The sequence below is a fragment of the Helianthus annuus genome, chromosome 10 (assembly GCF_002127325.2).
Source record: "Helianthus annuus cultivar XRQ/B chromosome 10, HanXRQr2.0-SUNRISE, whole genome shotgun sequence".
NCBI lineage: Eukaryota > Viridiplantae > Streptophyta > Magnoliopsida > Asterales > Asteraceae > Helianthus > Helianthus annuus.
This window is the reverse complement of record NC_035442.2, coordinates 142,988,816-143,060,904: the sequence shown is the minus strand read 5'-3', so window position 1 is coordinate 143,060,904 and position 72,089 is coordinate 142,988,816. Positions and strand designations below refer to the sequence as shown.

Below are 72,089 nucleotides of genomic sequence, written 5' to 3'. Positions count from 1 at the left end.
TATTATCTTTCCTTTTTGAAGCACTCTTTGAACATTCTCCTTTCTCAAAAGTTGAATTTTCAAAGCCAGTAAACTTCCGGGTTGACAGTTCAGTCTTTTCAACAACTTTTTCTTTCATTTTCCCAGAGACTTCCTGTTTTGGCTTGAATGTCTTCGGACAATCCTTTGCCACATGACCAGCAATTTTGCATTGAAAACAAGTTCTCTTTTCAATTTTCTTTGGAACTTCATTCTTCTTTAGTTCTTCTTGCTTTCTACGTCTTGCTTCAGCAGCTTCCATGACTTTCCTGGTTCTTTCTGCACATTTCAAATCATAAGCATTAGCAAAGAAAGCATGAGAAATGTTTTTGGACATCTCTTTGGCCGTGAGATCTTGATCCGGACAAAAATCATCCCAGGTAAAACCTTCAGCCAACTTCTCATCATCTTGTTCAGCCCAACACCCTTTGCTATCTTTCGAAAGATACTTTTCCCAAGTAAAATTATCATATTTTCCCTGACTAACAACACATGTCTTTTTATCAACCACATCTCTCCCTTGAGCAGTTTGTGCCTGTTGCTGTGCTGGTGGTGTGATTTGATGATAGATGGCCTTCTTGTGATAGTCGTTGTTTCCGAAAGGATTCTGGGCTCCGGTAGCTTCACGATTTTTGCACTCCCTCTTGAAATGCCCTTTCTCCCTGCAACGAAAACACGTAACTTTAGATTTATCAAAACCCAAAACTGAAATGTTTGCATAACGAAAATCATCACGGCCTGTAATTTGTTAAAACTTTTCAGCACGTCTCATCACACTCGCCATACACCATTTGATATCCATCAATTCCATTTCCTCAGCATCAATTTGATCGTAATCCTCTTTCTTGAGCATTGGATTTCCGATCTTTCCTGCAACAAAGAAACTATAAGACTCTAAAATCATCCCTAACAAAGACATTTGATTTTTTTGCAATTTCTTCAGTGTAGTCTTGATCATTTTCAAGGCTTAACACAATGTTACACTGAAGTTTTCTACCATTCTTTGTTACAGAGATGTTAGGATCGTATGAAGAAAATCTTGTGCTGTTTGATCCTTGAGATGCCTTCTTCTCAGGAGAATCTTTAACACTGTAAGCAGTTTCGATCTTTGGAGAATACTTTGTAGAATCAGTAGAGCCACTCTTGTAGTACAAACTGATATCCTGTTCTCCATCATAATTTTTCATTCTGGCTATCTTCCTCTGCTCCATCTCCTGAGCTTCAGATGCTTGATGAAATCTCCCAATGTCATAGCTTTGTAATCTTTTCTGTTAGATCTCAACATCATTAGAAATGTTCCCCATGTTTCGTGTGGAAGTGCATCTGCAAGTTTTTCAACTAATTCATCAGTATCTTTCTTAATACCAAGTTTTGTCATATTTCTCACTAAGTTACAATATCTATCAATAATCTGCTTGGTTTTTTCATATTTTAAACCACGAAATAAATCGAATTCTTTCTTCATGAGAGATTTTTTATTCTTAAGCATATCATCACTTCCAATAAACTTTGCTTCCAACTCTGTCCAAATCGAATATGTAGTTCCATCATGTTGAAGCAAGATCAGAATGTCTTATTTTATTGCTTGCTGAAGTAGACTCGCCATAAGTTTCTCATCACGGTATTTCTTTTTGTCATTTGTACTCATTTCTCGAATTGTTTGCTATACACCATTTGTAACTGGTCTAACATATGGCTCTTCAGTGTGTTCCCACGCATCTAGATGATAAGCTTCGACCCAATTTCCAAAACGTTCAGACCACACGTTATAGTCATCAATATCCATGAGTTTGGGTGGTTTCTGAGATGTTCTGGTTTCATTTTCAATCATAGCACTTTGAGTCACTGACATAGGTGTTGCAAAAGCGTTATAAAATTCAGTATCCATTGTTCAAATATCCAAATATCACAACAATCTCAAAACTTGTACAAACTGATCAAATAAGCGAACTGTCACAAAAGCAAAACTGTAATTGTCTCAAAAGCGAAATGGTCAAGTGTCGTAAACGCGAACCAGAATTGACCACAAAAGCGGACCAGTCTTGTCACTAGAAGCGAATCTCATATGTGACTTAAAAGCGGACCAGATTTTGCACTTCGAGCGAACCAGAATTGCAGTTCGAGCGGACCAGATGTGCACTTCGAGCGGACCTAAAATGTAACTTGGAGCGAACCATAATTGATCAGATCAGCGAACCTTTCGAACGGACCCGTAAAATACTGTCACTAAAAGCGAACTAGATGTTTTGCTGACGTCACTTTTCGAACAAGTTCGTATGAGCGAATCTCCTAAAAACTTACTTTCTAGATTGATTTTAGATCTGAAAACTTCAAGGGTTTATTAATCCATGAATCCGAGTGCAATGTGTGATTTTGAGCCGGTTTTACCATAAAAAATTTTGAAAACGTGAAGAAAGTGTAGAAAACTAGATGAAATCGACCTAAAATGGCAAGAACTCCTCCTCCTGAGCTCTGATACCACTTGTAGGATCGCGTTCGGCCCTGTTTGAGTCGATCAGAGAAATTCCTATCCAAATCAAGAGGCGGAAACTGATGATTTGGTGCTATTCTAGCTGGATTCACTTTAAACTTGCTGTATTATTGATATTGAACTCAAATACAATGTTTGACAGCACTTCAGCAGCATGCCGGAACAATTACACCTTCAACTATGTGTCTTTCTAGCTAACTAGTTCGCTCTAAACAACCTCCTATATATAGTTGGTTGGGTTCGCTAATATGTACACGCACATATAAGCGGACCTACAACATGTCCTAAAAGCGGACCTGGCAACATGACTTATAAGTGAACCTAAACATGACACAAAAGCGAACCAGATTAAGACTGACATAAAAGCGGACCTAGGTAAGATCATAAAAGCGAACCTACTACAATCAGCTATTTCTAGGTTTCCGTGTCATGTCTGTTCTGTCCAACTCTAAGACTCGATGATAGACGCAGTCGACAGACGTAAGTGCACCAACATACACTATACCGCCTCTAGCAATGATAGTACTACAGTTTGGACTCAGCACCTGTCATGGATAAGGGTTGTTAGGGATCACATCACTTTACTTCACGTGTCCGCTGGACATGTATTGCGCATACTCTACAACCCCAGTCTCGTGGTTAAGTTGTTTCATTGTTAGATAGTTTCATGCTTCGCCCATTACGTGATACATGCTGGTTATGCGCAAACGCTTTCTCTACTATATGCTATGCAAACTTGTGTACTCACCTTTACATTTTATGTATTGACTTTATTTTAACGTATGTGACAGGTTGATAGGATGCAATGCTTTGCTGAATCAAGTAGGAAGTCTAGGAACCCACCGAATAAGAAATCTGAGTTGTCAGAACAGTATTTTGTTTATGAGACTGATATCTGTAATAAATGTTTTTGCTTTATCTGTTAGTAGTATGGGATATTAACATTAAAGATATTGTCACTTAATAGTTGTTGTGGATTCTCTTGAACAATCTGTTTCGCTCAGTGCCACGCCCCGATGATTCCGCCATCGGTTAGGGTGTGACAATGTCAGACATGTTGGCAATCTTCTCTTCAGTCATAGGAATAGAGGTATAGGAATGATTGTATGGTGGAGGAATGAACACGAATCCCAAACCCTTATTCCTAGTGTCTTTCTTACTGAACTGTAACTGCTTATTTATCATGTTCTCAACTTTTTCACTAGAAACGTCAATTTTTTTTTAAATTAAACTTTGTATTTTCAAAAGTTGATTTGAGAGAATCAAGTTCAACAGTTAGTTTTTCATAAAGTTATTTAAAATGGAGATGCCTACATTTAAACAATCATGATTAACCGACACGCCACTTTAACCCATAAAGGGTATCCCCAATATGGGTAGAAAAATATTTTATAATAGCATTAGCATCTGTCAGGTGTATGCCTACACCACATGCTTAAGTCATGGCCATTTGCAATTAAATGAGCCGTGGATATCCAGGACACGTTCGCGTTAACCCCCATTGTTTAAGTTCTCAAGCAAAACAAATTAAAACGGGTTATGCAGATTTTCTAGTCACATTCCGACATATGATCCCATACCCGACCAACAGTAATAATTTACCGTATCCCAGGCCCGTATAGGGAAAATAGGTTAAGAGTATTTACCTGGCTTAATAATCTTACAATGCAAGATATATAATAAGCACATCCAATATATCAATTAACTAAGCACGGTGCAATCTACTGGAATGCCTTAGTCTGGAATGAATGGTACAATAACCAACTAGAATGTTAACGGATCCTATTTAAGTCATAGACTTGGACCGGTTAACTTATAATAATGAAAACGGTACGATACGCTAGATTAAGCGATGACCGGATAGAATGTTGTTTAAACCCTCACAAGTATTAAGTTTGTAAACTACCTTACCGATCCGCTCGGTAATTTTGAAAAGTCCAACGTATCGCTGTAACAACCCTTGCCAAAATTATTATTTCTTATTTTAATAGTGCACATTAGGAAACCCCAATTGAGACCCCCAAGTGGTATGGCACGACCCATAATTTTTAAAACGGTCAAAACTAGGATCAGGGCCCCCTAAAACTCAAGAGGGGTATCCCCTAATTGATAATTATCATCATAAAACGAAGATAACTCTCAAATTTTCGTTCAAACTGACTCAGCAAGGCTAAGCAGGACACCAGGCACCCCTAGCCTAAACTGGTCGTTATCGCGACACGCGCAGAGGCTAGGGAGCCTGGCGCGACACGCGGGGGAGGCTAATTTTCAGTATATATAGTAGGGGTTTGGCACTTGCATGGAGACGATGTCACGATAAAAAAATTAGTTATGTACGAGAAGTTATACACTGTTTCATTAAAAAACACACAGAGTCCCGAATCTCTACTACGACAACAGGGTAATAACTCGATACCATGTCCGATCGATTGAAACCAATCCGATGGATGTTTAAGTGCTGCCTGAATTCGGGCTATACTTTGTCATTCGTCATGAGGGTTTTGATTTCGTGAATTTATCATAAATGTTGTATTAAGTTACTAACCTAGTTTCGTTTGCATTATTTAACTAGGTTACCAGGCTTAATCAGTAGGCAAAACTTTGTGCAGTTAAACTTGCAATGTGAGTCATTATCTTTTTCCCAAATTGTTTCCAAAACCCTATTTATTTTCAAAGTTATAATTATAGGGATTAAGTCTTTGTAGTCTTCAGTTACAACCGGTGTATGGGGTTTTGTATACATTACTTGATAACTGTCACCATTGGACAACGGGTTAGCCAATGGATGATAAGACCATAGTCACAGATACGGTCGAGTGACAAATACCGTTGGGTAATTGGTTGATATAAACATTGTAATCGCCCTTAATACTGTAATTTATAACAATGTGTTGTTTTGTGCATATTGAATGACTCGCCAGTATTTCCCGCTGATAAAATCTTTTTAAACATGTTTCAGGTGATTTACTGTGAACAAGGAAAAGTGTCGCGTAGCACTACCAGCTTGAATGAAGTGGCTCAGTAAATAAATAAACATGTTTTGTAATCAGGGGATTTCCCAGTGAAATTCCTTTATTGTAAATTACGGGATTTATCCCGAAACTTGAAATAAAATAATCGGGTATTTTCAGTTTAAACGATCCTGCTAAAATTTCCGCTGCCAAATTAAATATCAATACCACGGGTTTCTGTCCCGCGGCTTCTGAACCGGGTAATACCGGGTCGGGGGCCGTGACAGAAAAAGGTGGTATCAGTATTTAGAAATACTTAATTTTTCTGCTTTCCATTTTGTGATTCTGTGAAAATTTAAGTTATAATAAATAAAATTTTAATTTAAATGTGTTTCTTCATGTGTGTTAACAGCATGAATGAACTGTCGGATGCACTCTGAAACTTTACCATCCATGTCACACCCCTAAAATACCACCTAGGGAAAGTCCTTGTTAGGCGTGTGACGTACCAACAACGAGCCACTAATTACATTGAACCCATACAAGTTTCTAAATAAAATCCTCAATTATTAATGAAAAATACCATCAACAAGTTTAAATGAAAACCAACATGTTCAGCGGAAGCAACTAATAAACCAAGATTAAACTATTTCAAAACCAATGTATAGTATCAAGAAATCAATGACATGAATCCCTCCAGTCGACCCATGACCACTCCAGCTACTCCAGACAGCAAGTTCCCATCAAAGTACCTAACGTCCTGCAAGCATGCAGACAAGTGTGTCAGACGACGCTGGTGAGTTCAAAGTTTGGTTAACGTGTTTAGTTACCAGATATGTGTATAAAACAGTTCAACAGTTCAACAGTTCAATAATTTGATTTGATGTTGTTATTAACTCGATTACCGCAGATGGCTACAAGATGTGTTTGCCCAACCCCAATGTCTCTATCAAAACATTGGTCATGCTTTAAGGAAATTAGTTCACGCCCGTCCTCCCCGGTACGGTGTGAGGGTGCCAAACCTAATAGCGCTATCAACTAATAACCTTGTTGCCTCCCTGGCAACTATTGGTAGATGTAAGGGGTCTTATGTGATAGACAATGAGTGTAATAACAAACATCCCATTAACCTGACGTTCCTCCCCGGAATGTTACCCGATATCCCTCCCCAGGATGCATGCTTGGAAAAGAGCAGTGAACTCACCTTCGGTTTGCTCGGTTAGACTAGATACTTGTTTAATAGTTGATCAACCAAACCCTATCGTGGTTACCAGAGACAGTCAGTTTCATGAATTCACAATTCACGTATCTAGTCACACAAATTACTCAAGCAGTAAACAACCACATATAACATCACGTATGTCCTACACGCATTCTGGTCGTAGTACATTTACGATACAAGTTCACATAATACACCATTCACATTCGGATCACAAGTGGTTTCGTATCACAAGCATTGCCGACTAAACAACACTCGACAACACAATGCACTATTTGAATTAAGATGCAGCCCATTCCATAATACCCAAACCAACCGGCCCAACAAGCATTGAACATAAAATCACCAACACAATAACCAACATAGCACGTAGGCCTACTTAGGCCCGGTTGGGTTTGAGCACAACCAAAGTTATCAGCGGTTGTACGGCCCGCTATCATGCCCATTGGACAGGCCCACTTATTCGGCCCGACAACAAACAGCGAAATGGACTTGGCTGGTGACCCGAGGTCACGAAGCCGTCCACAGGCTTATGGATCAGCAGCCCTTTTCTGTCTCCGTTACCCGGTATGCTGCTGGTCCAAATCACTCGATTCAATTTCTTTGTTAACAGCTTGATAATCTTATAAGAATCATGTAAACAACACTAGCTCTCAACATGTTAACTAGGATCCTAGATCATCGGCCCATGTCATAACAAACATAATCAACATAATTATTAACCATTCAACATCACAATTTATTTAGTTACAAGGTCTATTGCAACCCACCTCACATAACCCTTCTAACAGTTAGTTTAATACGAGTTTGTTTCTTACTAATATTGGCTAACATGAAACCCTAAGCATTTGTCTAACAGGCACGATCATATCATGACATAATCTTTCTCACAATTTGGATTTTATACCCACATGTATACATACATCGACTCATGACCCCATCAGATTTAACCCGCATATATATATATATATATATATATATATATATATATATATATATATATATATATATATATATATATATATATATATATATATATATATATATATGTATATATATACACACATCGACTCATGACCCCATCGGATTTAACCCACATATACACATGCATCGGCATTAATAAGCTGCACACATATCAAGCTATTAGCAATCACATGTCAACTAACCATTCTCATGCAAACTTGAAACATAATGGCCGACAACATGAAGTGATCATTATCAAATTGGCTGCACTTTCAAAGCATATCATATGTACTAATGTTACAAGATATTGAGCCCACAAAACAAGGAAACTAATGATATAATGATATTACTAACCGAATGACTCGATCCACCAGGAGAATGCCTCGAGGGGGAGGAGTTCTGCTACTGTCGTCTCCAATCAGAACAAGAGGTAGGGTTTGTTGTATCGACATTATGAGATGTAAGAAGGGGTTTACATAACATTATATTATAATACCAAATAACACAAGTGGGCCGGTGGTCAAGAACTTGGTCCGAGATCAGAATGGAAATACACAAGGTGTGTAATGGGCTCGGTTAGTCCATGTTGTGAATTTAGTGATCCGATGAAATGTAAATATGTGGCCCAAATGTATGCGGCTGTACGCGGCCCAACTCATTTGGTTGTCTAAATCAGTTGAATGACACACAAAACGTTTAACAATTTCATGTATAGAGGTACACGCTAAAAGTTGTGGGATTTCAAGCGATGCTAACCTTTATTATCCGGGTTGTCACATCATCCCCAACTTGAAAGAAATTTCGTCCCGAAATTTGACAAGTAAGCACAGAGGGGTGAAGCGATAGAAACTCAAATTAAACTATATGCAACACTACACACATAATAATCAAGCATTACACACAATCACTAATAATTCAGATAACTACGCAGACACAACGTAAACCAAATTGTAGAAACAGGGTCGTGAAGTCAGTCGGGTGCCACATCATCCCCAACTTGAAAGGGAATTTCGTCCCGAAATTCGCCAATGATGTCAGAAGTTGATTCCACCGTTTAAATAAGTTAAGGACACCAAAGCTTCCTTTGATCATTGCGTTTAAATGACAAAGAAATCACAAACGTTCCATCAGACAAACACTGCCTTAAATTCAAGACTTAAATGGAATTGTGCACATTACCCAATTCGTCGGATATCCCGAGTTTGTAAGTCACGTTATCTATTCTTCCCAGAGTGTTGTATGGCCCAAAGTGATGAAGGTTAAGCTCGCAACGTTTCCCAAGTGTACCACACCCTCCCAGGGTGAGACTTTCAACATGATACGATGGCTTACAGCGATCTTCCTGTGTTTCCTAAGCCTATCAGCTTTCCTGACGGTCACTCGTTGCCGCCAGACGATTTCCGATCCAAGCAATCTTCCCAAGAGTTTCAAGTACAAGTCGTGGACCTGTGATTGCGTTGTCAACCACCTTAATCTAATAAAGAGGTTGGTGACACTGTCCATGCAATACCTCAAACAGAGCTGTCTGAATAGTAGAATGGTAACTGCCGCTGTAGAACTCAGCCAAAGGTATGTGTCCTTCCAGTTTTCACCAAGTCAATCCCACACATGCTCGCAGCATGTCTTTGAGTGTCAGGGGGTTTCCTTTACTCCGACCATTTGCCCTATGGTGATAAGTAATGCTCATGTCCAAACGGGAACCAAGAGTGTTGTGTAATGTCTAACGTAGACAGGTATAGATCAAAATCAGAAGTAACAGAAGTTGGCACCTCGTGCCTAAAACCGCCCTTTGCAATTAGTTATTTGGAGGATGCGAAGACTTGACAATCTTCCTTGTTTGCAAGGAAGTGTACCGATTACAGGCAACAATCAACGAGCACCCAAATGAAGTTATTTCTGTTCTGAGTTCCAGGTAGTCCAGTGACAAATCCATGGTAGTCTGTTCCCAAAACGTTGCTGATAGTCACCTTTACTCTCCCACAAGTCAAACATTAGTCACAAACATTGCCAGGTGGGCCTTCATGCCCGATCACTAGTGCAAGATTTATAGATCCCAATATCTCTTGTCAAAACCCAGACGGTTAGAATATCGAAGCCGGTATGCTTGCTCAACACAAGTTCCCAAAAGTTGTCGTATAATTATAGGGATTAAGTCTTTGTAGTCTTCAGTTACAACCGGTGTATGGGGTTTTGTATACATTACTTGATAACCGTCACCATTGGACAACGGGTTAGCCAATGGATGATAAGACCATAGTCACAGATACGGTCGAGTGACAAATACCGTTGGGTAATTGGTTGATATAAACATTGTAATCGCCCTTAATACTGTAATTTATAACAATGTGTTGTTTTGTGCATATTGAATGACTCGCCAGTATTTCCCGCTGATAAAATCTTTTTAAACATGTTTCAGGTGATTTACTGTGAACAAGGAAAAGTGTCGCGTAGCACTACCAGCTTGAATGAAGTGGCTCAGTAAATAAATAAACATGTTTTGTAATCAGGGGATTTCCCAGTGAAATTCCTTTATTGTAAATTACGGGATTTATCCCGAAACTTGAAATAAAATAATCGGGTATTTTCAGTTTAAACGATTCTGCTAAAATTTCCGCTGCCAAATTAAATATCAATACCACGGGTTTCTGTCCCGCGGCTTCTGAACCGGGTAATACCGGGTCAGGGGCCGTGACAGAAAAAGGTGGTATCAGTATTTAGAAATACTTAATTTTTCTGCTTTCCATTTTGTGATTCTGTGAAAATTTAAGTTATAATAAATAAAATTTTAATTTAAATGTGTTTCTTCATGTGTGTTAACAGCATGAATGAACTGTCGGATGCACTCTGAAACTTTACCATCCATGTCACACCCCTAAAATACCACCTAGGGAAAGTCCTTGTTAGGCGTGTGACGTACCAACAACGAGCCACTAATTACATTGAACCCATACAAGTTTCTAAATAAAATCCTCAATTATTAATGAAAAATACCATCAACAAGTTTAAATGAAAACCAACATGTTCAGCGGAAGCAACTAATAAACCAAGATTAAACTATTTCAAAACCAATGTATAGTATCAAGAAATCAATGACATGAATCCCTCCAGTCGACCCATGACCACTCCAGCTACTCCAGACAACAAGTTCCCATCAAAGTACCTAACGTCCTGCAAGCATGCAGACAAGTGTGTCAGACGACGCTGGTGAGTTCAAAGTTTGGTTAACGTGTTTAGTTACCAGATATGTGTATAAAACAGTTCAACAGTTCAACAGTTCAATAATTTGATTTGATGTTGTTATTAACTCGATTACCGCAGATGGCTACAAGATGTGTTTGCCCAACCCCAATGTCTCTATCAAAACATTGGTCATGCTTTAAGGAAATTAGTTCACGCCCGTCCTCCCCGGTACGGTGTGAGGGTGCCAAACCTAATAGCGCTATCAACTAATAACCTTGTTGCCTCCCTGGCAACTATTGGTAGATGTAAGGGGTCTTATGTGATAGACAATGAGTGTAATAACAAACATCCCATTAACCTGACGTTCCTCCCCGGAACGTTACCCGATATCCCTCCCCGGGATGCATGCTTGGAAAAGAGCAGTGAACTCACCTTCGGTTTGCTCGGTTAGACTAAATACTTGTTTAATAGTTGATCAACCAAACCCTATCGTGGTTACCAGAGACAGTCAGTTTCATGAATTCACAATTCACGTATCTAGTCACACAAATTACTCAAGCAGTAAACAACCACATATAACATCACGTATGTCCTACACGCATTCTGGTCGTAGTACATTTACGATACAAGTTCACATAATACACCATTCACATTCGGATCACAAGTGGTTTCGTATCACAAGCATTGCCGACTAAACAACACTCGACAACACAATGCACTATTTGAATTAAGATGCAGCCCATTCCATAATACCCAAACCAACCGGCCCAACAAGCATTGAACATAAAATCACCAACACAATAACCAACATAGCACGTAGGCCTACTTAGGCCCGGTTGGGTTTGAGCACAACCAAAGTTATCAGCGGTTGTACGGCCCGCTATCATGCCCATTGGACAGGCCCACTTATTCGGCCCGACAACAAACAGCGAAATGGACTTGGCTGGTGACCCGAGGTCACGAAGCCGTCCACAGGCTTATGGATCAGCAGCCCTTTTCTGTCTCCGTTACCCGGTATGCTGCTGGTCCAAATCACTCGATTCAATTTCTTTGTTAACAACTTGATAATCTTATAAGAATCATGTAAACAACACTAGCTCTCAACATGTTAACTAGGATCCTAGATCATCGGCCCATGTCATAACAAACATAATCAACATAATTATTAACCATTCAACATCACAATTTATTTAGTTACAAGGTCTATTGCAACCCACCTCACATAACCCTTCTAACAGTTAGTTTAATACGAGTTTGTTTCTTACTAATATTGGCTAACAAGAAACCCTAAGCATTTGTCTAATCATATCATGACATAATCTTTCTCACAATTTGGATTTTATACCCACATGTATACATACATCGACTCATGACCCCATCAGATTTAACCCGCATATATATATATATATATATATATATATATATATATATATATATATATATATATATATATATATATGTATATATATACACACATCGACTCATGACCCCATCGGATTTAACCCACATATACACATGCATCGGCATTAATAAGCTGCACACATATCAAGCTATTAGCAATCACATGTCAACTAACCATTCTCATGCAAACTTGAAACATAATGGCCGACAACATGAAGTGATCATTATCAAATTGGCTGCACTTTCAAAGCATATCATATGTACTAATGTTACAAGATATTAAGCCCACAAAACAAGGAAACTAATGATATAATGATATTACTAACCGAATGACTCGATCCACCAGGAGAATGCCTCGAGGGGGAGGAGTTCTGCTACTGTCGTCTCCAATCAGAACAAGACGTAGGGTTTGTTGTATCGACATTATGAGATGTAAGAAGGGGTTTACATAACATTATATTATAATACCAAATAAAACAAGTGGGCCGGTGGTCAAGAACTTGGTCCGAGATCAGAATGGAAATACACAAGGTGTGTAATGGGCTCGGTTAGTCCATGTTGTGAATTTAGTGATCCGATGAAATGTAAATATGTGGCCCAAATGTATGCGGCTGTACGCGGCCCAACTCATTTGGTTGTCTAAATCAGTTGAATGACACACAAAACGTTTAACAATTTCATGTATAGAGGTACACGCTAAAAGTTGTGGGATTTCAAGCGATGCTAACCTTTATTATCCGGGTTGTCACATCATCCCCAACTTGAAAGAAATTTCGTCCCGAAATTTGACAAGTAAGCACAGAGGGGTGAAGCGATAGAAACTCAAATTAAACTATATGCAACACTACACACATAATAATCAAGCATTACACACAATCACTAATAATTCAGATAACTACGCAGACACAACGTAAACCAAATTGTAGAAACAGGGTCGTGAAGTCAGTCGGGTGCCACATCATCCCCAACTTGAAAGGGAATTTCGTCCCGAAATTCGCCAATGATGTCAGAAGTTGATTCCACCGTTTAAATAAGTTAAGGACACCAAAGCTTCCTTTGATCATTGCGTTTAAATGACAAAGAAATCACAAACGTTCCATCAGACAAACACTGCCTTAAATTCAAGACTTAAATGGAATTGTGCACATTACCCAATTCGTCAGATATCCCGAGTTTGTAAGTCACGTTATCTATTCTTCCCAGAGTGTTGTATGGCCCAAAGTGATGAAGGTTAAGCTCGCAACGTTTCCCAAGTGTACCACACCCTCCCAGGGTGAGACTTTCAACATGATACGATGGCTTACAGCGATCTTCCTGTGTTTCCTAAGCCTATCAGCTTTCCTGACGGTCACTCGTTGCCGCCAAACGATTTCCGATCCAAGCAATCTTCCCAAGAGTTTCAAGTACAAGTCGTGGACCTGTGATTGCGTTGTCAACCACCTTAATCTAATAAAGAGGTTGGTGACACTGTCCATGCAATACCTCAAACAGAGCTGTCTGAATAGTAGAATGGTAACTGCCGCTGTAGAACTCAGCCAAAGGTATGTGTCCTTCCAGTTTTCACCAAGTCAATCCCACACATGCTCGCAGCATGTCTTTGAGTGTCAGGGGGTTTCCTTTACTCCGACCATTTGCCCTATGGTGATAAGTAATGCTCATGTCCAAACGGGAACCAAGAGTGTTGTGTAATGTCTAACGTAGACAGGTATAGATCAAAATCAGAAGTAACAGAAGTTGGCACCTCGTGCCTAAAACCGCCCTTTGCAATTAGTTATTTGGAGGATGCGAAGACTTGACAATCTTCCTTGTTTGCAAGGAAGTGTACCGATTACAGGCAACAATCAACGAGCACCCAAATGAAGTTATTTCTGTTCTGAGTTCCAGGTAGTCCAGTGACAAATCCATGGTAGTCTGTTCCCAAAACGTTGCTGATAGTCACCTTTACTCTCCCACAAGTCAAACATTAGTCACAAACATTGCCAGGTGGGCCTTCATGCCCGATCACTAGTGCAAGATTTATAGATCCCAATATCTCTTGTCAAAACCCAGACGGTTAGAATATCGAAGCCGGTATGCTTGCTCAATACAAGTTCCCAAAAGTTGTCGTATAATTAGATCCCCATTCGCTCCTTGAGGTGGCGAATATCATCCGATCTGTCAAAGGTTGCTTCTCCATGCCCCGCATGGATTCAACTTGAAAATCTTCTTCCTTTAGTTCTCCAGTTTGAACACAGCGAGTCTGATCAGGTAGGTTAGAGTCGATAGTGAGCTGCAAAACTCGTGCTCATTCAAGTTTCACAGTCGTAATCATCCAAAAGTTCCATCCAGCGATGCCATTAACTGATTTAGCTCTTTCGAAACCCAGGTATATGGGAGGCCCTTGCGATCGGTCTAAGTAGTACATTCGGTACCGTCCAAGTAATGCCTTCATCTTAAATCCAAAGACCACGGTTTCCACCGCAGATTGTGTGTCATGCAGTTCCTCTTCGTAACTCCATCACGTAAGTCATCACCCTCTCGTGTTGCAATCCGTGTTGCAATCGGTGTGTAACTGGGACTCTGATTCGGATAGAAGCGATGCTCAGTGCATTGCAGAGTTGGAATTCGAAAACTAAAAAAACGTTCTCCTGTTTTGTCTCCCATGAATACACAGCACCCTGCTGTGCTAAAGAGGTTAGAGTTGCGCGATCTTCGAAAAATTCTGCGATGAATCTGCGATAGTATCTAGTGAGACCAAGAAATTGTTGTATCCTCGAAGGGATCTTTGGTGTTGATCAGTTTCTAACAAAATGGACCTTAGCGAGATCCACGTGTATTCCCACTTCGTTGTTTATACGACCAAAATGTGTCTCTCAAATCTAAATGTGACATTTAACAAGACTTCGCACGTAATGGCTCCTCCTACAAGACCGCTAAAATAGGATACATATGCCGCCCATGTTGTTCCTTTCTCCTGGTAATGATTCAAAACGTCATCAACAGACATGGTCGATTCTTGTGGTCCATGAAGTTGCTGGTGTGTTGATTAACTCGATGATCATGGTGTACAAAGTCGCAATGCCGCATTGCGTTCGATATGCCGTTCTAAGAGCATTCTCCCCTTGGACTTCCCTCTGATGATAGTTCGTTCGTTAGCCAACCCTCGAGTGGGAGCTTGCCCCTCGTAACTGGTCAACAGGTCATCAATACATGGTCGAGGCAAACAGTTCTTGACAGCCATCTTGCTGAGTTCTGGATAATCAGTATGCATGTCCAACGATAAGGCTTATCTTTACGGATATAACTGGGGCTCCCCAAAGCGAAAATATTGGCCCGACAAAACTCCTGTTCAACAGTTCCTGCAGTTGATTAGACAGCACTTGCAACCCTCCTAGCGCAAGACGGTAAGAGTACCTGTAGTCAGGACTGCTTCTGACGTGAGATCAGACTGAGATTTCGCCTAACAGTTGCGGAAGTAAACCTGAAAGTTCCTTGGGTAGCACACCGAAAGGAATCACGAGCAATTGGTGGATCCTCGATCCTCTTTTTCCTTTGCTCTTGCATCGGTAACGGTTGCTATATAACGGAGTAATCCCTCCGTAGATGCTTCTAGCCTTCATAGCTAAAATGGCGCTAGACTTTGCACAACACTGATGCTTTAGAACTGATAACGGTTCTCCACACGAAATTTCCTCCTCACTGGGTACATCTGCGCGATCTCTGGATAAGCAATCCACACTAACTACTGCATCAAAACTGTCAAGGGTAGTAGAAGGAAGTCGATGCCGAACGCTTGTCCCACAAGGCCGAGTTCGCATGCCAACGAACATATGAGGTTTCAATTGACTTGCCATCGCCCAGTTCCACAACAGGTTCGGTTTCGAGAAGCATCAGGGTTAAGCTGAACCGAGACGAAGCAAATTGCTACCCAAACGAGCTGCCACGTTGCTACTATCCTGGCGTCGCCCACGCCAATCATAAATGCCCTTCCACACGCACCACTACCAGTGTTGTTACTGTGACGTGGATTCCCAACACTATCATCGCTCCCTTGGTTGTTGTCATTTGACTTAATAACAGTCAATCCTTGTCAAAGTCACCTTTGTTTCCATACGGTAGGCTTCGATTACGAGTACCTTGATGTTGTCGAGACTGTTGCCTCTAATGTCGTTGCTTGAAACGAAGCCCTACAATCTTCCATCAACAGAGTCCATCTTTTCACATTCCGTGCCGCGTTCTAAGGCGCTACTCATTGTGCTGGCAGTTACACATTCCACACCATAGTTAATTGTCATCGTTTATGTCCCGATTAATTCGTAAAAGTTGACTCCCATAAGTCGCTGACTAGGGTTAAGGATTCGATTGGAGTCAAATCGCTGATGTTCGTTGCCGGTAACTAGGGTCATTCAAATGCTGAAGCCAGTAAAGTACTACGTTTACCCTCTTGTCCATCGTTCTTGCAAGTTGACTGAGTAATACACGGTATGTTGCGATAGTGTTGCAGAAGTGATCGCACTTTGGGATTTAAGACGTCAACACGTTAAGTTCCAGCAAACGAAGAAAGGTGAGAAAGATATAGACCAAATCATTGTCGTTGCAACATCCAACTCGGGGATGTACGTACAAGCACCTAACATTCTACATAGTTCGCTAGGCGTTGAGATGGGTGTTCAGGTAATACTCGATAGCATCGAGATTCAAAAGGATGCAGTGAGAAGTGAAAAGATCATGTTCGAGTAGGAGACAATCACTACTATGGATCCTATGGACTGTTGTGTTTCACATCAATTAAATAACGGAACGGAACCCCTTTTTCACTTGTTAAGCCTCACCGGGACTCGCATGCACCCCACATTATTATTATGTGTGCACCCACAATAATATTGTGATTTGCATGCTCATCTCAGCTCCTCCTAACTCATGTCGAATGGTTCCCCAAACTCGAGTGCCAAACAAAGGTTATCAAAACGATAAGATCATAGAAATCCCAAGACTATGACATACTACCAATGCACCGTAATGTAAGCAAGCAATTCAAGTAATCATACTATGGTTACAAGTGTGTGTCTGTATGCTATGTTATAAACAAATGTGTACTAGCCATGTAATGTATGCAACAAGTGAGAAAGACGAACCTTGCAATCTGGAGCTGAGTGTCATGGTCGATTTCGGATCTGTTCGGTTATAGTCTGGTTTTATAAAAACGTTTTGAAACCAAGTTCACTATAACCAGTGGCTCTGATACCAAACTGTCACACCCCCAAAATACCACCTAGGGAAAGTCCCTGTTAGGCGTGTGACGTACCAACAACGAGCCACTAATTACATTGAACCCATACAAGTTTCTAAATAAAATCCTCAATTATTAATGAAAAATACCATCAACATGTTTAAATGAAAACCAACATGTTCAGCGGAAGCAATTAATAAACCAAGATTAAACTGTTTCAAAACCAATGTATAGTATCAAGAAATCAATCACATGAATCCCTCCAGTCGACCCATGACCACTCCAGCTACTCCAGACAGCAAGTTCCCATCAAAGTACCTAACGACCTGCAAGCATGCAGACAAGTGTGTCAGACGACACTGGTGAGTTCAAAGTTTGGTTAACGCGTTTAGTTACCAGATATGTGTATAAAACAGTTCAATAGTTCAATAATTTGATTTGATGTTGTTATTAACTCGATTACCGCAGATGGCTACAAGATGTGTTTGCCCAACCCCAATGTCTCTATCAAAACATTGGTCATGCTTTAAGGAAATTAGTTCACGCCCATCCTCCCCGGTACGGTGCGAGGGTGCCAAACCTAATAGCGCTATCAACTAATAACCTTGTTGCCTCCCCGGCAACTATCGGTAGATGTAAGGGGTCTTATGTGATAGACAATGAGTGTAATAACAAACATCCCATTAACCTGACATTCCTCCCCGGAACGTTACCCGATATCCCTCTGTAGGATCGTGTGTTGACCCAACCGAGTCGTTCAGAGATTTGCTCTTGTTCTTCAGATGCGGAATAATAAGAAAAACAAGTAGAAATAGCACGATCTTCCTTTTAACTCTCTTTTGTATTGAATATAAACGTTTTACAGTTCAAACGTCACACCGGCAGAGCTTCGGCGTGGAATTCAAGACCTCTTCTCTGGAATCGCTCATGGACCTATTTATAGTGTTCTGGAGCCGCTCATGTGGTCAAGTGACACATGAGCGGTCCATACATGTACACATAAGCGACCCAAGGTGACAAATGAGCGACCCGACCATATCATGACCCTAAAAGCGACCCGACAATCTAAAACCTATACAGACTCCTGTTTTCTCGTATTTCGAGCCCTATGCTATACAATATGGTATAAGACATGATTCTAGACACTTAGACGAAATCAACAGATGTAGTGCACCAACAGACTCCCCCTCAGATGTTGATGGAGTCGTCATCACACTCTGAATTTAACGCTGTATCTTCACCTCGTCAGGCTAGATCAGTCTCTGGGCTTTCTCATTCTCTCTATCTTCAGACTCCCCCTCTCGATTTGCTGGTATTCTTTTGTCCTTCAGCAACATCTTTAGGATCGTTGTCTGGCAATCAAACACTCTAATTCTCTTGATCAGATCTCTTGATTCCTTAAGTTCATCAGTATCATCAGTTTGTTATGATCTTCAGAATCAGAATCTAATCTTTATAAACTTTTAGAATTGATTTCCAGGATCGAAACTTGGCTCTCTCCTATCAGTTTCGAAACCTGGTTACCTGCAAAATCTTAACCCAGAAATAAATTTCCTAGATTCATCATACATCAACAACCTGTGCACCAACATATGACTCAAACTGTGATGAACCACTTGAAGAAGGTTAGATTTATCAAAAACACATATATTTATACAAACACTCCCCCTCAAATACTGTTCGTCATGTTTAGCACACGGAATTTTGAAAATCAGTTTTCCAATATCAGTTGTCGAAAATCTTTTTGACTTTTTCAAAATTATGCTAAAACACACATAAAATCTTTTTGGATTTTTCAAGGTGAGAAAATAAAATGCAGAAATAAACTATTTACACACAATATTTTTTATGAGCTCGTGCAAGAGGATCATATCAGTTTTGAGACAAATCACCAACACCGTTAAGCTTGATTTCATTTTTAGTTTTAAACAATTTACCTAGATTGTCAGTATGTTTGTCCTCTTAAATTCTCAACACAAATTTCAATCGATTCGAGATACGATATTAATGTTTTAGAGACTTAAACTTAATTGTGTATCACTCCACTTGAATATACTCCCGTATCCAGATCCCAAATATTCAGTCTTACAGGTGAGTATACCACAGATGATATCTGTAAAGGGGTAGATGCGAAACCGTGAGAGCTCAGGTCAGAACTTCCGTTCAGCAGAGAGATGACGGCTCGACTTTAGGTGGGTCCCCTTTAGAGGATCTTTTTGCATTACAACAGCAGCGACTATCAATTTTATTGTTTCATCAGCATGCTGAGGGCGGCGCTTTTTCAAGCATTTGCAGAAAGTATTATCCGGGGACTAGGTCAGTACTTCCATACAGCAGAAGTCCCGGGATAATACCCCAGATATCACTGAGTATAAAGACCTAGTATCTCAGAATACGGGACCTTTCAAACAAGATTTCGGGGGTTACCCATATATCCAAGAATAGTTACCCACGAATTAAGCAAGTTTGTTTTAGGTTTATATCTCGTTTCAATTTACTAAATGTGCGAAAATCTACTGACACATCCGCAGTAAGATCGTTTATCACATTTTGACTTTACATTTCTTTAGCGTGCCGTGATAGTCCACTGATGTACTATCATTTCCTCTTTTTCGCAACAAAACTCATTTTTGAATTTTATCATGTTTTTGGCTTTTTCAAATTTTCAAATGTTTTTGGATTTTCTGAAATTTCCCTACTCCCCCTAAAATGCAAACACATTTTAAAGAAAATTTGAAAACTTCTAGACTTTTACCTACTAGAAACATAAAAAGTAAAACAAACTATACAGAAACTTGACAACTGACACTGAATCACATCAAATCGTCATTCACTAGGCATAAACAATCTGAACTCCCCCTATCACAAATCATTTTCTCATTAAGATTTCAAAACACTTAAGTTTATTTTAATCAAAATGATTTTTCCGGAAAATGAATTTGTGTTGATAACAACCACTTGTAGGTTTATCAACCTTAAAAACGGGGATGTGGTTCATCATCTTGTCTATCTTTTGTCATGAATAGTAAATCAAGTACAATTTAATGTCCCTGATTTACCATTTGCCTCTAAGAACCTTCTGTATCACTTGTAAATGTAAACACTTCAAAGTATCCAAACATCTCAAAATTTAACCACAATTACCAATTGTGGGATCAAGATTACCACTTGTAGATACAATGGTTACCACTTGTAGGAATGTGACCTCTACATTACCATTTTCAACCAAAATGCCGATTCCTGCTTCGCAATTACCCATCTGGAAGCTCCGGCGTAGTCCTTCAACCTGCAAACAAAACATTCAAACATTAAACACACATATTCAAACTTCTCAAATACAAGAAAGATGCCGATTCATGATCCACGATATAAACTTGGGATCTCCGGCGTAGTCCTCTGACTATTCTGGGAAGCAAACTTCCCTCCAAGTCTTTTCAGACTTGATGGTCTGTAGCTCTTGAGCTGTTGGGTTGTAAGTAGCCTTTTTCGTTGCATAAAAATCTTTCACCCCTTTAGCTCTCCCACTCAACATTTTCTCAAATATCTTCTTAACATTCCCGTTGAATGTTTTCTTAACATCAAAATCTTTTTCATCATCATAGAATTGATTTGAAATTTCAATCTTTCCAATTTCCTTCATAACCTCCTCAAACTTCAATGATGGAAGAACATCATCATTTTCTGAACTTTTCTTCATAACTTGTGGCTCATCTGGCTTTGTGGAACCAGATTCATTGCCGTCTTTCACTTCTCCTTTCTTCGCAACCCACACTTGGTTGTTCTTTCCTTTCTTCTCATAATTGTTCTTTTGTGAACATTCTCCAACTTCATTTTTCGAATTCTTAGACATTTTGGATTTTTCAGCATTTTCTTCAACTTTGTCTTTCATCCTCTGAGAAGCTCCCTGTTTTGCCTTGAAATCTTTTGAACAATCCGATGCAATGTGACCAGCTTCATTGCATTTCATACAGATTTGAGCAGTTCTCGGATGAAAAACTCCAGTACCATTCTTTCTCTTTTCAGCTAGAAACTCTTTGTTAGTTTGTCTCCAAAATGATTTCTGCTGTTCGTCTTCCGAGCTTCCACCTGTCACAAATTCAGATATTTTTTTAGAATTTTTCATATTTTTATCATCTTCTAGTGGAATAAATCCTAAACCTTTCTTTTTGTAGCTACGATTTTGGTTAGATTTCTTTGTAAAACCAGGACCAGAATTGTAACCTTTTTTCTTGTTTAAACGCTGCTGAACTCTGGAAGTATATTTTTTAGGTTTTTCAAAATTTTGTGAAACTTTCAACTCAGAAATATTAACCTCTATAAGTTTAAAAGTTTTGTTGATTAGATCCGTTTTAACACTAAAAATTGGAAATTCTTTGTTGTAATATAATTTGTCAGAACCATTCAAAGTATAAACAACTTCGAATGTTTCATCATTCAAATCAGCTTTTGATAACAAAAACTCTTTACTATACGACTGTTTAACCGACGAATTTTGACTGTTGACAGACGACTTTGACTCTCCAGACTCAGATTTTAACTCTGTCTCCTCATCAGTATCCAACACCTGATCGACCACCTTTTTTATTAGAACAGACTCATGATCGGTATCGGACGATGTAAATGTCACATCAATATTTTCTGGTAAGACGTCAGTTGTGTCTGTTTTAAGCTGTATATTGACTGCTTTTGCAAGCTTTTCCTCATTTGGTTTCCTAGGTGAATACCCATCCCAAATTGGAGGCGGACACTTGTTATAGCTAACAGTCGGTTTCTTACCACAGTCTTTCTTCTTCGTTAGCTTCTCGTCTTGAAAAGCTTCCATACCTGCAACAGTTGGGTAAACTCGATCAATAACATAATCAGAGGTAGAATAACTCAACAATAACCTCCTAATCCTCTCATTTTCAATCTTTTCCTTCTCCAACTCTTGCTTCCATTTGGCACTTTCTTCAATGTAAAAATTTATAGCTTTTTGCTTCGACATTAAAGTTGCATTCATCATTGTCATCGCCTGTTCTCTTTCTGTGTTTGCCTTTTGAAGACCAGTAACTGTTTTGTTCAATACATCGTACGATTCCTTCACATAATTGAGATTGAACAATAACTGCTCTTTCTTTTTCTCGTACTCAGCTATGATTTCATCTTTTGCTGTACACTCTTTGCAGGCTTCCAAACACTTCTCACAAGGCTTGATGACTTCAATAATTTTTTCAACTTCGACTGTTTTCACAACTTCTACCACTTTCTCGACTTCGATCACCTTTTCATTAATCTTCTCAACAACACTTTCAACATTCTGAAATTCACCTTCAAATTCAGATTGTTTATCTTTTTCAACTTGTTCCTCTTTCAGTTTCTCCATTTTTTCTGCAAAATAGAAATGAAAACTATTTGGAGATAATTGAGATTTTGCAACATTTATATGTTTCTCTTCTTCATCATCGCTGCTGCTTAGATCAGGTGATTGATCAAAATGTACAGACTTATCAGAATCACCATCTGATACATCAGAAACCGATGGTGTTTTGTCAAATACAATATCCTGTTCTTGCACAGTTTCATCTGAACCATCTGTAACATCTCCCGAGTGTTCTGAAAGTCCATCAGTACTATCTGAACTATTGTCTGATGACACAGATTTTTCATCACCACTAGATACAATCTCTCCAATAGATCTCATCCGTGTAGCAAACAAATTTGGCTCTCGGACGATCTTTGCAATGAAAGCTTTAAATCCTCCCTTTTCATCTACAAACATATCCCAACTGAAACCATCTGGTAGTTTCTCATCATCTTGATCAATAACTCGTTCTGCTGTAGCATCAGATGATATGTAGTCACTCCAGCTGAAATCTACCACACATGCTCTTTTGGAATCTTCAATTTTTCTTCCATGAGCTGTCTGAGGTTCCTGGGATTGACCAACTTGTTGATAGATAGCTTTGCGGTAGTAGTCATCTTTCCCGAATGGATTCTGTGCTCCACTAACTTCTCTTCCTTTGCATTCCCGCTTGAAATGGCCTTTCTCCCTGCAACGAAAACACGTAACTTTAGATTTATCAAAACCTAAAGTAGACACATGTGCATCAAGAAAGTCATTTCTCCCAGTAATAGTTTTGAATTTCTCAGCTCGACGAAGAACACTCGCAAGACACCATTTGATATCCATAAGTTCCATTTCCTCAGCATCTATTTGGTCGTAATCCTCTTTGGTGAGCATAGGATTTCCAATTCTACCAGCAACTAGACCTTCATAGGATAACAGAACTGAACCCAGAAGTGCCATATGGTCTTTAGCAGTGTCTTCAGAGAAGCTTTGACCTTCTGGAAGGTTGAGAGCTATGTTGCACTGAATTATATATCCATTTCCGGTTTTTGTACTCTGAGACTGAAAACCTGTGTTGGTCTCTTTCGGATTCACACTTGGAAACGATGAAAACCCGCTGCTAATCTTGTTTGGACCCTGATCAGCTTTCTCAGATGAATCTCCAGCACTGAAAGCGGTTTGAATCTTTGGACTTCTTTCAGCTTCAGAGACTGGAACACTTCCTTTATAGTACATTTTAACATCTTGTTGACCACCTGGGCTATTCATCCGGGCTATCTTTTGTTGTTCTAGATCTTGCCCCTCTAACTTCTCAATAAACTGCCCGATAGTTAATCTATCATAAACACCTGTGTTCTTCAATATCATCAAATACGTTCCCCACTCTTTCTGAGGTAACGCATCAGCCAATTTTTCAATATCATCAAAGGCCTAAATAACAAAATTATATCAGCAAATAAGCCCTAATTACCTAAACAAAAACTTGAATCGGCAATTAATTAAAGAATAATAAGCCCTAACTCTCAAAAAAAAAATATCTAACCTTAGTGCAACTGCAACACTGCCACGTTCCAAGCCAACCACAATAACAATTCGCAAAACTGAGGTGTCTGAGATAAAATTCCAGATTGGCAAAACTGAATTCCAAATCGACAAAAACTGAATTCCAAATCGGCAAAACTGAATTCCAAATCCACAGACATTGGTTCCAAAACTGAATTTAGTTCCAAAACTAAATTCCAAATCGGCAAAACTGAATTCCAAAATTAAAATCTAAAATCTTAATCGATAATAACTGAGTTTAGTGTATGTATACGTGTGTCTGCAGTTGTTTATGGTTACTAGGTTAATAGGTTTTAGGATTTTAATTTGGGTAATGGACTAATGGGTTGTTTTGTTTGCAGGCCTTTCAATGGGCTTTTTGAAATATTACTTATAACTGGGCTTGGTATAAACAAAACACACCATAAATTTGGAGGTATTTCAATTTGGGTGACCCTAGGCCTGGGCAGAGTCTGAAGCCTATTGCGTCAGCCCTGCTATACAGGATAATGCCCGTGAAAGCTCGTCCTCATTGTCCGAACCACACAATCAACAAGATCATGCATATAATATGCAAATTTTGTTTGAATTCAAAAAATCGTCTAATGTGTAAATATTTGTTTTTCAAAAAAAAAAAATAGTTTTGCATGTATGTTTTTAGTTTTAATTAGTTTTGCATATATATTGGGGTGGAGATACAATAGAAAGTTTATTTGGCTAGGAAGGCTAGGAAGTGATCTTGACCATCCATTAAGTTAATCAAGGGCTAAGATTAAATCAGGGAAATTAAAAGGAAGAAAAGAGACGCGTGAGTTTGTTCAAGGACATTCTAGTCAATCCAAGCCAATAGTTTCTCTCTCCTCCAATTCCCCCCCATTTTTTAAACGTTAATAACTTTTTTATACGACATTATTTTTTTATAAAAATTGCACCAAAAAAACGAGCTTTTTTTTATCTTTAAAACGAGTATACTATTGCTATATTTAAAAAAAATTTAAAACCCAGTTGCGTAAAACGCAACAGAAAAACCACCAGTTATGTAAAACGCAATGAAAAAAAAAACCTAAAAAATGACATTTTTCTAAAACACAATGCACAAAAAACACAAAGAAATGACTTATTTGTAAAACGCAATGGTCAGAAAACACACAGAAATGTCTTATTTGTAAAACGCAATGGCCAGAAAACACATAAAAATGTGTATTACCTAAAACGCAATGCACCATAAACACATAAAAAGGTGTTTTACCTAAAACGCAATGCACCAAAAACACAAAGAAATGTCTTATTTGTAAAACGCAATGGCCAGAAAACACTTAAAATGTCTGTTTTCTAAAACGCAATGGACTGAAAACACATAAAAAGTGTTTTACCTAAAACGCAATGCACCAAAAACACAAAGAAATGTCTTATTTGTAAAACACAATGGCCAGAGAACACTTAAAAATGACTCATTCTAAAACGCAATGGACTGAAAATGTAACACTCTAGTTAATTTATATGTAAATACCACAATTAGATGTGTAGTTAAGACCACACATATTATATAAATGCGGGTTTATTTAAAACTTTTACAAATTATAATTTATTCTACATAACGTGATCGAAGTTCGTTGTTTAAAATTTACAACGTGGCGAAGTGCGGAAGCATGTAACTGTTTCGTGTTCGGTTCTTCGTTGAGCTTGATCGTCTTCCGGCTTCCACAAAGTACCTACATTTCATAAAAACATGAAATGCTTTAGTCATACGTGATTTAAAACGTATCTAAACAAGTCCGGGAAACTAAACTGGTCAAAAATACATTTTGTACAGGGTCCACCGTAAATTACGGTGGACACCGTAATTTACGGTAGTCCTTGTTTTGATTTGTTTCCATCGTAAATCAGGAGTGTTTCACCGTAAACCATTTCAGGTCCACCGTAAATTACGGTGGCACCGTAATTTACGGTGGCACCTGCATCTCACCTTTCCATTTTGCCGTAATTTGACACGAAATCTTTCGTATCTTTCAAACCGCTTATCCGTTTGACCTACCGTTTCTTCCTACATGTTTGTAATTTAATTCTCCATTATATGGAGTTAAGATCTGACATCCGGATTAAATAAAATTGAGACTTTTAAGCCTTCGGCTTATTATCTTTTCAACAATATTCGACCCGACTATGTGATTATCAAACAAACATGTTTGTTTGACCACCATTCATCATGAACCCTTAAATTCTAATATTGTCAATCATATTAAGTACTGAACACGGGTTTCTACACAATTATTTACCCGTTTTCGTCTAAAATCGTATTTTGACTCGTTAAGGGTATTTACGACCATTTTAGCACGGACGGTGCTCATTTCTCATGTACCTCATAGTTCCACCGATTTGTTATTAGCTAGTCTTCCACCACAACTATGGATGTGGTGGATTTAACGAAATGGACTATTTATTCCGAGTTAAATCCTACGGAGGTGTTATTTTTGCGGCAACACACAATTTAAGCATTTAACTCTTGAAAGTTTATGTCTACAACTTTCATGCGCGTCTAAAGGTTACAAGATCGTAAGATAAGTTCCTAAACAACCTTTATAAGTTGTTGCTCAATTTACCCTTCAAGGGCATTTTAGTCGACATTAGCCCCTCATTTACTACGAGGGGCTTTCACTACCTATTTGACCAAGTTGGTATGTTAACTATAATCGTATGCATACGTACCTGGCTAGGGTCAACGTATAGACCCAATTTATACCTTGCTTTTATCATCACACTTAGTGTGGGCGAAATTAACTGAATCGCTAATCGCTCCTGTTAACACAAGACTTGACAATCGCATTAGTCGATATTGTCAAATGGTGTTATCACCACCATTTGACCCGTTCAGCCTATATGCCCAGCGTTGCCTATTCAATCAAAAACATGGTTTTTGACTTCTAATTCATACATCCATCCCGTCCCGGATTTCATTACCGAATCCCCTTTTTGCCATAAACATGGTTTTTTTATCATCTTTATATGTTCCGACTCGTATCAATCACGTCGGAAATCCATATTTTCAATATTAGCATTATTGCATCTATAACGTATAGAATGAACAAGTAATCTACAAAATTATGTAAGTTTCACTTACCTTGCGTCCGAGCTACGCTTTTCTTCCATGCTTGACTTGTTTGACCCGCTTTCACTCCAAGCTTCCACCTAGCTTGTTACGCGCCAAACTATCATCATCGTTTTCAAGGTGGTTAGTTTAATCATATTCTAATACGATTATTCCACCTTAGGTATTTCATATCAAAATCGCTATTTATCGTATTATAGGTCAGTTTGACCTTTTTAATAGTCGAATGCCCATTAGTATACTAATTTGCATTTTCGAGTTATCAACTAGTTTTAGCACTCTTTAACTACTCGGTAGGCGTTATCTTTAGACCTCCGTTTTAACCAAAGTTCTAATCGCGTTTAACACATTTAGAACTCTCTCTTTAATCACTTTTTGCATAATAGTCGAAACATCACAACTAGGTGTTTTAACTACAAAATTCTAGTTTCGAGCCTTCTTTGAGGCATTTCAACGAACACCTTAAGGGCAGAATTTTACATGTTTATTTATCATGTCTCTAGCTTATCTCTTACCCCAAATTTCACATAAATTAACCATCTTACCAAGTGGTTAACTTCTATAATTTCTGAATTCACTTCAAAATCGTCAATTTACACTAGATCAACAATCTATTTCCTAGTGTTCATCATATTAACATAAAACCCACTTAGCTTATCAATGGATCATCATAAATCTCATAGTTTTTCCAACAATCTAACATGTTATTGACTAGGGTTTACTCCTAGACATCATATTACTTTAAGATTCACTCATGCATGACATAATCAAGCTCAATTTCAGTTTCTTACAAATAACCTAGAATTTTGAGATGGATCAAAACGTCACAATTTTACATACCTTGTGATCCTTTCGACTTGGTGTTCATGAATACGAGCTTGGATTTCGATTTGGGACTGATTTGAACCCTCAATTTGATCAAGTTTGACATGCTCAAGGGTTTGGTGAGGAGCCTGTGTCGCCCCCTGTGTTCTTGTACGACCAGACATCCCAAATGGGGTGTTTGGTTTGTTTTTTTATTTGTTTTATCAAATTAAGTTTCATTTTTAACAACTTAGGCCCTTCCACTTTGTTCAACTTATAGTTTAGTTGCTTTTAACCTTATTATAAGCTATTGCTAGGCTTGTAACTAACTAGGTTAAATTTCCTAATTGGTAAATTCTCATTTATTTATACTTTATAATTATAATGTAAAGTTTTATATTTTCGGGGTGTTACAAGTCTACCCCCCTTAAAGAGGTTTCGTCCTCGAAACCTTTTCTTACCTAATTTATTGAGTTTAACTCAATGTATTCGATCCGAGAAATCCTTTAAACATTACTTATACTTTTATCCAATAGTTTGTATTACCAGAAAGGTATGGTAACGCCTTTTTGGTTACTTATTGTCTACATAACTCATACGACATAGTGCAACTTGAAATATCGTAATCTCGTTATTTCCACTAGTTTAGTTAACTTAGCGATATCCATCGCTTTCATATACTATCGAATTCTTTATGAATCCGTTACTTTGAACCGTTTAAAGGTCTTTAGTGAAATCTTTCACTTTTAGCAACAATTTTCTTTTGTTTTCAAAATTCATTTATTCGGTTTAGTTATACCGAATCTACCGCTTACAAGCAACCAGATTACTTAAATGACCTTTACCGCTCGCTTGGTTATAATGTGATTCCACTTCACATTGCATTTCTTGACCGTGATCGTGTCACGCATGTTTAATTTATATCAACCTTTCATTTTCAAAAAGATCACTTTTCGAATATATCGTCGTGCGCCTATCAGCGTCAAGACTTGAACCCCTTATGATTACTATTCAAATTCCTGTCAGAATTTATATTTATAAAAATATTATTTCTTACTAAATCTGAATTTTAGTCTAACGTTTTTCTCTTAACTAAGTCAATTACTCATGTCAAGGGAATTGACAACCCCTAATTTATTGTTTTTCGTTCTCGTTTTACGCGAGGGATCGTAACAAGTTTCCTCACCTTACGCTATTGACCCGTAGGTTCTTTCACCTAACCTCGTAGGCTATTTTCTTAAGCTTTCGTCTCTTTAAGACGAGGCCCTTATGATCCCTTTGCTTTAGTTCATGACCCGTCGGTCATTTTGGCCCCTCCATTTTTCCTTAATTGACTCGTTTGACTCATTTTAGGTGAATTTTCATCACCTATGAATGTCAGACTTCGTTCTTTATTTGACCCGTCCAACTTTGAAATGGTTGAACGCAATTACCAAAATTTACATTTGCGAAGATTCTTATCATCTTCTAGTCATGACTCATATTCCGAGTCTTTTGACTTTCTATTTCGCGTTCCTGTTTCTCAGTCTACGCATGTGTTTAAATCCTTACCCACCAACTGGGTGTTCTACCGAAGTCGTTATTATTGCAACCCTTACGGTATGTATTATGACTTCGTTTCATTTTTATATTCCTACTTCGTTCTCAAATTTGGTGTTTTACAAAATCGGCCTGTTAAGAGTCTTATTTGTATTCTTCAGATTCGAGTGTAAGTACACTACCTCCCAATTCATATCTTGATCATTTTACATGTTTATATTCTTCGGGTTCGAGTGTAAGTACACCCCTTCCCAATACATGTCTACATCACTTTACATGTTTGCATTTTCCGGGTTCGAGTGTAAGTACACCCCCTCCCAATACATGTCTACATCATTTTACATGTTTGCATTTTCCGGGTTCGAGTGTTAGTACACTCCCTCCCAATACTTGTCCAAATCATTTTACATGCTTGATGTTTTCTGGGTTCGAGTGTAAGTATCACTCCCTCCCAATATTTGTCTAAAATCGTTTTACATGCTTGATGTTTTCTGGGTTCGAGTGTAAGTACACTCCCTCCCAATACTTGATGTTTTCTGGGTTCGAGTGTAAGTACACTCCCTCCCAATACTTGATGTTTTCTGGGTTCGAGTGTAAGTACACTCCCCCCCAATACTTGATGTTTTCTGGGTTCGAGTGTAAGTACACTCCCTCCCAATACTTGATGTTTTCTGGGTTCGAGTGTAAGTACACTCCCTCCCAATACTTGATGTTTTCTGGGTTCGAGTGTAAGTACACTCCCTGCCAATACTTGATGTTTTCTGGGTTCGAGTGTAAGTACACTCCCTCCCAATACTTGATCGGATGTAAACGTGTCCGCCATAAGAAGTTCATGGTATCACATGCCGCTACTTACTTGGCCAGAGTAAGCGATTAACACATGACACGCATGACCTTTTTACGGTTTTCACATCACGCCCTATGTAAGTAATACCTCTATCTGTTTTTCTTGGAAACAATATCCCGGATAGGTTTTCTATTCAGGTCTTTTCAAGTTTTTAATTTTACATATGCAACTTTTAAGTTCCTACTTATTGTTGCATATTACTATTTATGCTATTATTTAAAATGTGCACCTGGTAATGTTTTCCCCGACGGGCGTTCTTTGCCATTAACCTTGTTCGCGGTCATTACGCGATTTAGTCCTCGGTGAGTATGCTCCTCTTGTCATACTTCGGACCGTTCCATCATCATATCCACAATTCGTTTGACTCTCGTCGTCTTCAAACGCGAGTGTCCTTCAATTAAAATATTCACAAAAGTTAGTAACGTCAACCTCAATAATCGCCCGTATTATAATACAAGGCTTTTTCTACTATACGCGTCAACGCGCGTATTTTCGTCAACTATTTCAATCATTTTAATTGGGGTAACGCGTATCACACGATAGCCCTATGTGTTGTTTACAACACTTTAGCATACTAACTATTCACGTACTTGTACTTACCGGATTTGCGATCAAGCCTCGAACCGAACACAATTCTTTGTCAAGAGCATAAGGTTTAAGTCCAAGCATGGTTCCTCCCCACCATACTCGAATCTCTTAAACCAAGGCTCTGATACCAACTTGTAACACTCTAGTTAATTTATATGTAAATACCACAATTAGATGTGTAGTTAAGACCACACATATTATATAAATGCGGGTTTATTTAAAACTTTTACAAATTATAATTTATTCTACATAACGTGATCGAAGTTCGTTGTTTAAAATTTACAACGTGGCGAAGTGCGGAAGCATGTAACTGTTTCGTGTTCGGTTCTTCGTTGAGCTTGATCGTCTTCCGGCTTCCACAAAGTACCTACATTTCATAAAAACATGAAATGCTTTAGTCATACGTGATTTAAAACGTATCTAAACAAGTCCGGGAAACTAAACTGATCAAAAATACATTTTGTACAGGGTCCACCGTAAATTACGGTGGACACCGTAATTTACGGTAGTCCTTGTTTTGATTTGTTTCCATCGTAAATCAGGAGTGTTTCACCGTAAACCATTTCAGGTCCACCGTAAATTATGGTGGCACCGTAATTTACGGTGGCACCTGCATCCCACCTTTCCATTTTGCCGTAATTTGACACGAAATCTTTCGTATCTTTCAAACCGCTTATCCGTTTGACCTACCGTTTCTTTCTACATGTTTGTAATTTAATTCTCCATTATATGGAGTTAAGATCTGACATCCGGATTAAATAAAATTGAGACTTTTAAGCCTTCGGCTTATTATCTTTTCAACAATATTCGACCCGACTATGTGATTATCAAACAAACATGTTTGTTTGACCACCATTCATCATGAACCCTTAAATTCTAATATTGTCAATCATATTAAGTACTGAACACGGGTTTCTACACAATTATTTACCCGTTTTCGTCTAAAATCTTATTTTGACCCGTTAAGGGTATTTACGACCATTTTAGCACGGACGGTGCTCATTACTCATGTACCTCATAGTTCCACCGATTTGTTATTAGCTAGTCTTCCACCACAACTATGGATGTGGTGGATTTAACGAAATGGACTATTTATTCCGAGTTAAATCCTACGGAGGTGTTATTTTTGCGGCAACACACAATTTAAGCATTTAACTCTTGAAAGTTTATGTCTACAACTTTCATGCGCGTCTAAAGGTTACAAGATCGTAAGATAAGTTCCTAAACAACCTTTATAAGTTGTTGCTCAATTTACCCTTCAAGGGCATTTTAGTCGACATTAGCCCCTCATTTACTACGAGGGGCTTTCACTACCTATTTGACCAAGTTGGTATGTTAACTATAATCGTATGCATACGTACCTGGCTAGGGTCAACATATAGACCCAATTTATACCTTGCTTTTATCATCACACTTAGTGTGGGCGAAATTAACTGAATCGCTAATCGCTCCTGTTAACACAAGACTTGACAATCGCATTAGTCGATATTGTCAAATGGTGTTATCACCACCATTTGACCTGTTCAGCCTATATGCCCAGCGTTGCCTATTAAATCAAAAACATGGTTTTTGACTTCTAATTCATACATCCATCCCGTCCCGGATTTCATTACCGAATCCCCTTTTTGCCATAAACATGGTTTTTTTATCATCTTTATATGTTCCGACTCGTATCAATCACGTCGGAAATCCATATTTTCAATATTAGCATTATTGCATCTATCACGTATAGAATGAACAAGTAATCTACAAAATTATGTAAGTTTCACTTACCTTGCGTCCGAGCTACGCTTTTCTTCCATGCTTGACTTGTTTGACCCGCTTTCACTCCAAGCTTCCACCTAGCTTGTTACGCGTCAAACTATCATCATCGTTTTCAAGGTGGTTAGTTTAATCATATTCTAATACGATTATTCCACCTTATGTATTTCATATCAAAATCGCTATTTATCGTATTATAGGTCAGTTTGACCTTTTTAATAGTCGAATGCCCATTAGTATACTAATTTGCATTTTCGAGTTATCAACTAGTTTTAGCACTCTTTAACTACTCGGTAGGCGTTATCTTTAGACCTCCGTTTTAACCAAAGTACTAATCGCGTTTAACACATTTAGAACTCTCTCTTTAATCACTTTTTGCATAATAGTCGAAACATCACAACTAGGTGTTTTAACTACAAAATTCTAGTTTCGAGCCTTCTTTGAGGCATTTCAACGAACACCTTAAGGGCAGAATTTTACATGTTTATTTATCATGTCTCTAGCTTATCTCTTACCCCAAATTTCACATAAATTAACCATCTTACCAAGTGGTTAACTTCTATAATTTCTGAATTCACTTCAAAATCGTCAATTTACACTAGATCAACAATCTATTTCCTAGTGTTCATCATATTGACATAAAACCCACTTAGCTTATCAATGGATCATCATAAATCTCATAGTTTTTCCAACAATCTAACATGTTATTGACTAGGGTTTACTCCTAGACATCATATTACTTCAAGATTCACTCATGCATGACATAATCAAGCTTAATTTCAGTTTCTTACAAATAACCTAGAATTTTGAGATGGATCAAAACGTCACAATTTTACATACCTTGTGATCCTTTCGACTTGGTGTTCATGAATACGAGCTTGGATTTCGATTTGGGACTGATTTGAACCCTCAATTTGATCAAGTTTGACATGCTCAAGGGTTTGGTGAGGAGCCTGTGTCGCCCCCTGTGTTCTTGTACGACCAGACATCCCAAATGGGGTGTTTGGTTTGTTTTTTTATTTGTTTTATCAAATTAAGTTTCATTTTTAACAACTTAGGCCCTTCCACTTTGTTCAACTTATAGTTTAGTTGCTTTTAACCTTATTATAAGCTATTGCTAGGCTTGTAACTAACTAGGTTAAATTTCCTAGTTGGTAAATTCTCATTTATTTATACTTTATAATTCTAATGTAAAGTTTTATATTTTCGGGGTGTTACAGAAAACACCTAAAAAATGTGTTTTACCTAAAACGCAATGACTAACACCACTTAAAAATGTGTTTTTTTTTTCTAAAACGCAATAGCCAGAAACCACATAAAACTCTCTTATTTCTAAAACGCAATGGACACATAAAACTGTCTGTCACTGTGAACTGTCTGAATTGTCTACGAATTACTGTCTTCGAAATGAGCCAATTTCTGGAAAATTAATTTTTCTGATGCATTTTTAGTACAACAATTTAATCAAAAAAAAAAAATTTCTGATGCAGCTCAACCCCAGCCAGGGGCTCTGCCCTTTGGACCCCGCCAGGGGCTGCCGCCCCTGGGACCCCGCTACCAGGGGCTGCCACCCCCGGACCCCCGCCAAGATCGTAAAACGCAATGACTAAATCAAAAACCCAGATCGTGAAAATGAAATTAAAGAATTTCTCACATGGATCGAAGCCAATTTCTTCATCAATTGACGAAATTTGAATGATAGAAACACTTATCAACGCTCGAATCGAACGAATCGAGTGATTATCTCAAAAATCACCGGAAAAAACGAGATTTTTTTATGAAATTAAACTGGGTTTTCTTGAAAAAAAAAGCTGAAGAACACGTTGATCGGGTTTTGAATCATTGATTGGTGATGAAAATCGCACTATAATGTAGTGATTATTGAGATAGAAAGTGAAGAAATAGTTGAAGATGGTGGGTTTTGAAAATGGTGGGTTTTGAAGTTACCGGGTTTTGAAAAAGGAAGAAGAAGGAGTTGGATTGACTAAAATACCATTTCTCTTTATTTTAAAATTTGCCACATGTCATAATCCTATGACTCCCTATCATTTCTAGCCAAAATTAACTTCCTATTTAATCTTTTCCCTAAAAGTATAATTACTTCAACAGTTCTTTACCTTCGTGTTTATTGTGTGGTCTCATCCAAATCTGTTACTTTGTTCAATTCTTGCAACTAAACTATTTTATTTTTATTTTAAAAATAGATATTCTCTACTTTCAAAATTAGATATTCTCTGAACAGGTTCTTGTTTAAATAGATATTTTTATTTTTATTTTATATATTTCTTAATTACACTAAATAAATCTTAATTTAATTCTTATTTAAGATTAGACTAAACACCACTCACTCTAGCAAGCACGGCTAACCCCACATTGACAAATAAAGAAACTATAAGGTGACTCAGACTCTGATTAAAGGTTGACTTCTTCATCAAGATGTAGTTTGATTTTATTTATTCTTAAATAGCAAGTAGCAACTTCCTGGCACCTTCCTCGCACTATTTATTTGTAATAATCCACACTCCATGGAAAACCAATTTTTATATTCTAAAATATATATCATTTTTTATAGATGATATATTAAAATAACTGAATTTTAATATTCAATTGACTTGTTAAACACAACAAATAAATAAATACGGCAAATAAAAAACAATGACTTTTAAAATTTTAATAACTAATTTCGTTATCATATGTTCATATTTACTCTTTCCATCTTTGAAGAAAAAAAAATCTTTGAAGAAAAAAAAATTAATTTTTTTAACAATTTCATATCAAAACTATATTAGTTTAGCTAGTTTAATTAATATCAAACAGAATCTAGAGTAAACTGTCAATATGGTCCCTGAGGTTTGGTCACTTTTGTCACTTTAATCCAAAACTCAAATCTTTTGAATCTGGGTCCCTGTAGTTTCAATTTTGTTGTCATTTTCATCCAAAATCAAAATCCGGTCAGATTTTCTGTAAACATACAGTTTTTTTATTTTTTTCCTTCCTTTTAATTAAGAGCAAAATGGTCAGGTTTTTTTGATTTGTTATAATAAAACGTTAAAAGACCATTTTGCATATCATTAAAAGGGATAAAAAAAAAAGACAAAAAAAGGTGGATATTAAATGAAAAATCTGACCAGATTTTGATTTTGGATGAATATGGCAACAAAAAAGTTTGAGTTTTGAATTAAAGTGACAAAAATAACCAAACCTCAGAAACCATTTTAGCAGTTTACTCCAGAATCTAATATATAAGTTAGCAGTTGGTGCATATTTGGGTAAAACTATGCTCATATCTAACACTTTAACCTAGTTCAAGAAGGTGAAGACTCCTTCGAACCAAGAGGTTCTAATGGGGTATGACCCTCTTAGCGGGGTCTGAGGGAAAGCATCCTTAGACTGCATGGTATGTGATAAAACACCTAGGGTCTTTACCACGTCATATTAACGTCACGCCAGCGCCACGTAAATAGGGAGTTATAGCTTCCCGCCCTTAACTGCCATACAGTAGGATAAAGCACCATAAAACTCTTCTATCATTACTTAATCATTCATTTTTTTTTAATTTAGATTTATTTTAAATTTCAAAACATTATAAGTTTAAAATAAAATTATATATGTAAAAATATAATTAACATCAAACTTAAAAAAGTACCATTAAACTAGAAATTAAAAAAAAAATACAAACCAACTTAAAAATAAACCATCAAAAAAATAACCACTAGTACTTATTTCGTATTCGTTCTTTCTTTCTGAGCTTCAAAAATCGCTTGTTCCTTTAGCGAGACATGTGAAAAGTCTTTCTCAATGAACTTGAAATCGTTTTCCACTTCCAATTTAAATAGGTACTCGTGTTCCTTCATCGAGAGCAATTGAGAGATTTTTTCATCCAAATCATCTAATTTTGATGGAACCTTAGGATTGGTTGTTGTTGTAGTCAAGGAGGTGGCTCTGGCCCTTGCTGTCACACCCCAACTGATGGCGGAAACATCAGGATGAGACGAATAAATTGCTCAAAACTTCATAACGCTATGTGACAATATAATTTAAATTCAAATTTCATTGCAATACTAAATTGTCATACAAAGATTCAAAAACAAACAACATTGTCTCATAACATAACATCAACATTACAAAATTAATCTAGGTGTGTTTCTAAGTCCATCCAAATCTCGTTTCTTCATAACATCATCTCATCAATCAACCTGCAACATGTATTAAAATATATCAACAAAAAGTTGGCGAGTATACAAGTTTTCATACATAGCATAATATAGATTAAAAGTTTAAAGTCTCATATCCAACATGAATAACCAATATGCAAGTTTACTAAATATGCTGAACCGGTGTACTATATGTTCAAACCAAAGCATCCAACGCGTTAATTTTTCCTGTCCCAAAGAATAACGGGAGGTTAACATGTTTAACTTAACAATACCCCAAGTTTCGTGGGCGGTGGATAAATCATATAGCGCTATAATTGTTAAGGTAGGCTAGCAAAGTTAATGAAGCATATATCGACATAAAGAGTTTACATAGCTGACAAGTCTAACAAGCATTACATAGTTTCATGTTACGCATGGATTGAGATTAAAATAGTTTAAGTGTTGTGTGAATTCGTATAACATACATGTTGCACCCAAAGTGATAAAAAGTAAAACGGGATCGAGTATACTCACGGTTTTGCAAGCTTCCTACTTGATATTCCGCGAGTATTTGGTTGATTAGAATGGAGCACCTTGTCCTTCTACTCGAAGAAACATAGGTGGGTGAGTATGGAGAGTTTAACGGAAGATTAAAGATCCAGAGTTTAAATTACATGAAAATAAGATATGAGAAAGTAATCATATAGCACACATGATACTTGTTCTTGACACGATGAAACTCGAAAGAGTTTAAATGTTTTCATGGAACAAAAGTCCATTAGAATCGTGGCAAGTATTATGGTCCTTAGATGATGCAACCTACTATCTTGACAAATGACCACTAGTTCATCATCAAGAGTTTGGTTACTTGAATATATTATATAAGTTATATAGATGTCATATTGTCATATAAGTCAAGCATGAGGTAGGAGGATGAATCCCCTATTTAGGAACCTCTTTGTATTTCACATAAGTCATGCATGAGGTAGGAAGAACAAGTCTTCCATTTAGGTACCTCTTTGGTGTTCACCACTACACTTGTTGTCATAGACAATCAAGGAGGTCATGAACATACAATAAAGAATGAAATTATTACAACTAATCTAAGGAAAACATCAAGTAATGTGTGGATTTTCAAGTAGGATAGCCCAAGCTAGTCCTATAATCACACAAACATCAAGCCTTAAGCTTGTTCATTACTTGTGGGTTAAAACCCAAACAAAACAAAATGTTTATGAGGTTTTAACCTCTGATTTTAGATGTCACAACCTTGTTTTTAAGCCCAACTAACCATAGAAGTGATTATGAGCATAAGGCATAGGAATGTGTATGAGATAACTCAAGTTTAACAAGTTTAACAAAGTTTAAACCTGTCACACCCTGACTTTTGCGGAAGCGTGATTTGGTGTGACTTGCTTAACATCATTGCATTCAATCATAACAACAACTATATGATGATCATCCATTAAGTGGGTTTAGAAACATAACAACTTTGTCTTAAATCATAGACTTCAAATTCGAATTACAAACCATGCAAATAGTTTTAGAGTTCTATAAGGACTCGACAAAAGACTTTAAATAAAACCAGGCTTTGGAAGATGAGTCTCGTCCAGGATAAGACACACTAACCAAATCCTAAGACACTGGATGACATCCTTTATTCTTAACATAACTTGAAACATCCAACGCCCGCTAGATCCATACTTAATTTCCTGAAATACATGTAGTTTGAAAACATCAACAAAAGTTGAGTGAGTTCATGGGTTTAGTATGTGTGCACGAATAAACCTTGGAAACATTTATAAATATGTTTGTATGTACTTGAAAACCGGTATGAAAGCAAGAAGGAAAACAGATCATTAATGTGTAGCTAATACATTAATATGTGTGACGTGATGCAGGAAGACTCAAACCTAGCAAATTTGTCTCCAGCAATAAGACATAGTCACCTCATGGGCCACCCTGGTCCACACGGGTGTAGGCTCGCTACACCCAAATAGATCTATCACTCATGTCCCTCGGTCCTACAAAGAGGATTGATGGTCTTAAGCGTCGTACCCACCACTCACATAATCTAGCAGTACCCTTCCTTAGCTAACCATACCACGTATAAACGTTTGTAAATAGTTTGTAACATGTACTTCACCCCCGAAGTTATAAAACCGAAAGTAGTTAAAGAAAAGGGGGAACATGAACTCATAGCTTTGCGTTCTTCAATCGATAACTCAAAGCTCCTTCGGATATACACGACTACCTACAACGTACACTAGGTCTATTAGACGATCGGGTCATGCCTTGATTTAGTATTAGTTAGTGTCCTTGTGCCTTTGATATTATTCCAAGTTATATAATTATTTGTTAAAATAATAAATATTTTAACTTAAATTATATTTATTAAATTTGGGGAATAATTGTTAAACATTATACATTAACTTGATACCTTCACGAATTCATACATGTATTTCCTTCCCAAGGATGTGTGTATTCGTATTCTTGTATTTGTATATTTTCGCCATGTATGGGTGTCGTATTCCGGTGTGTATTTATGTATACGAAAATACGTATTTCTTGTAATTATTAAGTATCCTTATACTTATCCTTGTATAAATTTTTTCGGAATAATATTTTTAACAGAAATTCATCAATATATATTTCCAAAATATATATTTTAAGAATATTACTTAGAAAAATTATTTATAATTTTCCCTTGGCAAAAATATTTATAGTTTCATATAAGTTCCAAAAAAATTAATATATTTTAAAGTCGAACTTGGAAAATATACGTAAACTTATTTTTCTCCCAAAAATAATATGTTTGATGTTTGTGTGTGAAAGTATGTGTTTCTTTCAAAAATAATACTTCTTTTAATAACTCCAAGAAAATATATCATTTACCCAAAATAATATATTTTCTTCTTGTCAAAAATATGATATAAACTTGTAATAATTGTAAAAATCATATTTTCGTTTACTTGGTGTCCAAAATATTAATTACCAAAATATACTTGTGGATAAATTTTCCGGAATATTTTGTAAGTTATATTCCTTTGTTCGGTTTCTCCAATATTTTGGTTATTCTTTGTATATTTATTCCTTGGAATTTTGGTAATATTTTGGATTGTAATTTCTTGGTATTTTGATGAGTTATATTATTTCATGTCCTAAAATAATATAACTAGTACACAAAATATACAAATAATCACACACATGGTGCCCTCTAAATATATATTTCCTAAATACATATTTAGTCACTTTTATTTGTAAAAACCAACCTCCAATATTTATAATTTTTGTAACAAAAATTATGGCAAAGTTTATGTAAAAATTTATGGTTTAAAAATACACTTGTAAATATTTGTTTAGAGATATTTTTCTAAGTGTTTAATTTCTAGAAAAATTTTGTCATAGTTTCCTCTAAAAATGGAGGTTTCCATACCTTGAAGGTATATCATTTTTTTTTTGTAAAATCAACACAATCAATCCACAATCAACAATACACATTCTACATTTACCAACTTTGCCATTAACAAGCACAATCTACTACTTCATGAACTTGAATATTTGTAAAAAATTGTAGTAACTTACTAGTGTTCTTAGTAAGCCTTGTTACCCCTTTAAGATGTGATTGATTCTTTAAGAACTTCATTTTTAAAGAAAATGGATCTTCACAACTTATAATCATATTTTTCAAAAATGTTTCTTCCTTGGTTTTTCTTGTTACATAAGTGTTTCTACACTTGTTTAACCTTTAAAAAATAGGGTTTATTTATGTAAGAACCAAGATCAAGTAAATCTTGTGTTTTTAACTTGGTTCCTTTGAAAAACCATGCATGAAATTTTAGATCTACAAGTATTACAACTTACTTTGATCATTATTTTTCAAGAAAACCACATATCCTTTCAAGTTCATGTTTCTTATGAGGATGATCTATGATCCTACAACACTTTCATCCTCTCATCTTGCTAGATTATATTTTTAATCATGTTCTAGCAAGATCATATGATGATCAACATCAAATACATGAATAAACAACAATCACCATGCATAACAACACATAAACATTAAGATTTCTTATGTATTTAAGCTTATGTTCATGTTTCTTAATGTTCTTCAAGATTATCATTATGTAACATCTTTTAACCACTTGAAAGAGATGTAAAATAGAGTGTATGATGTTCTTACCACTAGCTCAAGGCTAGGGATGATCAAGAGAAGAAATGAGGTGGATAAAAGCAAATGGTGAAGGTCCTTGAACTTCCGAAAGCTCCTAGCTTCCTTATGCACCTTCTATCACACTTGTATATGCTTGGATTGAATGAAGGATGAAAAATGAAGGTGGGTGTGTGTGTGGAGAGCTACGGCCGAGAGCACAAGAGAGGGAGAGGAGAAGAGTGTGTGTTGAATGTGTGTGAAGTTATGAAGCTTATGTCTTAATGTACATACTTATAATCCATTTCTTATAGTTTTCCTTTGTGTATTATGTCATAAAAGGGGGAACAAGATCTTATATTTAATTGAAAGAAAATCAAAATGGTGGGGGCCATGTTGGCCGTCTCATAGGTTGGGGGGGGGGGTAGTAGACTAGGTTAAACTAAACTAGTTAGATTATGGTAAAAATCCAAGTATTAGTTAGGTGTTTTAGTTACTAGATATTTATATGATGTTCTGGGACCATAACTAGCTTGGTAATGTTAAAGCAGTGCTTCTAGTGAAAATTTGGTGTTTCGGGTAGTGTCCGGTTGTTCGGTTGGTTACTTGGTTTGTTAAGGTGCTAAACTATGCAGTTTAGTGTGTTTCATGTTACCTTTTATGACAGTTTTGATTCCCGACACTTAGGAAAGCATACAGGATCATTTAACCATATTTCTGCATGATATTAGGTTGTTTAAATGTTGAATTTGCTGATTTTCTGCAGAATTCTGCAGTTTAGGTGAGTTTTTGGCACTTTCCGTCACTTAAACTATCTCTAGGAAGACAGTTTTATGATCCTTACTTTCCTACACACTATACTAGTGTAATACTTGGTTTCTGGCCCATTTTAGGTCTCAATACAACGTCTGTCCATTTACTGAATTCCATCGGTATTTTTCTGATTTGCCTGATAACTATGCTAACTGTATTTAATGCATCATTTAAGTCCATAAAGTTCTCATGCAATAATGATATAACATTAAGTAATATGTGATGCACATGTAGGTATAAAGCAATAATCAACAAGCAATTCAAACAACCAATTGTAGTTCAATACAGTCATTAAGCACTAATCATTATTTAATAATTGTACGGATACCTGGAATTTTCACAGTTGTCACAAAATCAAAACAGAAAGTTTATATCACTTTGGAGCCTGTTTTGGTGATGTTCCAGGCCTTGGTTTTCCATGGAAAACCTGTGGAAACACACCTAGGCTTGTTCCAAGTGGTTAGAAAGAAGAATCAAGGAGAAAGGTTGAAAAATGAAGGAGTTATGCTCACTTAAACAACTTGTGATGAATCTGATCCAGCTCCTGATTAACAGCTGATTAAGAAGTGTTTTGAGAGTGACTTGAGTGAGTTGTAAAGTGGAAAATGTGTGGAGGATGCTTGGTTTTTATAGGGAAGGATTAGGGTTGAGTTTGGTGAGTAATTAATGCAAGAACACAAGTTTACACTCAAATAAACACCAAAACCCGCCAAAAGAACGAGTCTAATCAAGCTGTTCTCGGATTACACGGGCTCGCAAGCCGCGTAAGGTGTGGGCAGGCTGGGTCGCGGCCGATGAGAGCCCCGGGCTTAGGTTCAAGTTTTGTGTTTTTTGACATTTTACACCCCCATACTTCCATTCTTGCATGTTTCAAGTACATTTTAGGTGTTTTAAGCACAAAGGATCTAATATAAGGGTTTGTTATGTAATTATTTTATAAAACCAACATAAAACAAGTATAAACATGTATGATTGTTGAGAATAAGTGTCAAATTTCGCATAAATTGAGTATATAGGTCATATGTTTGCAAGTTGACATATTTTGCACAAATTGTGATTAAAGTGTCACATGTTAAGATCTTTTTGATTAAAAGGATGTTGGAGACTTTTATGGTCCGTGTATATAATACACTTTGTACCATACAAGTAATGTGTCACGGCCCCCGACCCGGTTTGACCCGTTTCAGGAGCCGCGGGACAGAAATCCTGTGATATTTATTTATGTGATTTTAGCAGCGGAATTCTGTAACATCAGGATCGTTATAAAGCTAAAAACTTTTCCCGATTATTTTATTTCACAATTCGGGCTAAAACCCCGATAATTTACAATAATAAGATTTTTCTGATAATTCTTTATTTCAAAACATATTTCTTTATTTTATACTGAGCCACTATCTTAAGCTTGAAATGCTCCCCGGCACTTTTCCTGAATTACAGTAGATCACCTGAAACATGTTTGAAAAAAGGTTTTGTCAGCGGGGAAATACTGAGTGAATCATTCAGTTTACTGAAAACGACACACTTGTTATAATTTACAGTGTTAAGATCTTTTACATATGTTTCTGATATCAACCAACTACCCACAGTATTTGTCACTCGACCGGATCTGTGACAGTGGTCATATCACCATTGGCTGCCCCAATGAATGACGTATCACTAAATTTTAGGTTCGCCCACCTAAAGTGATAAAAACAATAGTAATGTGCACAATACCCCACATACTGGCTGTAATTTGGTGATTACATCAACTTAATCACTGTAATTATAATTCTGAAAATAATTTGGAGTATTGTAAAACAGTTGATAAAAAGAAAGAATGACTCACATTGCAGATTTAACACGAACAGAATATGATTTAGCTTGGTTAACCTAATTTCAATAATAATGCACACAAAACTGGGTTAGTGATCAATACAGCAGTCACGATAACTCACGAAATCAAATTCTCACAATGAACGACAAAGTGCAATACTTAAACATTCATCGATTTAACGACGAACGACAAAGTATAACCCAATGTGGGCGGCACTTAAACATTCTTTGGATATATTGATCTCGGAAAATGAATCGTAATAGCGATCGAGTAATTACCCTGTTTTGCGGCAGCGATTCGAGTGCAGTGTGTGTTTATTTGTAATATAATTGTGATAATTCGTCGTACAGAAAGCGTTTGGCCGACGTTTCAACTTCCAATTTCAAGTCCCAAGGTCGGCTATTTATAGTGAATTTTGGGACTCCCTTACGGACCGTATGGCTTTTCCCTTTACGGTCCGTAAAGGGTGCAGTCTATATACCTATGCTAGCTGGTTTCGGGACTAGCTTAGCTGACTCACTTTTAAATTCAGTTTCTACTGTGACAACGAATTTAGTTGATAATTATCAACTAGGGTTTACCCACCCTGAGTTTTAGGGGCCCTGATCCTGATTCCGATTGTTTCGAAAATTTTAGGGTTAGTGCAGAATTACTTGGGTGTCTCAATTAGGGTTTCCTTATTGACTAATTATCATTCTAGTTATTGATTTTAATCAGAGTTGTTACATCCTCCCCACATTAAGAAAAATCTCGTCCTCGAGATTTATTAAAATAGATGAGGGTATTTCCGCTTCATTTCTGACTCCAGTTCCCAAGTATATTCTGGTCCTCTCTTTGAATTCCATTTGACTTTCACCAGTACTAGTCGCTTGTGTTTGAGAAACTTGACTTTTCAATCTTCTATTTGTAAAGGTTTTTCTATGAATTTCAGCTTTTCATTTACCTCTACATCTTGAAGAGGTACTACCAGGGATTCGTCTGATAGACATTTCTTAAGATGGGATACATGAAATACATCATGTACTCCAGCTAGTTCTTCTGGTAGTTGTAAGCGATAAGCAACTAGTCCGATTCGTTGAATTACTGGGAATGGTCCAACATATCTTGGACTCAGTTTTCCTTTCTTACCAAATCGTACTACTCCTTTCCAAGGAGATACTTTCAAAAGTACTTTATCTCCTATCTGGAATTCGAGTGGCTTGCGGCGATTGTCTGCATAGCTCTTCTGGCGATCCCGAGCCGTCTTTAGTCTTTCCTTGATTTGTGTTATCTTGTCAGTGGTTTCTTGCACGATTTCTGGACCTGATAATTGACTTTCTCCTATTTCTGCCCAACATACTGGAGTTCTGCACTTGCGTCCATACAGTGCTTCGAATAGAGCGGCTTCAATGCTTGAGTGATAACTATTATTATAGGAGAATTCGATTAATGGTAAATGGTTATCCCAATTACCACCAAAGTCAATTACACATGCTCGGAGCATGTCCTCTAGAGTTTGGATCGTCCTTTCACTTTGTCCGTCTGTTTGTGGATGATATGCGGTACTTAAATTGAGTCGGGTTCCCATTAATTCTTGGAAACTTGTCCAGAAACGGGAAGTGAAACGACTATCTCTATCTGATACAATGGAGAGTGGAACTCCATGTAAGGATACTATTTCATCTACGTACAATTTGGCTAACCTTTCCATGTTAAAGGTTTCTTTTATTGGTAGAAAATGAGCAAATTTGGTTAATCGGTCCACGATTACCCAAATGGCATCATTACCTTTTCTGGTTTTGGGTAACTTAGTAACAAAGTCCATTGTTATGAGTTCCCATTTCCATACAGGCATTTCTAACTGTTGTAGTAGTCCTGAAGGTTTCTGATGTTCGGCTTTAACTTGTGAACAAGTTAGACACTTAGATACGTATTCGGCTATATCCTTCTTCATTCCTGTCCACCAGAAATTCTTTCTTAAATCTTGGTACATCTTATTGTTTCCTGGATGTATAGTATACCTAGATTTATGAGCTTCGTCTAAAATCCTTGACCTTAAATTTCCTTGTTTAGGTACCCAAATTCTGCTTTTGTGGAATTTCCAAATTCCATCATTTCCTTGTTCCAATTCTTTTAGGTAACCTTTCATTCCTTCGGCATCGTCCTTGATTGCCGTTTCATGAATTTCTTTCAATTGTTCCATTAAATCTACTTGTAGATTTATTCTAAGAGCACGGACTCGCCTTTGCTTCTTATGATACTTACGACTTAAGGCGTCTGCGACTACGTTTGCCTTTCCTTCGTGATATTGAATATTACAGTCGTAATCACTCAGGATTTCCATCCATCTTCTTTGCCTCATGTTTAACTCTTTTTGTCCAAATATATACCTTAAACTCTTATGATCTGTATAAATAGTAAACTTACTTCCATACAGATAATGTCTCCATATCTTAAGGGCAAAAACTATAGCTCCTAATTCTAAATCATGAGTCGTATAGTTTTCTTCGTGCTTTTTCAATTGTCTGGAAGCATACGCAATTACCTTCTTGCGTTGCATCAACACACATCCGTATCCTAATTTTGAAGCATCACAATATACCTCAAAATCTTCTGTTCCTTCTGGTAAGGCTAAGATTGGAGCTTTGGTTAATTTCTGCTTTAAGATTCTGAAGGCTTCTTCTTGTTTAGGTCCCCACTCAAACTTAGTGGCTTTACAGGTTAGCTTAGTTAATGGTATAGCTATCTTGGAAAAATCCTTAATAAACCGTCTATAATATCCAGCTAATCTTATAAAACTTCTAATTTCCATTGCAGTTTGCGGAACCTTCCAATTGGTAATTGCTTCTATCTTAGCAGGATCTACGTGAATACCTTCGTGATTCACCATGTTTCCTAAGAATTGCACTTCTTGTAGCCAAAATTCACATTTCGAGAATTTGGCGTACAACCTTTCTTTTCTTAACAAAGTTAAGAGTGTATGCAAGTGCTGACAATGTTCGTCCTGACTTTTTGAATAAATAAGTATATCGTCTATGAAAACAATTACAAATTTGTCCAAATATGGTTTACAGATCATGTTCATCATGTCCATAAATGCTGCAGGTGCATTAGTTAATCCAAAGGGCATGACTGTAAACTCATAATGTCCATACCTAGTTCTAAAAGCAGTTTTAGGTATGTCTTCTTCTTGAACCTTTAATTGATGATATCCGGAGCGCAAGTCTATCTTAGAAAAACATTTAGCGCCTTGTAATTGATCAAAAAGATCATCAATCCTAGGTAATGGGTATCGATTCTTAATTGTAACCTTATTCAACTCTCTATAATCGATACACATTCTCATCGATCCATCTTTCTTTTTCACAAACAACACTGGTGCACCCCAAGGGGATGAACTAGGTTGTATAAATCCTTTGCTTAGTAATTCATCTAATTGCTTTTTCAATTCTAACATTTCGGTAGGAGCTAATCGATAGGGTGCCTTGGCTATCGGTGTAGTTCCTGGAATTAGATGAATCCTAAATTCTACCTCCCTATCTGGTGGTAACCCAGGTAAATCTTCCGGAAATACATCTGGGTATTCTGAGACTACAGGAATTTCTTTAAGTTCTTTTCCTTTAGTACAAATGATTACTGAAATCATATATACTATTCCTTGTTTCCGTTCATAATTAGCAACTTTCATTACTGATATGAACTTCAACGGCTTTCGAGGTTTATCTCCTGTAATCATGATTACTTTCCCAGTAGGTGATTGAATTTCTATAGAGTTTCTATCACAAATGATTTGAGCATGGTTGGCTATTAACCAATCCATTCCTAACACAACATCAAATTCAGTTAATTTCATAGGCAATAGGTTTGCAACAAATTTATGACCTGAGAGTTCTATTTCTACTTTTTGCAAAACCTGATTGATTTTTACTGAATTCCCATCTGCAATTTCGACTGTAAAAATCTGCCTAACGGTAGTTAAGGGTAACTTAAGAGCCTGACAGAATGAAGTATTTATAAAACTTTGGTTTGCACCAGAGTCAAATAATACTTTTGCGTAAACGTTGTGAACTAGAAATGTACTGGCGATGACATCCGGAATGAGCTCTGCTTCTTGAGTGGTTAGCTGGAATGCTCTGGCATTCTTCTTAGTAGCTCCTTCGGTCGCTTTGGGTTTATTGTCTACTGGGTTGGCTAACTTAGGACATTCTGTTTTGAAATGTCCGGCTTCTCCACAATTGTAACAAATTATGGATTTCTTCCTGCAGTTTTCTTCACGATGTCCTATCGTTTTGCAAAAATTGCAAAGTTTGTTACATTTTCCAAAATGATTCTTTTTGCAAATTTTGCAGAATGGCAAAGTTGAGGATTGCCCTGTTCCTCTTTTCTTGAAATTCCTACTATTACCCACTCTAAATCCTTGGGTAATTTTCTGAGCTAGTTCCTTCTTCCTATCTTCATCTCTTGTACGTATCAGTTCATCAGTTAGGGTGTTAGCTAATTCTACTGCATCGTCAATAGTGCGAGGTCTCGCAGCCTTAACGATATTGCGAATTTCGCTAATTAATCCCCAAATATAGCGAGAAATGAGTACCGGTTCTGGCGAAGCCAGGTTAGGTACCACTCTAGCATATTCGAAGAATGTCGAAGTATAACCACGACAATCCACACCTAACATCCGATGAGTTAGGAACTTATTTGCCATTTGTTCCTTTTCATTCACGACAAAATTTTCTTTCTACGAGATTCTTAAATTCTTCCCAAGTTATAGCATAAGCCCTATCTCTTCCTTTAGCTTGTAACACAATGTTCCACCATTCGAGTGCTGCTTCTTTAAACAGATTTGATGCGTACATGACCTGATCATCTTTGGCACACTTACTTATTGCAATTACTGCTTCGGTTTTCTCTAACCAACGCAGTGATGCAGTTGCCCCTTCATTGCCTGCAAATTCAGTGGGTTTACAAGCAAGGAATTCTTTGAAAGTGCAACCAGGTGTTGCAGCCTTCTGTTTCTTAGGGAGCGGCGTGTGCTGGGATTCATTATCATGATTAACATGATTATGGCCACCGTTTATACTATTACTGAAGTTATCTTCAGTAGTACGTTTACTAGGAATGATATGTTGCGGTTCGATTGGACTTTTTACAGCAGCAACAAATGCTGGAATAGCATTGGCTATCCCTTGAGCAACAATATTTTCAATATCTTGTCTAGTCATATATTGGTCCCCTGGATGTTGCTCCGACTGATTAACCTCATTTACTGGTTCATTACCACTATTTGCCATCTGATAATATATAATAATTTTTATTAGTATTTGATAAATAGTAATCATACATAAACAATCAGACAATTTACAATATACGTATAGTCAAAACTATCGATTTCTCGATTCCATTTCATATCCGTTATAGTATGCATCATTACACACAGATATTTTACAAAGTTTTATTCGAAGTTATGTTACAGACTGATTTCACTATTTACTATACTATTACACAACTATAGTTTTACCATCCTCCTATCCCTCACCATTTGTTGTTCTAAAAACGCATTTCCCTTTCATCATATTTCCAGGCAATCTGTCCCCCTATCTCCCTGATTCTATTCCCTGCATCCATCAACTCTTCACCGAAATGGCGAAGTTCAACCATATTCTCAGTGCTCATTGGTGGATTAGGTAGGGGTTCTGGATCGAATTGCGGAAGGAAGGAATAAGGTTCGTTGACAATATTTTGAAATTGCCAATCATTCGTCCACCATTCTTCCATTTCTATAGGTTGAGCGTGGACTATTGGTTCTGGGATTGCTGGCGCAAAATTCATAGGGATTGGATTTTCACTAGGATAGGTAAAAACATTCGTATTGACAGGCTGAATAGTTTCACAGTTTGCCAATAGAAAATCTATCTCATCCTGAAAAGTTATTTCCTGGTTTTGGTTTTGATTGGAGCTCTCTCCGATTTCTATCTGAGTTGGTCTAGAACCTTGACCTATTTCCATTTCTATTTCCTTAGAATATTCCTCAAACTGTATCTCCATTTGCCTAGAATCTTTCTGAACTTCAATTTCCATTTCCGGCTGTTTACCAGTTTCTTTTGCTATTTCTAAAGGATTGTTTATTTTAGGAAGTTTCGGGACTGGCTTTTTCCTACGGATACGATGTCCCCACACGTAATTCTTCTTTTTCTTTCGTTTTGGCTTTGTCAAAGGTGGAGCATGGAATTCTACAGGTTGGTCCACATCAGCAAAGTATCCAGTAAACTCTTGGGAAACTTCTATATTCACCGGGTAGAGATTGAGGTTCTGAAAAGCTTCAGATATCTCGCTCATGATGTGTAGCATATATGCAAAATGCACAGAAATGCTAAGTTAAAACTTTGGAACAAAGTTTAACAAATAAACATCGAAGTTTTATTGCACACTATTTGTACAAAATAACAGGAAAGAACACACTCAGATTTATTTATTTATTTACTGAGAAGTGTTATTACTAGACTTAGGGTATTTAAAGATTTGCATGTTCTGCTACAGTAGCTAGCATATACAAATTTGCCCATTTCTCATCTAGCTTGTCTTCCCAAGGTGATTTATTAATTAACTCCTGGGTTTCCTTTTTAATTCTCTTTTCCCGGATTTGCTCCTTACTTTTCTTAATAATCATACTCCTTTTTCTAGGAGAAAGCGGTTTCTCATATTGTGCTTTTCGCACAAATGTTCCTTCTTCAGGGATTGTAGGGAGTTTTGAAATTTTAGTTTTGGATGAACTTCCCTCTTCATAGACTGACCTATCTAATTTAAGATAGATATCTTGCAACTTTTGCTTACCCATACTGTAACTAACAAATAGTCAGTTTAATAAAACACATAATCACATAATAGTAATCAGGAAAAATTAAGTATCTGTTAAATACTTAATTAGCTTAACTCAGTGGCTCTGATACCACCTTATTTCTGTCACGGCCCCCGACCCGGTTTGACCCGTTTCAGGAGCCGCGGGACAGAAATCCCGTGATATTTATTTATGTGATTTTAGCAGCGGAATTCTGTAACATCAGGATCGTTATAAAGCTAAAAACTTTTCCCGATTATTTTATTTCACAATTCGGGCTAAAACCCCGATAATTTACAATAATAAGATTTTTCTGATAATTCTTTATTTCAAAACATATTTCTTTATTTTATACTGAGCCACTATCTTAAGCTTGAAATGCTCCCCGGCACTTTTCCTGAATTACAGTAGATCACCTGAAACATGTTTGAAAAAGGTTTTGTCAGCGGGGAAATACTGAGTGAATCATTCAGTTTACTGAAAACGACACACTTGTTATAATTTACAGTGTTAAGATCTTTTACATATGTTTCTGATATCAACCAACTACCCACAGTATTTGTCACTCGACCGGATCTGTGACAGTGGTCATATCACCATTGGCTGCCCCAATGAATGACGTATCACTAAATTTTAGGTTCGCCCACCTAAAGTGATAAAAACAATAGTAATGTGCACAATACCCCACATACTGGCTGTAATTTGGTGATTACATCAACTTAATCACTGTAATTATAATTCTGAAAATAATTTGGAGTATTGTAAAACAGTTCATAAAAAGAAAGAATGACTCACATTGCAGATTTAACACGAACAGAATATGATTTAGCTTGGTTAACCTAATTTCAATAATAATGCACACAAAACTGGGTTAGTGATCAATACAGCAGTCACTATAACTCACGAAATCAAATTCTCACAATGAACGACAAAGTGCAATACTTAAACATTCATCGATTTAACGACAAACGACAAAGTATAACCCAATGTGGGCGGCACTTAAACATTCTTTGGATATATTGATCTCGGAAAATGAATCGTAATAGCGATCGAGTAATTACCCTGTTTTGCGGCAGCGATTCGAGTGCAGTGTGTGTTTATTTGTAATATAATTGTGATAATTCGTCGTACAGAAAGCGTTTGGCTGACGTTTCAACTTCCAATTTCAAGTCCCAAGGTCGGCTATTTATAGTGAATTTTGGGACTCCCTTACGGACCGTATGGCTTTTCCCTTTACGGTCCGTAAAGGGTGCAGTCTATATACCTATGCTAGCTGGTTTCGGGACTAGCTTAGCTGACTCACTTTTAAATTCAGTTTCTACTGTGACAACGAATTTAGTTGATAATTATCAACTAGGGTTTACCCACCCTGAGTTTTAGGGGCCCTGATCCTGATTCCGATTGTTTCGAAAATTTTAGGGTTAGTGCAGAATTACTTGGGTGTCTCAATTAGGGTTTCCTTATTGACTAATTATCATTCTAATTATTGATTTTAATAAGAGTTGTTACATAATGTCTCCACAATTTTAATGCAAACACAACCGCACCCAGTTCTAGATCATGGGTGGTATAATTCTTTCCGTGCACCTTAAGTTGTCGTGATGCATAGGGAATCACTTTGCCTCTTTGCATAAGCACGCAACCCATTCATGTGTGCGAAGCATCACAGTACACGACAAAGTCTTCGATCCCCTCAAGTAGGGTTAAGATAGGAGCATTACTCAGTTTCTGCTTCAGAATCTGAAAGGACTCTTTCTACTTAGGACCCCAGTCAAATTTTACATTCTTGCAGATCAGAGTAGTCAAAGAAGTGACAATTCGAGAGAAGTTCTCAATGAACCTTCTATAATAGTCTGCCAATCCTAAGAAACTGCGGATTTATGAAGGGGTTTTGGGTGCTTCCCAATTCCTGATAGCTTTAATTTTGGTGGGATCCACTTGGATACCACGCTCACTAATCATGTGTCCTAAGAATTGGACTTCGCGGAGCCGAAACTCGCATTTGGAGAACTTAGCATAGAGCTTCTCCTGTAGCAGCAGTCCGAGTATACATCGAAGATGTTTCACATGATCATCCTTGTTGTGCGAGTAGATAAGTATCTCATCTATGAATATGATGACAAATTTATCTAAGTACGGCTTGCAGACTCTATTCATGAGATCCATGAATGTTGTAGGTGCATTCGTGAGCCCAAAAGGCATCACAAGACATTCATAGTGGTCGTATCTAGTTCGGAACGCAGTTTTTAGAACATCTTCACTTCAGACTTTCAATTGGTGATAACCAGATCTCAAAGAAATCTTTGAGAAGTAACTAGCTCCTTGTAACTGATCAAACAGACCATCGATCCTTGGTAAAGGATATCGGTTCTTAATCGTGATCTTGTTTAGTTCGCGGTAGTCATTGCACATTTGTATTGAACCGTCTTTTTTTACAAAGAGAATAGGAGCTCCCCAGGGCGAGGAACTCGGCTGAATAAAGCTTTTCTCTAATAGTTCTTCCATTTGTGCCTTCAGCTCCTTCATCTCAGTGGGTGCCAGACGGTACGGACATACGGTGCTCTGGACATGGGAGCCGATCTAGTCAGGATGTCGATTCTAAATTCGACTTGCCTATTCGGGGGCAGACCGGGTAAATCTTCAAGGAAAACATCTGGGTACTCCGAGATGATTGGAATGTCTTCAATCTCCGGCTTCGGTTCGCCAATAGTCACATGTGCCATGTAAATGGCACATCCTTTTTTCAAACACTTGGATGCTTTAAGCAGAGACACTCCCTTGTGCAATCCATAGTGTTGATCTCCAAGAATAGTGAGTATATCACCGGATGGAGATTTAATTTCGTTAAGTTTCTTATCGCAAGCAATGCGGGCTTGGTTATGAGCTAACCAATCCATGCCTAAAATTATATCGAATCCTGCAAGATTCATAGGTAAGCGGTTAACAGGGACAGGTTGGTTCTTGATGGATATAGCACATCCATCAAGAATCGTGGAAGCTACTTCGATACTACCATCGGCCATTTCGACCTCATAAGTAACATTTAAGGTTCTTATGGGCAGGTTTAGAAGTTTGCTAAATTTATGGTCAACGAAGCTCTTATCAGCTCTAGAATCAAATAAGACTCTAGCAAATATATCATTTACGAGAAACGTACCCGTAATGACATTTGCATCGTTAACTGCTTCCTTTGTAGTCAGCTGAAAGGCTCTAGCATTGCCTTTCTTAGCTTCAGTGGCCTTGTTCTTGGCGTCAGTTACCCACTTCGGGCAGTGGGTCTTGATATGCCCTTTCTCGCCACACCCATAATAGGTGGCGTTTCTTAGATCTTTACACTCATGGGATTTATGGTCCATCTGCTTACAGATACCACAACCTTTGGGTTGATTATGTTGACATTTTCCAAAATGTCTTTTCTCGCAGGTTTTATACTCGGGCTTTGCCTCAGTTGGCTTGGACTGGTAATAGCTCGAATCAGTCTTACCCTTCTTAGAATACCTAGTAGGAGTGGCATCATGCTTCCACTTGTGATCGCCCTCGGTCTTGGCCGTTCTCACCCGTTTCTCATCCTCAGTGAGAGATAAGGCTAGATCTACAGCAGATCTAAATGTTGCAGGTTTAGAGGATTTAACCATCCCCTTGATCTCTAGAGTAAGTCCTCCAATAAATCGCGCAATGCACTTAGCCTCGAGGGTAATCAGATAAGGTACAAGTCTTGAGAGAGTTGTAATCAGATATATAAGCTCGATATTTGAGGTTTTTCATTGTAAGTTTTAGAAAGTCAGATTCAACTTTCTCCACCTCGTGAGGTGGGTAGTAAGTTTCGTGGATCAGTTCCACGAATTTGGGCCAACTTAGGTTGTATAGTGCAACCTTGCCCATGGATTGGATCAATGCCTTCCACCAGGTTAGAGCATCCTCCTTGAAGGATTGGAACACGTATATTGATAGTGTCCTTAGTAGCGCAGCCGCTTATGTCAATGACGGTTTCCATCTCATCGAACCATTTTAAAAGCATCAATGGCTCCCTTTTCACCCGTAAAGTCACGGGGTTCACATGAACGAAATACTTATAAGTGCACCCCTCCTTCGAGTTACGGGGCTCAATTCTGATAACATTATTGATGTTTTGCTCACTCTTAGTTGAGGAGTAGTGAGACTTTTCAGTCTTGGAGTGAGGCTTAGAAACAACTTTTTTTGTTTTGGTAGTGATGGCTATGGCCCTTTAAATGTAGCTATAAATTCAGCCATAGCTTGACCGACTTCATCGGCAATCAAGGATCGAAGATTATTCTCCTATATGTACGGTCTCGGCGATCACAGTTGTCACTACCGTTTTTCTTAGTTATATTGTCAATATTCAAGCTTGCCATTAGTTCAGTCAGGAGCCATATGGCCATCAATAAGATTTTGGGATATTAGTAGCAGATCAATTAACCAATGGAAAAAGAAATTTGAAAATTGGATTTCATTAAATCGACAGATTTCAATACATTGTCATATAAGGACTTTTGGAATTGAGATACAAACATTGTCCATAAGTGGACTTTTTGGAAAACAAAACACGATAAAGAAAAAGAGTCTTCAGTCGTCCCTTTTTTTCATTCTCGCTAGTCTTCTTCTTGTTTCACCTTGCTTGGTATTAGTGGGTTTAGTGATTGGTTAAAGTTTTCTAGGTAAGGATTTATCATAGAAGCGGAACTATTGGCTTCCAATGATAGTGAGTAGTATGCGTCACAAATTGGAAACTGGCTTATATAAGTAAGGTTTGGAATTTTGAAGTTGGGAGGTAGGAAATATGGGTCGTCAATGCCTACTGGTATAGGTTCTGATGTCTGGTTTGAAAGTTTATCAGTTTGGGGTTTTATTGGGGAAATAATGTATTGGCCATAGGAAGAGGGTAAAGAGCTCATCCTTACGCCTGGTCGTAGTGACATCCTTGGTTTGGTGTGAAGCTTCCATTCTTGCGGCTTTGTCTGGGAACTTTCCGTGAAAGGAAAAAGTATATGATCAACATCAGTGGTTTCCTTCCCGAGAGGCATCTTCCTGAAAATTTATAAAATCGATAACTGTATATATATATATATATATATATATATATATATATATATATATATATATATATATATATATATATATATATATATATATATATATATATATATATATATATATATATATATATATATATATATATATATATATATATATAATGAGAGGAGTAGCCTTAGGTTCGGGTCTAGAACTCAGAATAGCCTTAGGCATCTTCTATCATTTTACTTGGACAACCTCTAGGAAGGTTTCATAAGTTTGCCATGGCAAACTAAGGTGAAACCTCACCACATTTGAGGTCCAAAGTAAGATTAAAATTCTGTTTTATTCAAGTTCATGTACCTTATATTTCTTTGGCTAAGCTTGGTGAAATCTTGTACCCACCAAGCTCACAACTAAGTCCATAGTTGTGGATTTGTGTTGAGGTTGATTTCCACCAAGACGTGAGTTCAAAAACTCTTTTACTTTAAGTTCATACATGTTCCAAGTGTTGAAACAATCCAAGGTTCACCATCTTCCATACGAATGAACTTGTGTTTTGATAGAAGTGTGAATCGTGGGAGCTTTAGCTTTCCAAACTAGTTCCACTGCCTCACTTGTGTCCCTTGTGTATGAATACTTAAGTAGCTTGCTAGTCTTAAAGTAACATAACCCCGTCTAGCCTCCAACACTTAGTTACCTCTTTCCATGTTGTGTTGGCTCACCCGGGTTAGATCTAACTTGGCTACTTGATGTTACATATTAGTTAGTTGTTTATTTCCTTCATTCATGACCATCCAAAATCATCCTTGTGATGATTTGTGTACTAGTAAATCATACAATGAGGTTAATCCTCCATGCTTGACCTATATGACAATCTATGATACTCATGATGGACTTAGCTTAGGATTATTATTATAACTATATATATATATATATATATATATATATATATGGCCAAACTCTTGATGATAATCGGTTTATGATTTTCATCATAAACTTAGGCTACCTTATCTACGAATTCTAAGTCTCTCGTTGTTGATTCTAATGGGCAAGCTAGGACCCATGAAATCACATACAACTTAGTGCTAAAACGAGTACTTAGACTAGATAATATTTTTATGCAGAAATACTTTTTGTACTTTAAATTCTAATCCGAATCCTCCATTACATTCAGATACTCACACACCTTCGTTTACCCCATGTAGGGTAACCTCAGTGTTTCCTTCTCCAAACTCTTCAACTCTACACATGATTAACAAAGGAAGCTTTGCAAAAACGTGAGTACACTCGAACACCCTTTTTACGCTTTACACTTTTGGGTGCAAGATGTTTAACCTATTAAATTACATAAGCACACTTATACTTTATGCAAACACAAACAATCCATCATACATGCTTAAATACATGATACTTGATTTGTATTCTTGGATTATTCTTATGTGATTCGCTTGTCATTAACTTCGTACGAGCCTCCTCTTAACATGTATAGCGCTATAGGAGTAACGCACTGCCCGTAGTCTTGTGGTCATGTAAAGTCTTTTATTTATGCGGTAATCAGAGGATTGACTTGTTAAATTGCATGCCATGATACATTAATCTAGTAAACTCTTTTTGCCATGTGGATTCGTTTAAACAGTTTTTACATACTTATGCAATATTAAACTTGTGTACTCGCCAATACCTTGTGTGTTGAACTATACTTTTAAACATGTTGCATGTTGATGATGATGATATGACGAAATCTAGTAGGGACGACTTAGAAACACACTTAGAAATTCTAGATTTTTGATGATGTACTTGTTATTGAATTTTGTCGTACTTTATGTTTCAATGTTGTAATTTGATTTCCATGTTGTAATTGACAATTATTGTTATAAAATGAAATCAGTTTTGAATTAATTGTTGTCGCAAATAGTGTTATAAAGTCTCGAGCAATCTCGTTCGTCTCACTCCGATGTTGTAGGATCGTGACTTGACCCGAACGAGTCGTTAAGAGGCGTTCTCCTTTGTTTCAGGTGCGGAATAACAAGAAACGTAGGTAGAAATAGCTTGTTCTTTACTTTAATCAATTGTTTTATTGATTTAACGATGTTTACAGTTCAAACGTCACACCGGCAGCACCTCGGTATGGAATTCAAAATCGTTCCAAATGATTTCGCTTATGGGGTATATATAGGTGTAAAGGTTTCGCTTTAAGTGACATGTTCACATAAGCGAAACCTTATGTGAACACTCAAGCGAAACCTTAATCCTACCACATAAGCGAAACCTCTAGTATATGTCCCTATAAGCGAAACATGTTCACTAAACACATACACTCGCCTATTTTCTCGTATATTGAGCCCTAATCTATACAATACAATGTTTGACTTGATCCAAGACGAAATCAACAGATGTAGTGCACCAACAGACTCCCCCTCAGATGTTGATGGAGTCGTTCATCACCACGCTGTGACTACACATCTTCTGTCTTGATCGGTCTCTAGGCTTTTCTTTCTTTATCTTCATCGATTCTCTTGATCAGATCTCTTGATTCCTTAAGTTCATCAGATCCAGAATCGAAATCTGGCTCACATTCTACTCAGGAATCTTCAGACTCTCCCCCTCGATTTACTAGCATTCTTTTGTTCTTCAGCAAAATCTTCAGGATCGTTGTCTGGACTTCACAGGTTCTCAAAATCGATCAGCCTGGCTCAAACAGAGGTCTTCAGGAATTTAAACCTGACACTCTATCTTCTGATCCAAGGTCAAACCTGACTATACCTGCAAATTCCTAACCCAGCAATTAGATTTCTAAAAATTAACAACTTGAGAGCACCAACACTAACTCTCTCTCAACTCCATGTGCACCAACTACAACTCTCCCTCAAACTATGATGAACCACTTGTAGGATTTGACAGCTATATTTTAATAATTTGAAGCACTCCCCCTTACAACAAGATCATCATGTCTAGCACTAGGAATTTTGAAAATCAGCTTTCCAATATCAGTTGTCAAAAATCTTTTTGAATTTTCTGAAACTTTATGCTAAAACACACACAAAATCTTTTTGGATTTTTCTAAAGGAAAGTAACTGACACTATTTGTAAAAACACGAAAATGTAGAAATGAAATATTTACAAACATATTTTTGTGAGTTCGTGTAAGAGGATCATATCAGTTTATGAGACATGTCACTAACACCGTTAAGCTTGATTTCATTTTAGTTATAAACAATTCACCTAGATTGTCAGTATATCGGTCCACTGAAATTTTCACACAAAGTTTAATTGATCTGAGATACGATATTAATGTCTTAGATACTAACTTATTCGTGTGTCTCACTATTTGAATATACTCCCGTATCCAGATCCCAATATTCAGTCTTACAGGTGAGTATACCACAGCTGATATCTGTATAGGGGTTAGATGCGAGGGCCGTGAGAGCTCAGGTCGATACTTCCGTATACGCAGAGAGATGACGGCTTCGACTTTTGGTGTGTCCCCTTTAGAGGATCTTTTGATTTCAACAGCAGCGACTATCAATTTTATTGTTTCATCAGCATGCTGAGGGCGAAACTATGTTTCAAGCTTTTGCGGAAAGTATTATTGGGGGACTAGGTCAGTATTTCCATACAGCAGAAGTCCCGGGATAATACCCCAGTTATCACTGAGCATAAAGACCTAGTATCTCAGAATAAGGGACCTTTCAAACAAGATTTCAGGGGTTACCTATATATCCAAGTTTGTGTTAACCCACAGAACAAGCAAATTTGAAATTTAGTTTATATCTCGTCACAATTTACTAAATGTGTAAAAAACCTACTGACATATCCGCAGTGAGACTGTTTATCACATTTTTATCTTTACATTTCTTTAGCATGTTGTGACAGCCTACTGATGTACTATCATTTCCTCTTTTCACAACGAAACTCATTTTTGGTTTTTATCATGTTTTTGTCTTTTTCAAATTTTCAAATGTTTTTGGATTTTCTGTTTTTGGATTTTCTGAAATTTCCCTACTCCCCCTAAAATGCAAACAGATTTCAAAGGAAATTTGAAAATTACTAGACTCTTGACCCACTTGAAAAATAAAAGTAAAACAAACTGTACAGAAACTTGACAACTGACGACGAATCACATCAAATCGCCATCACTCGGCATAAACAATCTGAACTCCTCCTATCACAAACCATTTTCTCATTTAGATTTCAAAACACTTAAGTTTGTTTTAATCAAAATGATTTTTCCGGAAAATGAGTTTGTTTTTACCATTTGTAAGTTTACCACTTGTTTAAGTACGGGGATATGGTTCATCATCTTGTCAGTTTTATCCAATGTAGTAAATCAAGTACAACTTAATGTCCTTGATTCACTGTTTTGTAAATAAGCAACCTGTACCACTTGTAAAACTTAACACTTGTAGATATAACCAATCAATACCAATTGTAGGAATGAATCATCTACATTTTACCCATCAAAATGCCGATTTCTGCTTCGCACTTACCAACCTGGAAGCTCCGGCGTAGTCCTTTCACCTGTAAAATTCAAACACTATTCAAAATCTTTCAAACAAACTTTTTAAACACTAGAATGATGCCGATTCCTGATCCACGATATAAACTTGGGATCTCCGGCATAGTCCTAAGACTTCAAGGGAAACAGACTTCCATCCAAGTCTTCTCAGACTTGATGGCTTTCAACTCTTGCGCAGTGGGGTTGTATGTTGCCTTTTTAGTTGCGTAAAAGTCTTTAACCCCCTTCGCTTTCCCATTCAACATTTTTCCAAAAATTTTCTTTACACTTCCATTAAATGTTTTCTCGACATCAAAATCTTTTTTCTCAGTGTAAAACTGTTTTGAAAATATCAACTTTTCCAATTTTCTTTTTAACTTCTTCAAATTTCAGTGATGGAAATTCATCATCATTCACTGAATTTTTCTCCTCAACCTGTGGCTCTTCTGGCTTTGTGGAACCAGATTCATCGCCGACATTTTCATCATTCTTTTTAACAATCCACACTTGGTTGTCTTTTTCTTTCTTTTTGTAAAAATTCTTCTTCGAACACTCACCAACCTCACATTTTGAATTTTCAAAAATTTTAAGTCTATTGGTTGGTGGTTCAACATCAACAACTTTGTCTTTTAATTTCTGAGAAACTCCCTGTTTTGTTTTTGCATTTGTTGAACAGTTCCATGCAATGTGACCAGCTTCATTGCACTTGTAACAGGTTCGAGTCTCTCTTTGATAAAACACTTCAGTTCCATTCTTCTTTCTTTCAGCAAGAAACTCTTGATTTGACTGTCTCCAGAAAGGTTTCTTCTGTTCATCTTCTGAGCTTCCACCTGACACAAATTCTGTTTTTGTTTTACAATTTTTATCATTTTTATAATTTTCTGGTGGAATAAATCCCAAACCTTTCTTTTTGTAGCTACGATTTTGGTTTGATTTCTTTTGAAAACCAGAACCAGAATTGTAACCTTTTTTCTTGTTTAAACGTTGTTGAACTCTTGAAGTGTGTTTTTTAGGTTTTCCGGTAAGATTTAAATCTTTTATTTCAGAAATATTAATTTCTGTCATTTTAAAAACCTTTTTGATCATTTCAAAATGAACACTTCTTATTGGAAATTCTTTGTCAGAATATAATTTGTCCGAATCATTTAAAGTATATGCAACTTCAAATGTTTCATCATCCAAATTTGATTTCGATAATAAAAATTCTTTACTGTAAGACCGTTTAACCGACGAATTTTGACTTTTGACTGATGATTTTGACTTTCCAGACTCAGACTTTGACTCGGACTCCTCATCAGTATCCAACACTTGATCGACCACCTTTTTGATTAACTCAAACTCATGATCAGTATCGGACGAGGTAAACGTGACATCAATGTTATCTGGTAAAACGTCAGTTGTGTCGGTTTTTAGCTTTATATTGACTGCTTTTTCAAGTTGCTCCTCGTTTGGTTTTCTAGGAGAATACCCTTCCTAAATCGGAGGCGGACACTTGTTATAGCTAACAGTCGGTTTCTTATCACAATCTTTCTTTTCCTTCGGCTTCTTGTCTTGAAAAGCTTCCATACCTGCAACAGTTGGGTAAATACGATCAATGAGATAATCAGAACTAGAATAGCTTAGCAGTAATCGTCTAATCCTCTCATTCTCAATCTTTTCTGTTTCCAACTCTTGCTTCCATTTAGCACTTTCTTCGATGTAGAAATTTATGGCTTTTTGCTTTGACATCATGACTGCATTCATCATCGTCAGTGCTTGTTCTCTTTCTGAGTTTGTCTTTTGAAGACCAGTTACTGTTTTGTTCAAGACATCATATGATTCTTTCACGTAGTTGAGATTGAATAATAACTGCTCCTTCTTCTTCTCGTACTCAGCTATTATGTCATCTTTTGCTGCACATTCCTTGCAAGCTTCCAAACACTTTTCGCAAGGCTTTATAACTTCAACAATCTTCTCAACTTCAATTGTTTTCACAGCTTCAATCACCTTTTCTTCTTCATTTACCTTTAGTTCTTCTTTCACTTTCTCAGTTTCAACTATCTCTTCAGCAGCACTTTCAACACTTTCATTCTGAACAACTTCTTCAATCTTCACTTGTTGTTGTTCTTTAGCAGCTCGTTTCTCCTTCAGTTTCTCCATTCGATCTGCAAAATAGAAATGAAAACTTTCAGGAGAAAGGTGAGATTTAGCAACATTAATATGTTTCTCCTCCTCATCATCACTGCTACTATCAACTGGTGATTGGTCAAACTGTACAGACTTTACAGAAACATTATCTGATGAACCAGAATCTGACGGTGTTTGATCAAATACAATTTCCTTTTCAGAACTAGCAACATTTTCAACACTCTCATCTGAACTCACTGAAATTTCCTCAACATTTTCTGAAAGTTCATTACTACTTTCTGAAATTTCATCAGATGTAACAGACTTTTCATCCTCACTCGTCACATTCACTCCAATAGACTTCATCCAAGTAGCAAACATGTCTGGCTCTCTGACAATCTTGGCGATGAAGGCTTTGAACTCTCCCTTCTCATCGACAAACATATCCCAGCTAAAGCCATCAGGTAGTTTCTCATCATCTTTATCAACTATACATGCTTTGCTATCAGTAGATATGTAGTTGCTCCAGTTGAAGTCCACTAAACATGCTCTCTTAGAATCTTCAACCTTCCTACCATGAGCCGTCTGTGAGTCTTGTGATTGACCAACTTGCTGATAAATGGCTTTCCGGTAGTAGTCGTCTTTTCCAAACGGATTCTGAGCACCGCTAGCTTCTCTACCCTTGCACTCCCGTTTGAAATGTCCTTTCTCCCTGCATCGAAAACAAGTAACTTTAAATTTATCAAAACCTAAAGTAGATACATGAGCATCAAGAAAGTCATTTCTCCCGGTAATAGTCTTAAACTTTTCAGCACGCCTAAGAACACTAGCTAGACACCATTTAATATCCATAAGTTCCATTTCTTCGGTGTCTATTTGATCGTAATCCTCTTTAGTGAGCATAGGATTTTCGATCCGACCAGCTACAAGACCCTCGTAGGATAACAATACGGAACCAAGAAGAGCCATGTGGTCTTTTGAAGTGTCTCCTGAGAAGCTTTGACCTTCTGGAAGATTTAGAGCAATGTTACACTGAATCATGTAACCATTTCCAGTTTTCGTACTCTGAGACTGAAAGCTTGTGTTTGATTCCTTAGGATTGACACTCGGAAATGATGAGAATCCGCCACTGCTGTTGCCCGAACCCTGATCAGCTTTTTTTGATGAATCCCCAGCACTGAATGCAGTTTGGATTTTCGGACTTCTCTCAGATTCTGGAACTGGAATACTACCTTTATAATACATCTTCACGTCCTGTTGACCACTCGGACTATTCAACCTTGCAATCTTTTGCTGTTCCAGATCCCGACTTTCGATCTTTTCAATGAACTGAGAAATAGTCAATCCATCATAAACACCCGTGTTTTTCAGAATCATCAAGTATGTTCCCCATTCTTTCTGTGGTAACGCATCAGCTAGCTTGTCTACCCACTCTTCACGATCTTTTTCAACACCCAACATCGACAATGATCGCACTAAGTGACAATATCTCTCAATCAGCTTCTTTGTATCCTCCCCCGGTAAGCTGCTGAACAGATCAAACTCTTTCTTAAGCAACGCCTTCTTGCTCTTTATCATGTTCTCGCTTCCCTCAAATTTAACTTTAAGAGCATCCCATATCGACTTTGCAGTTTTGTCGTGCTATAGCAGAATGAATATATCTTCTTTGATCGCTTGCTGTAATAAACTGATCATCATCTTTTCGGCTTTGTACATCACCCGTTCCTGATCTGTGAATTCTGATAACTCTTTGATAACCCGCAATTCTGTTCGAGGCAACACGTATTTCTTCAAAATACATTCCCACGACCTAAGATGATTTGCCTGAACCCAGTTCTCGAATCTATCTTTCCACCCGTAATATTCTTCGATACTCATCAATTTCGGGGGCTTTTGGGTGGTTCCCGTTTCGTTCTCTAAGTTGATGGCCTGAGCAATCGCAGCTGGAGTCGACGGAGTAGCGAACGCGTTGTAAAATTCTGAATCCATGATGACTTTCCACGTTTTCCAACAACAGTGACAAATAAGCGAAACCCTTGAAGCGGGTGTACAGATAAGCGGATCTCAAGATGACCGAATAAGCGAAACTGTTATGTTCACAGAAGCGAAACCACTGAACTGCACTTGAAGCGAAACTGTTGAAGCGGAAACTCTGATATGTCCCTTGAAGCAAAACTTAGTGTACTCAAAAGCGAAACCTCACTTATTGTGACACACAAGCGGAACTACCATGTAATTTGAAGCGGAACCTTTGATTTTGTGAAACACAAGCGAAACCTTATGTAGTTTGAAGCGGAACTGCTCAAATGAAACATCAATTTGTCAGCTGAAGCGGAACCTTGAAGCAGAACTTATCAAATGTCCAAATAAGCGGAACCTATTCGAAGATCAATTTGGTCCACTTTTAATCCATATTTTGGCATGAAACTTTCCAGGGTTTGTCTTTGATCTATTGCGCATAATCTGAGAAATTTTGATCCAATTCTGACCGTAAAAACTTTCTGAAATGATAAAAGAAAGTGTAGAAGCAAGAAATGATGATGAAATCCAGCTAATCTCTGTAAAAAACCTCCTCCCAAGCTCTGATACCACTTGTAGGATCGTGACTTGACCCGAACGAGTCGTTCAGAGGCGTTCTGTGACATTTGTGCCTCCAAGACCATCGAACAAATACCAAATCAATGAAATATTGTATTTCATACTTGGAATTTGTATAAATATGTGTATCGTTTGCACATATCAATTCTCGTTCGATTTCAAGCTCTAAATCGCTTTCTGGAAAGTTATACGCAAACTGGTGTGTAAACGCAGTCAGTTTAATGCGACAAACACTCCATAATAGTGAAATAGGCTTAACATACCTTAAATAACCTTCACATAACTTAGAAATAAGTTTTGGATGGTTTGGTGTGTCGAAAACAAGTTTGTTCAATCGCAGGGACTATTTGTGTCAAACTGCGAAACTATACCGATTCGTATGGTGTCGAACAGTCCAGAACTTGATCATAAGTTAAACATACCATATATAACCTAATCATAGCTTAGAAACAAGCTTTGAGTGGTTCGGTGTGCGAAAACATGCTTATATGATCTTTCAGGGACTAAAAGTGTTAAAAACGACGTAAGTTTGCATTTTCGCGCGTATCTTACGTTCTGGACACATCTGGACATCCAAAATTTTTGTACACACTAAAATATTTTTATTTTAGTGATCGCCATGCAAAAATTCCATTCGTCGCTTAATTTGGATCGGTTTTTGCGTTCGTTACGACTTCCGTCGTAATTAACCGAACAACGCAATTTTACGATCAAACGAACCGACATCCGAGATGTTTTTGAGCATGTTTTGAGTCCCCTATACTTTAACTTCGTCTTAGAGCCTTGAAATGAGGTTAACGGGGTTTAAACGCATCGAAAAAGGCTTTAAACACGTGCAGGGACCATTTCTGCCATTTTTGAAACTTTGCTGAACCTGATACATGGTAGCGTAGCGCGAGCACCTACTGCCTATGCCGTCGCGCTACGCGAGCATCACATCTGGGCAGAAAGTCTGTTTTCAGCAACAGTTTGTAAATTCAGGGGCCAATCTTGCAATTTCTTTGTGTGGTAACCAAGTTACCACCTCTCCAAGGCTTTGCACCTGCTCCTAACAAGTGTATGGATGAGATTATTGCTTGGAGGCTACACAATACATGTGTAGTGATCTTGTTGAGTTGCATCAACTATAAATAGCAAGGCCCTCCATTGTTTCATTTGCTCATTCCTCATTTCCTCCCTTCTTATCTACTTTGGAGCTCTCTCAACTGATTTGGGACTTGTCTTCTTTGTAGAAAAGATAGCTAGGACCCTTTGTAAGTCTTCTTTCATGCTTGTTCTTTATGTTTAAGCAGAAAGTCAAACAGTTTGACCAACAATTTGACTTTCGGTTTTGACCATCAATTGGTCAAGTCAAAGTTCAATTGAACTTTGAAACGTGATTGTAGTCACGATAGTTATAATCCTTCGTGATTATAACCGCTGATTACCACGTTAGCTAGTTGTAGTGTCGAGTCAAAGTTTCGGTCAAAATGCGTTTTAGCACGCATTTTGCAACGGAACTACTTTAGGGTATCAAAACACTTTGTTTTGATACCAAATCAGTAGGTTAGACATATTTTGACATGTCTAACTCGACACTATTAGTTTGTGCTTGTTTAGGGTCGTAAGATATGCGGTCAAAACAACCGCTTATACTTCCGAACCCGACCCGTTTGGTCGATCTTTGGATCCGACCAAGCTTAGTTAGTGATCATAATTGCATAGGGAATAACCACTGAGGTTATACCTTATGATCACGTAGGATCGGTTAGTCATTTGCTAGTTAGCTTGTATGCCCATAGGAAATGACCAAAATGCCCTTTTGAAGCTAGAATCCGTAATTTGACTATGTGAACATATTTTTGACTTGTAATCTGATTTAGTAACATGTTTAGGGATAATTGGGCATGTAAGACTTGGCATAGCACATAGATTACCGTCCGAACATAGTTTTACGCTAACGACGCCTTATAGTAGCTTATGTTACCATAATGTGTCGAAACGGGTCAAAAGCACTTAGGTAGGCCTTTCAATCAGAATGTTGGGACTATTAAATCATACCATATGAGTTTAATTACTCATTTGATTTATAGAACCTCATTCTATCCTATCTCCCGATTTAGGTGTCGATTTATTTATCTAGCAATCCGATACTAGGTGCCACTTGATTCCTTGATTGCCCGTGCATCGGTAGTTCATAAAATCAAGGATACCCTACAATCTCAAGTGAGTACATAGTTCCCCTATTTTACTGTTTTCAATTGTTTTGGGGTGATTCATATGTACAAAACGAATTCCAAGGTTTAAACGATGATTTCAAAAACGATTAAGATGGTTTATACAAAACTAATAACGATTTCAATAAAGTGAACAAGACTTGTTGGTTGTAATTACATAACGAATGACATTCATTAGCTCTGATCAAGCCGACCGGTATTAGGTTATGGTACCATAGGATCTGACAAATCCCGTTATCAGACTACACCCATGGTTATGTGTGGGGGTTATGAAGGTAACGACCGAACCTGATGATTGTTAACTTACCCTTTGGTGGTTTGTTAATACGAAACGAGAAACGAGTTAAACGAGTCACGAAGGTTTGAATGTTGTTAACGAGACGACCAAAAGTATTTTTCACTATTAAAACGAATACGATTTTGGGTCGAGTTAAACGATTTGAAACGAGATACACGATTTGAAACGAGATAAACGAATTAAACGATTGGCTTTGGGTAGTGATTAAATAATGGGATGGGTGTAATATGATAGAATCATGGTAGATACGCCGCTGGTACTTCTTATATATAAGTGATTCTATCATATTACATTGCGTGTCATTATTTAGTGCACTTGGGAAAACGATTTGAAACGATATCACACAACGAGGTTTTCGAAACGATATAAACCATACGAGTTTTATTAACGAGCTTTTACGAGATGTTTCCAAATTATTTTACTAAAACAAATGTTTTTGGGTTAGGAGTCATGGCTACGAGATTTTATAAACTATAACCATCTTGATTTGAGTTGGTTAAACTATGTTGCAATACACTTTTCAAAACGAGGTTTGTATTTTGACTCTTGTAGTCTAACGAGGTATTGCAACATACAAACAAGCCATGAACCCGATACTCCCACAAAACCTATGTACTCGCCAGCAATTTCTTTGCTGACTTTACTTTTTTTTACATATGTTTCAGGTGATATTGCTTGATGTTGCTTGCTAGGAAGTTTGTGTCACATAGGACCTGGACGAGGCCTTAGTGACTTAAAAACAGTCATAACAATATGTAGTTTGTTTGTTTTGATTTAAAGACAATGTACATTACATAATAATTCAATAAAACAAAACATTTGGTTACCATGGTTATGAAACAATAATTCTGTTACAACACTCCCCGACGTTTCCGCCACGGTTTGTTGTTTTAACGTGGTCGGGGTGTGACACGTTCTCCTATGTTTCAGGTGCGGAATAACAAGAAACGTAGGTAGAAATAGCTTGTTCTTTACTTTAATCAACTGTTTTATTGATTTAACGATGTTTACAGTTCAAACATCACACCGGCAGCACCTCGGTATGGAATTCAAGATCGTTCCAAATGATTTCGCTTATAGGGTATATATAGGTGTAAAGGTTTCGCTTCAAGTGACATGTTCACATAAGCGAAACCTTATGTGAACACTCAAGCGAAACCTTAATCCTACCACATAAGCGAAACCTCTAGTATATGTCCCTATAAGCGAAACATGTTCACTAAACACATACACTCGCCTATTTTCTCGTATATTGAGCCCTAATCTATACAATACAATGTTTGACTTGATCCAAGACGAAATCAACAGATGTAGTGCACCAACAGATGTTTCTGCCATCGGTTGGGGTGTGACAACTGGACTATTTCCTAACCGTCTTATGCCAAAACTGAAAGAATTTAACATCAAAATTGTTCTCTTTTTTTTTTCACATGAGCACTATACTTATTTATACCTAACCCAGAGGTTGTCCAAACCAGAGTCACCATCCCCAATAACGACAGCATGAGCTTCGGTAATTAATCATTTTTTCCTAACTTAACCTAGAGGGATTCTTGATCAGGGTCACCATCCCCAAGGGAGATTCTATCGGCCTCGTCATTTTATCTAGCTCATTTACTCCAATTTAACACATTTTTTCTTTGATAAATAATTCTAACAATTTTAACTTATAATGACATTTCTTATACTATTATTGGCGGTTTTGGTTTCCCTATTTCTCCTAGATGAGTACCCACAAGTATCCTAACATTATTAATTATATTTAGGCTCAAATGAAACCTATCAACTGGTTGGGCCTACCCACATATCTCAAATCAGACACATTTTCAATTTGTTCATCATCTCATATTATTATTATTTGAAAACTAGACACCTGAACCCTAAACCCTAAACATTATTTATTATATTTAGGCTCAGTTACACGTTTTCCTTATGACCTTGGTGCACACCACAATTCTTTTAAGTTAGTCCTGAGCTCCACCCATTCGACAACTTTACATGGAAACAACATTGGACTGGGGGACTTGAAGGGGTATGGTCCTAAATGGCGTGCGCGGGCGCGCGCATAAGTGACCATACCACCAAAACGACATCATCAGGGTAGATTATGGCAAGACCCAGGCAGATAATCTAGTGACACACAAGGATTATTGCCAACAACCAGTATTACGGGGAAATAGTGTTAGGGATAGAATTTTATAGCATATGGATCACGGATCCTCAAGTGTAGCCTGGATCACGGATCCTCAGTTCAGTTTGGATCGAGGATCCTCAGGAGATGTTGCAGGAAGGCTAAGGATCCAGGATCCTCTTTATTATTCTGAACGAACAATTGTTTCCTTCTTTCTTTAACTTGTTTTGTAGGTGTATTCGAAGTAGACTTGGTCTTGCCAAGATTCTAGGGGAATATGCTACACATTTGTGCACATGCAAAAGCTTCATGGCCGTTATGGTGATCATGGGGAGGCTAGCACATAATTCGGATAGTTTGTTATTTAGATTTTTTTTTTAATTTTTGAAGGGGATAACAAAGCTTTATTTAGCAACTTAGTTACACACATTCGCACAACTCGAACTCTCTGCAAACACTTCGCGATTACACACACTAACACTCTAGCAATCATTGTACCAAGCTTGTTATCATCTGAAGTTGTAAACTTTACTTGTTCAATATAGTTGATAGTGATAGTTTTCACTATCCGAGGTTTTTTTGCCGGAGATCGTACATTGATCAAGGGCTTTTTCCTTATATAAATCCTTGTGTTCATCATTCATTTCATTCATTCATTGTTCATACATTTGTTCAATTAACCAAGCATCTAACCTCACAAAAATCAGATTTGGTTACATTATCCTTGTGTGATTTTTGACCAAAACTGTTTGGCGCCCACCGTGCGGCAATCGGTGCTTCATTCTTGAAAAATCTTGTTCATTTCATTCATTTCTGTTCATTACCTTCAACCACATGGCTTCTCAAGGGAAGAACACTTCAAGCTCCATGCCGACGATCACCTCTTCACAGGGCATTCCACCTTTGCCTCTTGTTCCTTCTGGATCCCAGAATAATGCTGAGAATGCTGCAAAGAAACATACCCCCGTTTTCACAAAAGCAACTACTGTTGTTTCTTCTACTCCCACTAACAATGATCTTTATTCTTTGATTTTGCAGATGAAGGATTACATGCAGCAGCAGGACAAAACTAATGACATGATCCTTCGTGAGATTGATGAAATCAAGAAATTGAAGAGATCAATGGAGGATCACTCTCCACTGGTGCCCAGATCATTGGATTTCCCCACTCCAGCAACAACTGTCCAGCATTCTATTGCATCAGGTGTCCAATACCATGGAGGATCATCGAGTATGCACTATGGATCATCGGCGATGACACAAGCTCAAGGATCCTACTTCCAGCCTTCAGGATCATCTCTTCAGCCTCAAGGAACCTCCTTCCAGCATCAAGGATCATTCTCTAGTTCTGGAGGATACATGGGGACGTAGTCAGTTCAAGGATCCTACTCTCAGTACCCAGGATCCTTATCACAGGTTCAAGGATCATCGTCACAAGTTCACAGATCCATGGAGTATCCTCCAAGACCTTCAGCTCCTATGCATACTGGATCCAATATCTTTTAGGATCAAGGATCCTTAAGGAGTCAACAACCCAAAAGTTCAGAGATTCATGTGGGAGACTTCATCCCTGTTTTGGTCAAAAATCAAGCAAGGATAATGCAACCAAATATTTTGTTATGAGGTATGATGCTTGAATCTATGAACGATTGTATGAACCACTTGCAAATCAAATAAAGAGGTGACAAAAGGATTTATATGAGGAAAAAGCCCTTGATCAAGAGATAACCTCCGACATAAAAAACCTCGGGTGATGGAAACTACCGATCACCAACTAAGATTAAACAGAAAGATGTTACAACTCGGGATGATAACAAGCTTGTTACAAGGATCACTAGTGTGCAAAAGTGCAAAAGTGTATGAAATCGCCAAGTAAACTGCCGAGAGCTGTTCGAGAGTGTGTGTTTGCTAAATTAGCCAAGTGTTCTAACTCAAGCTTGTTATCCCCTTTTTAAAATTAGAAACAACCAAAATAACTAACTATCCGCTAATTGTGCAAGCTCCCCACGATCTCCATAACGTTCACAAAGCCATGCACGTGTGGAATATTGAGAGCATATTCCCCAAGAATATCGGTAAGAGTTAGTCCATGCCCATACTCCTACAAAACAAGCTCACATATAATGAAGACAATCGTTAGTATAAGGATAACAATAAGGATCCTGAATCCTGATCCTGCAACACCTACTGAGGATCCTTAATTCAAATAGAATTGAGGATCCATGATCCTGGCAGTACTTGAGGATCCGTGATCCTTAGGATTGGAAAATCCTCCCCTAACAATTGCCCCCAAAATATAAGGAGTAAAGTGTAAATTAGCGATTTATATTTTCTTGATCTTATCTGCAACTAACTAACGGATATATAGCCGTTACAATCTAACTAGCCGTTGCAGATTATACGTCATTGAAGCGACATCCCTGCAGAATCATCATTATATATATAGGTTAGAGATAAAGACTAATGTGCATTTAAATTCGAGCAATACACCCTTTAAATCCTCATTCGAAGATCAAGCAGGTACTTCTCTCTCCTTTCTCTCT

The 72,089-nt window shown here is 37.4% G+C and overlaps 1 protein-coding gene across 1 annotated transcript; it reads right to left on the bottom strand.

The window, feature by feature from the left end:
* Window positions 1-53,190: 53,190 nt before the first annotated feature.
* LOC110882749 lies at window positions 53,191-54,303 on the bottom strand. The gene has a single exon (XM_022130693.1). It carries the CDS (start codon window positions 54,301-54,303, stop codon window positions 53,191-53,193), a length of 1,113 nt encoding a protein of 370 aa, XP_021986385.1.
* Between the last annotated feature and the right edge of the window lie 17,786 nt (window positions 54,304-72,089).

Coding starts and splice junctions, on each gene's coding strand:
- LOC110882749 (XM_022130693.1), bottom strand. CDS start 54,303: ATGGTTAAATCCTCTAAACCTGCAACATTTAGATCTGCTGTAGATCTA.